The sequence below is a fragment of the Acipenser ruthenus genome, chromosome 32, assembly GCF_902713425.1.
Source record: "Acipenser ruthenus chromosome 32, fAciRut3.2 maternal haplotype, whole genome shotgun sequence".
NCBI lineage: Eukaryota > Metazoa > Chordata > Actinopteri > Acipenseriformes > Acipenseridae > Acipenser > Acipenser ruthenus.
The window spans coordinates 11,065,202-11,134,565 of NC_081220.1; the positions used below are offsets into that span (position 1 = coordinate 11,065,202).

At 40.9% G+C, this 69,364-nt stretch overlaps 1 long non-coding RNA gene and 19 other non-coding genes across 20 annotated transcripts; 14 read left to right on the plus strand and 6 right to left on the minus strand.

Annotated features, from left to right (window-relative positions):
* Positions 1-8,531: 8,531 nt before the first annotated feature.
* On the minus strand, positions 8,532-13,800 carry LOC131703279 (uncharacterized). Its single transcript, XR_009309755.1, has 5 exons — positions 13,078-13,800; positions 10,870-11,378; positions 9,823-9,891; positions 9,574-9,603; positions 8,532-8,803 (listed from the first exon to the last, which is right to left on the minus strand). It is a non-coding gene; the product is annotated as an uncharacterized LOC131703279 (long non-coding RNA).
* Positions 13,801-15,769: 1,969 nt separating this feature from the next.
* trnan-guu (transfer RNA asparagine (anticodon GUU)) lies at positions 15,770-15,843 on the minus strand. The gene has a single exon. It is a non-coding gene; the product is annotated as a tRNA-Asn (tRNA).
* Positions 15,844-16,257: 414 nt separating this feature from the next.
* Positions 16,258-16,330, plus strand: trnak-cuu (transfer RNA lysine (anticodon CUU)). The gene has a single exon. It is a non-coding gene; the product is annotated as a tRNA-Lys (tRNA).
* Positions 16,331-16,673: 343 nt separating this feature from the next.
* On the plus strand, positions 16,674-16,784 carry trnas-cga (transfer RNA serine (anticodon CGA)). The gene is made up of 2 exons: positions 16,674-16,711; positions 16,746-16,784. It is a non-coding gene; the product is annotated as a tRNA-Ser (tRNA).
* Positions 16,785-20,454: 3,670 nt separating this feature from the next.
* trnaf-gaa (transfer RNA phenylalanine (anticodon GAA)) lies at positions 20,455-20,527 on the plus strand. Its single transcript has one exon. It is a non-coding gene; the product is annotated as a tRNA-Phe (tRNA).
* Positions 20,528-20,662: 135 nt separating this feature from the next.
* Positions 20,663-20,736, minus strand: trnan-guu (transfer RNA asparagine (anticodon GUU)). The gene has a single exon. It is a non-coding gene; the product is annotated as a tRNA-Asn (tRNA).
* A 414-nt stretch (positions 20,737-21,150) lies between these two features.
* On the plus strand, positions 21,151-21,223 carry trnak-cuu (transfer RNA lysine (anticodon CUU)). Its single transcript has one exon. It is a non-coding gene; the product is annotated as a tRNA-Lys (tRNA).
* A 343-nt stretch (positions 21,224-21,566) lies between these two features.
* On the plus strand, positions 21,567-21,677 carry trnas-cga (transfer RNA serine (anticodon CGA)). The gene is made up of 2 exons: positions 21,567-21,604; positions 21,639-21,677. It is a non-coding gene; the product is annotated as a tRNA-Ser (tRNA).
* A 2,686-nt stretch (positions 21,678-24,363) lies between these two features.
* trnaw-cca (transfer RNA tryptophan (anticodon CCA)) lies at positions 24,364-24,435 on the plus strand. Its single transcript has one exon. It is a non-coding gene; the product is annotated as a tRNA-Trp (tRNA).
* A 911-nt stretch (positions 24,436-25,346) lies between these two features.
* trnaf-gaa (transfer RNA phenylalanine (anticodon GAA)) lies at positions 25,347-25,419 on the plus strand. Its single transcript has one exon. It is a non-coding gene; the product is annotated as a tRNA-Phe (tRNA).
* A 134-nt stretch (positions 25,420-25,553) lies between these two features.
* On the minus strand, positions 25,554-25,627 carry trnan-guu (transfer RNA asparagine (anticodon GUU)). The gene has a single exon. It is a non-coding gene; the product is annotated as a tRNA-Asn (tRNA).
* A 414-nt stretch (positions 25,628-26,041) lies between these two features.
* trnak-cuu (transfer RNA lysine (anticodon CUU)) lies at positions 26,042-26,114 on the plus strand. The gene has a single exon. It is a non-coding gene; the product is annotated as a tRNA-Lys (tRNA).
* A 3,131-nt stretch (positions 26,115-29,245) lies between these two features.
* trnaw-cca (transfer RNA tryptophan (anticodon CCA)) lies at positions 29,246-29,317 on the plus strand. The gene has a single exon. It is a non-coding gene; the product is annotated as a tRNA-Trp (tRNA).
* Positions 29,318-30,239: 922 nt separating this feature from the next.
* trnaf-gaa (transfer RNA phenylalanine (anticodon GAA)) lies at positions 30,240-30,312 on the plus strand. Its single transcript has one exon. It is a non-coding gene; the product is annotated as a tRNA-Phe (tRNA).
* A 135-nt stretch (positions 30,313-30,447) lies between these two features.
* Positions 30,448-30,521, minus strand: trnan-guu (transfer RNA asparagine (anticodon GUU)). Its single transcript has one exon. It is a non-coding gene; the product is annotated as a tRNA-Asn (tRNA).
* A 414-nt stretch (positions 30,522-30,935) lies between these two features.
* On the plus strand, positions 30,936-31,008 carry trnak-cuu (transfer RNA lysine (anticodon CUU)). Its single transcript has one exon. It is a non-coding gene; the product is annotated as a tRNA-Lys (tRNA).
* A 2,615-nt stretch (positions 31,009-33,623) lies between these two features.
* On the plus strand, positions 33,624-33,695 carry trnaw-cca (transfer RNA tryptophan (anticodon CCA)). Its single transcript has one exon. It is a non-coding gene; the product is annotated as a tRNA-Trp (tRNA).
* A 2,182-nt stretch (positions 33,696-35,877) lies between these two features.
* trnae-uuc (transfer RNA glutamic acid (anticodon UUC)) lies at positions 35,878-35,949 on the minus strand. Its single transcript has one exon. It is a non-coding gene; the product is annotated as a tRNA-Glu (tRNA).
* A 3,179-nt stretch (positions 35,950-39,128) lies between these two features.
* On the plus strand, positions 39,129-39,200 carry trnae-uuc (transfer RNA glutamic acid (anticodon UUC)). The gene has a single exon. It is a non-coding gene; the product is annotated as a tRNA-Glu (tRNA).
* A 401-nt stretch (positions 39,201-39,601) lies between these two features.
* On the plus strand, positions 39,602-39,673 carry trnaw-cca (transfer RNA tryptophan (anticodon CCA)). The gene has a single exon. It is a non-coding gene; the product is annotated as a tRNA-Trp (tRNA).
* The last annotated feature ends 29,691 nt before the right edge of the window (positions 39,674-69,364 follow it).

A 69,364-nucleotide genomic window follows, 5' to 3' on the forward strand; every position in this document is an offset into this window, starting at 1 on the left:
CCCAGTCTCCTGTCCTATGGCAGTAATATTGCAGTTTCTGCAGAAACTGCTGGATGAAGGGAAATCTCCTTCTACACTTAAAGTGTATTTAGCCGCCATTTCGGCTTGTCATGTACGCATTGACGGTTTATCACCTGGTTGCCATTTTTTGGCATCTCAGTTTCTGAAAGGCGCAAGACGCTTGCGGCCTCCAAGAACGACCAGTTTACTGTCGTGGAGCCTTGATGTGGTGCTAGAAGCCCTTACCAAGGCACCGTTTGAGCCTCTCCACAGCGTGGATATGAAGCTCATATCTATTAAGACTGCATTTTTGCTGGCTGTGGTATCAGCAAAACGCGTGAGCGAGTTACATGCACTTTCAGTGCATCCTTCTTGTACTCGTTTTGCAGGAGACGGTTCTAAGGTCTCCATGCGCCCTAATCCGGCCTTTTTACCAAAGGTCATATCCCCGTTCCACATGAACCAGTCAGTCGAGTTGATGGCGTTCCATCCTCCTCCTTTTTCTTCCCCAGAGGAAGAGCGGTTACACATGCTCTGCCCCGTGAGGGCATTGAGGTGTTATATTGACCGTACAAAGACTGTGAGGCAGACAGAACAGTTGTTCATATGCCATGGTTCTAGATCTTTGGGTCAGCCGCTGTCTAAACAGCGCCTTTCCCACTGGATAGTGGATGCTATTAAATTAGCGTATGAATCTGCAGGCCTTCCACCACCAGGGCAGTTGAAGGCGCATTCTACCAGGGGTATGGCGACATCCTGGGCCCTCTTTCGAGGGGTGCCGGTGTCTGATATTTGCGCGGCAGACAGTTGGGCTACGCCGCATACTTTCATGAGGTTTTACAGGTTAAATGTACTGGATTCCTCTGCTCCACTGTTTGGAGCATCTGTTTTACACTGTACGACGCCTCAGGATGCGGACGTATAGAGTGATTGATAGCATGGTGTTGAATGTTCCACCTTTAAGACAGGTGTCATTACGAGCATAGACGCTGAGGCGCAGCTCCGCATATGCCTAGATGTACTGCCTACGCAGTTGCGTTATGACGTAAGTCTGTCCTACTTCCGAGAATCCTCCCTCGCGACAGCTAGGGTACACTGTATCCCATGTTGATGGTTATTTTCGACTTGAAAGGGAACGATAGGTTGCGGATGCAACCCCGGTTCCCTGAAAGAGAAAATAACCATCAAGCTGCGAGGTCGCTCCGGTAGCCTTCACGGCCTGAAGAGCAAAAGAGGAAGTGCATCCCCGCGCGCGCAGTTAAGTAAGCTCCCAGGGGGGCGGGCTTACACTGCAGCTGGCGTGGGGGCCTATCGGCAGCTTTGCTATAAAAGCTCAGCCTACCGGTGCTGCCTGACGGCAATATCTCATGTTGATGGTTATTTTCTCTTTCAGGGAACCGGGGTTGCATCCGCAACCTATCGTTTTCTTCAAAATTAAAATGACAGCAACGGTGTGTTAATTTAACGAAGCGCCTAACACCGCTTGGAACATTCGCATTTTTAAATTCTAACGGTCTCTGCTCAGCGGAGTGGAATGTTCGCGAGCCGGTTGCCTAGCAGCGTCTCCCCCTCCTTCTCTGCCCCGCCCTCTCGCCCTCTCTCGTTGCTCCAGCTATGAGTTCAAATTTAGCTTCGTTATATTAGCTCAATTCTTTACTAACTTTTACAAATTAGGTTATTAGTGGCTTCGTGTTTTTAAAATGGTTCAGGTGCAGTCCGGGCAGACTGACTGGAGCATCATTACAGTATACCGCACTGCGCTCAGCTTTGTGTGCCGGCTGATACACAAAATAATGAACGAATGTTAAATAAATCACATGTATTGCTTTTTAATGCTAAATATGTATCTGGTATTTTAAGTATTATCAACAATTAATAATTCAGCTATATTCATATTCAGAATGTAATACAGTATTAAGACAGGGCCCAGTATTATAAATAAATAAACACGCTTTAAGAGAAACAGCAGTGATGTTTATTGACCATTCCCATACATTCTCTATATGTTTCTACATTGTGGTTGCACAGGGACAAGGGACTCAGTGATGTTAAAAAAAAAAAAACTAGACCCCACAATTAACCAATATAGAAAGGAAGGCGGGAGAAATGTATTGCCTGTGTGCAGTACCTTACACTTTTGTAACACAATGTCATTTGCCATGTGTCTGCCCAGTTCTGAATGCTGTCTAGATCATTTTGAATGACCTTTGCTGCTGCAACAGTGTTTGCCACTCCTCCTATCTGGAACTGCAAACACAAGTCAAAAAGGAAGTTAGAAAGGCCAAGAGAGATAGATATAAATGAACATTGCTAAGGGGGCTAAAACCAATTCCAAAATGTTTTAACAGCAAGAGAACATTCAAAGAGGAGGTTAAATGTCTAATCATAGACTATGAAAAAAAAAATAGCAAATATATTAAATGATTACTTTTCACAAGTTTTTACAAAGTAGGATACGGACAACATGCCTCACATGTCATCCTGTTCCTATCCAGTTTTAAATAACTTTAGCATAACAGAGGCAGAAGTGTTAAAGGGACTAGGAGCTCTTAAAATAAACAAATCCCCTGGGCCGGATGAGATCCTCCCAATAGTACTCATAGAAATGAAAGATGTTATTTACAGACCGCTAACCAAGATCATGCAACAGTCCCTTGACACAGGGGTTGTACCGACAGACTGGAAAATATCAAACGTAATACCAATCCACAAAAAGGGAGACAAAACCAAACCAGGTAACTACAGACCAATAAGTCTGACTTCAATTATATGTAAACCTATGGAAACTATAATAAGATCCAAAATGGAAAATTACCTATATGGTAACAATATCCTGGGAGACAGTCAGCATGGTTTTAGGAAAGGGAGATCGTGTCTAACTAACCTGCTTGATTTTTTTTGAGAATGCAACATCTACAATGGATAATTGCAAAGCATATTTTATGGTTTATTTAGATTTCCAGAAAGCTTTTGACAAAGTCCCGCATAAAAGATTATTTCTCAAACTGAACACAGTAGGGATTCAAGGAAATGCATGCACATGGATTAGAGAGTATTTAACATGTAGAAAACAGAAAGTACTGATTAGAAGAGAAACCTCAAAATGGAGTGAGGTAACCAGTGGTGTACCACAGGGATCATTATTGAGTTCTCTGCTACTCCTAATCTACATTAATGATTTAGATTCTGGTATAGTAAGCAAACTTGTTAAATTTACAAACACAAAAAATAAGAGGAGTGGCAAACACTGTTGCAGCAGCAAAGGTCATTCAAAATGATCTAGACAGCATTCAGAACTGGGCAGACACATGGCAAATTACATTTAATAGAGAAAAGTGCACGCAGGTAATAAAAATGTGCATTATAAATATCATAATATGACACTTATTGAAACAAGTGCAGCGCTTAGAACACATATACAAATAGAACTAATTCACTCTTCTATTAAACTGTGAACTTAGTGTTTGATTGAATCCCTCTCTGTGTTTGTATAGCCTGGAAACAGGCATCAGTGCCCTGCCAAGCTGCACACACTGCCATCATTCACACTGAATACAAGAGGGAGCCAGAGCACCACTGCTGTCCATAATGTAATAACACAGTAATAAGGCAATGGAAATAGGCAGCAGTTACCTCCCCAGTCAGCCCAGTTCTCCCATTGTTAACAGAAAGCTCCTCACATCCAGTCATCTAAACACTACAGTGTGGTCTGTGACTGTATATGGGAGATACTGAAATTGAAGAAGGAATCTATGAAAAAGACCAAGGAGTTTATGTTGACTCAGAAATGTCTACATCTAGACAATGTGGGGAGCTATAAAAAGGCCAACAAGATGCTCAAATATATAGTGGAAAGTGTTGAATTTAAATCAAATAACGTTAAAACTTTACAATGCATTAGTAAGACCTCATCTAGAATTTTGTGTTCAATTCTGGTCACCTCGCTACAAAAAGGATATTGCTGCTTGTCACAAAGACGGCCGGAGTGGGTAGCGTCAGACCAGAGCCAGGAAATAAACAACAGAGACGTGATCGCGCTCAGCATTTAATAAGTAACAGACAGAAAATAAAAAGGTTGTAACACAAAACACGGCACTGGTAGCCAAAACAAAGAGACAAACAAAAACGAACACTAAACAAACACGTACTGTGCTGGTCCTGCAGCACCACGTAGCAATTGCTTACTTTCACGTTCTCGTTCTCGTTCTCCTCACTCTCTCTCTCTGTTCTTTCGCCCTGAACACACAACCACGAATGAATGAAACGTGCATCTATTTATACTGTTGTGCTGGGATTCAATTAATAATTAATTATTCACTTGAATCCCAGAATGTGAATTAATTATGTGCAACCTCGTGCGCGCATATTACTTACTTTAAATGCACGTACAGTGATGTGCAATCCCGTGCCTAAATACAATTATACAATTTAAATACCACGTGAAACACAGACCCGTTTATATCCTGTGTACCAATCTCTATACACCAACATTAACACACGCAACATACAACACAGAAATTCACACAGGGGCGGAGCACATTGCCACACTGCTATAGAAAGAATATGTCATATGCAGACAGGCTTAAAGAATTGAATCTATTCAGTCTTGAACAAAGAAGACTACGCGGTGGTCTGATTCAAGCATTCAAAATCCTAGAAGGTATTGACAATGTTGGCCCAAGGGACTTTTTCAACATCAAAAAAGAAACAAGGACCAGGGGTCACACGTGGATATTAGATAAAGGGGCATTCAGAACAGAAAATAGGAGGCACTTTTTTACATAGTGAATTGTGAGGGTCTGGAACCAACTCCCTAGTAATTTTGTTGAAGCTGACACCCTGGGATCCTTCAAGAAGCTGCTTGATGAGATTCTGGGATCAATAAGCTACTAACAACCAAACGAGCAAGATGGGCTGAATGGCCTCCTCTTGTTTGTAAACTTTCTTATGTTCGAGAAGGGGGAGTATTTAAATGCTGTCCAAATGTTCACTGACATTAATCGATAAACTTGACCTTGTTATAATACAAGTTATTACAGACAGCACAGTGAGTCTTTAGAGCAAGGTCAATTCTAGCACATCATGATAATACAATACACACATTTGTGATTTGTTTCCCCAAAGTTGGAGAGTAATTCATTAGTAGAAGTGAAAGATGAGAGATGGTCCAGGTTCAATAACCAGTTTAATGTAGGGAGCACACAGTAAAGTAAAAGCAGGGTTTGCCATAACGCCTCCAGCATCCCATCATGCCTCTTGGTTTACCCACAATATGCAAGTAACAATTACCTGGGAAAGAGCAGCGTGCTTCTGAACGGCTAAACCGATGACATTATAGAAACAATCAGGCACTTTCTCCTTTACTAAATATGCAATGCAGAAGAAAGAGGAAATACATGAATCCTCCCTTGCACTGAAAAGAGTTCTTTGTTGTCAATAAATGAGTGCTTTTTGAATGATTTCAGTGGTGGCAGTTTGACAAGAATACATGTCATGTGAAATAAACCAGTCCAAAACGAGACATTGATGCTAATAGTTTTATTGCTTAAAAAGCTTTACAGAAAGAGACAGGCTTTTACCCAGTTTCATGTAACAGCAGATAGTGTTGTTTTGGCAGGACAGCATTTATACTGGTCAACAGTTGGAGCATTTGTTGTCATGAATGCAAATAAAGAGATTTTTAAATAATTGAGAGATGAAGAAAATCTCTATATAAACACAATGTTTTTGTCAGTCTGTGAACAAGGCCTGTCACGGGTCACTTGTGACATCACAGGGTGGCTGTGAGGAGCTGGGAGAAGAAAGGAGTCTACTGGTCAAACCTGACTCGGTGCAGTGATTATGAGCTGAGGCAAATCAATCAAGCAGGCTCTCCAAGTAACGCTTTGTATATGTGCCCATGTGGAGTTGTATTTCTATTCAAACATGTGTGAGCATGTGATCTCACTGAGAATCTGAGACTACATGTTAAATAAGGACACCTTTCCATACAATGTAAAGACCTGCTTCATGAGAGGCAGGGAATCACCCAATAGAAAAACAATGTTGTCTCTATTATATATCCTTGAAGAGATTGACCAAATGCACAACAGGGAGCAGCTGTTTTAAACAAGCTGTGAATGGCCTGATAGAAATAAGAATGGGTCTGTAGCTGTGTGTGGGGAGAGGTACCAGAACAAAAAGGTTACAGCGATGCTATAAAAGAAGGTTACTGGTGTGTTTAAGCTTTGCTTGCAGGTCTGCTGTCAGGTAAACTCCAGCACTGTGATCACTGGGCGCTGCTGCAGCTCAGTAGTGCTGGCATCGCCTGCAGCGGTAGGTAAGCCAGTCTAAAACCAATTGAAGACATTATCAGCAACCTGGGCAGAAAAGCTATTGTTCTGATCCATACCCTACAGAGCATTGCACAGCTAGGTAATGAGATTGTGGGGTGGTAATGGTCAGCATTGTCTAATAATATAGACAATCAGTGTCACACTGAGCTGCAGAATTGAACTCCCTCCCATGTGTAGATAGCATCCTCCACACTCTTTGTATTGCACTCCTTTGAATTACAAATTTGAAAAAAAAAGCTTTGTGTAATTCAGCACGCAATTTCACAATCCCAAAGGGTATGGAATCAACTGCTAAACTGTGGAGCCACCACAACCTCTCAATACAATCCTATCAATAAAAAACACGGAAACCCTCTATACTAGTTCAAATGCCAAACATGCTTCTGAGGTTTTATTCAGAGAAATCCTAGATCAAAGCTCCTCTGTTTTGTCCCCTGCTTTTATATTTTGTTTCACTGAAATGACAAAAGTTCCACATGAGATTGAGGTCAGTGGACCCTTCTTCTCAACTCAAAGCCAACCCTGACATAATGACCTCCCACAGAGAACTACTGTACACACACCATAAAACAGCAGCAATCCCATTCATCAGATCTCCTGGGATTATTTGTGGAGTTGGTTACTCCGGCATGAGATCACACACATGTAATAAGTTTAAGTATACATTTTAGGATTGCAGGAGACAGGTTAGACTTTCCTCTTTCCAATAAGTTACGAATGACCTCAATCGATCAATAGTTGGAGACAATGCAGTAGAAAGATGAATCATAAACTCATCTTGATATTTCCAGTTGAAGGATTATGATGGATGGCATCTGTTATAAAACTTATTCCAACAATTCTGTGTCTCTCTTGGAGTTCCATCCATATTTGACCTGGTCGACCTCATGTTCTAAACTGATATGGAATGACACTTGGTGTTCTATTTCAAATTGTTCTAATATATCCCTCAACCAATATATACAGAAATAATAAGGCATACTCACAGCGAGCGCAGCGGTACCCATGATGGTAGTAGAAATAGTAGTGATAGTGATGAGCTACACAAAAAAAGAAAAGATAATTAGGAACAGTCTATTTTTAACACAGAGCTTCTTAAACCCACTGCCTTCCACACTGTAGCCCAGAACTCAACCCCCTGAGCTACTCAGGGACAGTGGCCCAGTGGTTAAAGAAAAGGGCTTGATACCAGGAGGTTCACATCCCGGCTCAGCCACTCACTCACTGTGTGTGACCCTGAGCAAGTCAAAACGTAAAACTGGAGTCCTATTGTAAGTGACTGCAGCAGCAGTTGTTGATGCATAGTACACCCCCTAGTCTCGAAGGCACTTTGGAGAAAAGCAACTGCTAAAAGACTAATGAATAAAAAAGTAATACTCAGATCCACAAGCATGCACATTGCCTTCCACTCTGCAAGGCACCACTTTCTCTAAACACTGAGCTATCAAACCCATTAACTCCTATACTACAGCCCAGCACTAACCACTATACTGCTCAAACCCACTACCTTCCACACTGCAGCTCTGCACTCTAGTCACTGTGTCACTGAAGCCTCTCAGCAAAGCTACACTGATAAACAATTCATGCCCTGATTGAAAATAATAAATAAAACCCACTGATTGCTGCATAAAATAAAGTAGAATCCATTTACTTACCATAGTAGCATCTGTACCTTACTGTGAAAGATACAAGTGATATATTGAGTTCAGTCCATTTGAAGTCACTGCAGTGGCTGCTTTATACAAGAATGGGGCCTCAGTAGCGTATTAGAGAGCTATATATTTCAAAGGAGTGTCTCTCTATTTGTACATTTCTATTATTGGCAAAATCCAAAGACAGGGCTCCTTCTTTATATCCCCTCCCAGAGTATACAGAACACCTCACTATGTGAGTATGTATTAAATAAAGATGGCATTTCATATTAAGAGCAGCTAATTCATACTATTATACAATAATACCCCATTCCATATTCTCAACATCAGCTGTAGGAGGCCCCATTGTTAACATGTATTCATTTCTTGTGACGCGCACAGTACATGTGTATTGTATTGTAGTGTACAGTCACATTTTTATTAAAATATCAGATTCACACTTACCACGAGCACAGATGCTATAATCTGGAAATGAAATAAACATACACCATTAAATACAATTTAAAAATATATATACAATTCATTTCTACATATTAATGTACCATAATAAAATAAAATACTTACAACAGTAAGCTGTTCCAAAGAAAAAGAAAAACAGAAACAGTGGTTATTGGATTTAATAGTTCACTTTATATTCATGTTTGAGTTCCATTTACTGGAATGTCTTCAATCAATTGACCTTCAGTCTACAATCCATGCAGTTCACCCAAACCAGGAGCCAGCTCCAGAGAGACACACACTTACTTCTGTAGTATCTTTTGGACAGGGCATCCTTCTTCACTACCATGGACTGTGTCAGGACCACTTCAGAATCCACTTCAGGAGACAGAAAGCATGTGAAGATCATTAAACAAACAGTAGGTTGCATCCCTTCTATTTAAACACAGACCATGTTGAGGAACTCTCCAAATTTGGATTAGGATTTCAATGTACATTAAAGAAGATTGCTGAACAGTAAGGAGCTTCAGATTTTATTTTGTTAGAGTGTGTGTTACAATGTTTTCACCTGAGTTCAGGAGCTGCTCTTCAGTTCTAGTTGCCTGTCTTAGATATATGTACATAATGTAGGCTGGATCAGTCAAAGTGTCTTTATAGAAGAGCCAGTGACTGGATCACGCTTCCTTCTGCTTTCAATTCACTGCTATGCACTAGATGGTGATGGCACTTACTAACAGAAAGATATTTCAGTCTGCATTACATATGAAAAGAATCACACAGAACAATCGCACAAAACAACTGTGGTCAACTATGAAAGGCGCTATATAAAATAAACATTGATTGATAAAAAGGTAAGGGAACAGGACAACCTTTTAGTCAAGTTATTATATCTCAGTTGGGCGATCCTTCTTACTGACATTTAAGGTGATCAATTAATACAATACGTCTTATTAAAGGTGCTGCATCAACACATTTAAATGCGCATGTTAAATGCAAACAGGTGAAATATTTTCAAAGTGTATATCCCTCAAGCTTTGTGTTTTCCTCTTCTGCTTCAGTGTAACAGACAGACGGGCAGACAGACAGACAGACAGACAGACAGGCAGAAACACACTCAACAGAAGAAGCTATAGGCCATCTGTACTCACTGTCAGCTCTTTTCTCCATCATATTGTCTCCTATCAGGTAAAACAGAAATAGGTTTATACAGTTAGAAGTACATTAGGAAACAGATCTGGGCACTTTGTGTTAGTGCCAGTAGAGAAACAGCAGCTAAATGTGCTCAGATTCACTGGGGTTTGGCCTTAAGTCTATCATCTGTAATTCACAATGTGTTCCTCTTGAAGGTTTAACGTTGTACCCACACACTACCCAGACGTGCTTTTCAAAGGACTCACCCAACTCCCGCTCTCCTTTGAGTCCATCACTGTCCAGCTCAGCATCACTGTCGCCTGAATCATCTGCCTCTGGAACAGGGAGAAGAGAGCTTCATGAAGCAATGAAGGATTCCCTCGACTGCAGTGCACAGCTTCATAGGACACTCAACACAGGGAGGCAGAGAGTTCCCCATTACATTGCAATGCAGAGCTGTGAGGTTTAACCAGGAGATTTCTGGATATACAGTAGCCCTTGATGTTATGCATGATTAGCGATGATTAGTCAGGTTGAGTTTCTAAACAAATTGTGTGGTCTGTGCAGGACTGTGCTTTTTTGTCATTGCTTAACTTAAATCCTGCAAATAAGAAACTTTCTTTCTTTCTTTCTTTCTTTCTTTCTTTCTTTCTTTCTTTCTTTCTGTCTTTCTTTCTTTCTTTCTTTCTTTCTTTCTATCTTTCTTTCTTTGTTTGTTTCTTTCTCTTTCTTTCTTTCTTTCTCTCTTTCTTTCTCTCTTTCTTTTTTCTCTCTTTCTCTCTTTCTTTCTTTGTTTGTTTCTTTCTCTCTTTTTCTTTCACTCTCTTTCTTTCTTTCTCTTTTGTTCTTTCTTTCTTTCTTTCTTTCTTTCTTTCTTTCTTTCTTTCTTTCTTTCTCTCTCTCTTTCTTTCTTTCTTTGTTTGTTTCTTTCTCTCTTTCTCTCTCTTTTGCTCTTTCTTTCTCTCTCTTTCTTTCTTTCTTTTTTCTCTCTTTCTTTCTTTCTCTCTTTCTTTCTCTCTTTCTTTCTTTGTTTGTTTCTTTCTTTCTCTCTCTTTTGCTCTTTCTTTCTTTCTCTCTTTCTTTCTTTCTTTCTTTCTCTCTCTTTCTTTCTCTCTCTCTTTTGCTCTTTCTTTCTTTCTTTCTCTCTTTCTTTCTCTTTTTTTCTCTTTCTTTCTCTTTCTTTCTTTCTTTCTCTCTTTCTTTTTCTCTTTTGCTCTTTCTTTCTTTCTTTCTTTTTTTCTCTCTCTTTCTTTCTTTCTCTCTCTTTTGCTCTTTCTTTCTTTCTTTCTTTCTTTCATTCTTTCATTCCTTACCCAGTGGAATGGCCTCCAGGAGCGTGATTGGACACCGCTGATCTCACAGCATTCTCAAGAGACGTGGCAGCGGCAGCACATCTAGCAGGTGCCTCAGAAGCAAGCACAGTGATGTCCTTGTTGACATAGTGGTTGGGCAGCTCCCCTTGGTTAAAATATGAATCTCAAGCACACTGCTGGTGTTCAGTACCAGGTTCTGCAGGATGAACAGGCAGCTCAATGCTGCTTGTTTTGTAGGATTACCTCTAAATCCCAGTTCACATTCAGATGGAGAGTCACCACACAGGTTGGATCCCAGCTTGATTTTCATGAGGAAGTTCCTCTGCGATGGGGACACATTCCTGCTCTATGAATTCCTCTTTAATAGGAACACATTCCTGTTGAGGGACCTCTTCATCTTTAACACATGCCAGCTCTGTAACCTGCATTAGACTTGCACACCACTCCTGCTTCTATCTTTGGCCCTTCCTGTGCTTCCGATTCAGGGATAGCGTGGCTCTCTTTGGGATCTGTGGGAAACAAAACTGTATACAATTAGATCTCTTACTTACCAGCTAGGTTTGTTAGTTGCTTTGATCAGGGATTTAAAGTTACTGTTCCTCAGTTATTTCATATAGGGGTGAGCCGGTATAATAGTTTGGTGGTTTAGGTACATGATGGCATTGATACCATTCCTGTTATTCTACATTGCAATTATCGGTTAACGCTGTGTTTGTGTTCCTATGAACAAAGTGAAGGAAAAGGCATTTTCATATGAACATCTTTTTATTCTACGTCCTGTACAAGACTCAGTGCTGCTGGTCTTTCTCACCTCCTGTAGCCTCACACTGGAGCATTGCATCCACTTCTACCTCCCTGTCAATCACCATCATGACTGTCGTTCTGCCTTTGCATTGTTCTAATGCAAACATCCATTTCTCTACTGCAAACATGCTTAGAAACCAAGCCTGGAGACATGCAGTCTTAGCAAAGTGTCTGAGGAATGTCTTTTTGTTACCTGATCCTGTATTGTGAGAACGGTTTTGAAGGAAACGGTCAACGCAGAATACAAGTTTCAATGTGTCAAATACAATGAGCAGACAAGCGACTGCAGCAGGATAACCTGCTTATTCTCAAAGCAGATTCATTTAAACACGTGATTTACACAACTCAAACTTTTTCAAGTGCCGCAATATGTTTTTTTGTACAAACTCCACCTGTGTAATAATCATTAGGCAGAACATTGGAAGCTTACTTGAGCAACATCACATGACCTGTAGATATAAATCCAATAACATCCCTTGTAGTATTAAAATACATTTGTAATGGTGTGGCTCTCCCTATTGTATGTATCCTGTGCAAACTCATCTCTGCTCTTAAATAATAACCTGGATTAGTAAATGTTTATAAGCAATATGAGCGATCGTTTCCTAATTCTGCTTACCATCAGCTGAACAAAGTACTTTATTTAGAGACTCAATCTAGAGACTCAATAAAATGATACAATTCAGTTGACACCTTACTGTGTTGTATTTACTTCCTCCAACTTCAACCCTTAATTGAACTTGTGGAACCACTCGGGTCCAAAATCTTACAGCGGATTGGTGCAGGCAGGGTGCTGCTGCCGCCCCTTTATTCACACAGTGAGGTCTGGAAAGATCGTGTAAATGTGTGTGTGTGGAACAAGAAGGAAACAGGACTAAAGCACAAGAACGAGCAGCGAATGAGCCGCGACTGTACCAAAGACAACTCAACAGCACTGGAGCGGAATACAATGAAACCATTTATCTAAAAATAGATTCGCAGTCAAACAGTTCAATCAAACACTGAAACCCCATGTGCTGCTGCCTGTATGTTGATATTAAATCACAAATCATTATTCTAACCCTCTGCAATATGGTCTGTGACTGTCTCAGTGGGACTCTATACAAGACATCACTTTACCAGAAGGATACCATTGAAGGCTCTTAAATTAGACTGGCTAAGATTTACCAATCTAGTACTTTATTAATTTCTAGACTACCTATTTAAATATATAAAATAATACAATGTCTTGATTAGACTCCTTATAACCAATATTAGGACAGAACTGTGTTATTAACAACGCTTATAATAATCAAACACTTTAAAACGTGTCCGAAGAGAAATTCTAACCAAGATCTTTCCAACAGAAGGTAGTTTAAGGTGCTGGATTGACCAAGCAATACCACACAATAAAATCAATCTTACCTTGAAATATTAAAGGCTGTTTAATGTCTGCATCTGCAGCGTTTATACACGCTCGCACAGCTTTCAGCTCGTTCTCTGATATTTCCAATCTCAGCTTCAGACTTTCATTCTCTTTCTCCTTTTTGTTCCATTTCCACTCTGAATTCAGTGAATTTGCTGCCGACAGCTTTAGTAATCGCACACAAGACGGTGTGTAGAGCCGCTTTCACTGCGTGCTCGATGGTAGAGGCGAGCTCGTCTTGAGCGACACGGACACACTGACGCGTCCATCTTCACTGGTTTGAGTTTCACACTGGTCTAGCGGAATCCTCTTTTCAATCAGAAACACCGCCTGCGGTTTGTATTTAGTAATATTTATTTTTTACTGTAGCCTTCCCATTCAAATATATTCATCACTTCTTCTGGTGTGATAAAGAAAGAACACAAACAACATGCTTTGCAAGGAGTAACTTTACTTTGGTCTTTCAGAATCGCGCAGAGCTCTGCTGGAGCTTCAACGCGTTTGTTTCTCAGTAAATCATCTCATTGAAAAGCTCGACTTGTCTGTAGCTGCGACTGACGCGCTCCGCTCTGTGTGTGAAATTCAACACAGAAAAGGGATGCTTTCCTTTTCACGGAACTCCGTGCAGGTAATAAACAAACACAAAAATCACTAATTATTAGAAAACATTTCATCCCAGCCTAAATACTTTAAACAGCAGGAGACAGCGTGTAGTAAAATCATCACTGACTGCAGACACCTCTCCACACATGAACAAAACAAACCTCTCTATTTCCTGTACTGAAATGAAAGCGTCACTAGCAGAAGGCGGGTCTGGTTGGAACCATCGCGTATTATTGGCTGTAGAAACACTCTATCCCCAGCATGTGAGCCTGATTGGCTGTAGAAACACTCTATCCCCAGCATGTGAGTCTGATTGGCTGTAGAAACACTCTATCCCCAGCACGTGAGCCTGATTGGCTGGCCTCCCTGTCGGAGGCGGTTATGAAACTGGATGTCAGAGTTCGCCATGTTGGCTCTTCAGCGCTGTGTTCAATGCGATGCATTCAGGCGCGTTAAGTAAGTGAGCCGCTCAGAAAGCACACGGAGCTGAATTTAAATGACTTAACGCTCTGCTACAGGAGAGCGCTGAGCGACTTTTAAAAATGGAGAATAATAATGATTTGCTTGTTTGTGTTTCTGAGGTGATGGTTGATGAAATGGCCCCGTGTGAAGTTACTGTCCCCTGCTGGACCTCGCTGAGTTCGGCGCTCTGTTTGGACTGAACCTCATATCTGTCTGTGTTTAATACCGACAATACCGACGTTAATAATGAACATTATAAATAATATTAATACCACAAACCTAATAATAATACATTAACAACTATAAAACAGCTGTACATTTAAAAAGAAAAATGAAATTAAATAATACAAATTCGAAAACAACCATTTGTGGAGTAGTGGTTAGGGCTCTGGACTCTTGACCGGAGGGTCGTTGGTTCAAATCCCGGTGGGGACACTGCTGCTGTACCCTTGAGCAAGGTACTTTACCTAGATTGCTCCAGTAAAAACCCAACTCTATAAATGGGTAATTGTATGTAAAAATAATGTGATATCTTGTAACAATTGTAAGTCCCCCTGGATAAGGGCGTCAGCAAAGAAATAAATAATAATAATTTTTACATTATTGTCTACATGCATCATCTCAGATAATTACAGTGTCATTTATCAGACCCTTCGGCGTTGTCTTTTGAAGAATTAAACCTGCCAGATCGAACGCAGGCTAACATTCAATTAACCAATCTATCTATTAATCATATATATTTTCTATAGCGCCCGATATGCGCTTCACAAAATCTACTTAAAAACAACAAAATATCTAATTGTAAGGCTGGTCGAACAAAATAAGTCTTCAGTGTAATTTTAAACAAAGAGCGCTTTCCACGATTTAAGATGCTTTAGAGAGACAGAATATTGGAATTGGCAGCCGAAACTGGGGGATAAAACTGCCTGTGATCAAAGTGGGCAGAAAAGTTGCATACTTTGCATACCGTATTTGGGAGAAAAGAAAACGGATCATCTCTGATTTGCAACGTTTCCATGGTTCGGCCCGGCCACTGCCGTGTGTCTGGTTAAAACGATGTTCAGTTTTTTTTTTTTGTCTGCTGCTTGGTAATTCAGTCATGAGACAACTGTAGCAGAGTGGCGCAGCTGAAGCGTGCTGGGCCCATAACCCAGAGGTCGATGGATCGAAACCATCCTCTGCTAGCTTGTTTTTCTTCTGTTAGCAAAGTAGTTTTTTTTAAATATTAACTGAAGCAATTAATTAATATTACATATCGTAATCAAGGATGATATAATGCACAAAGATACTTGTCTCATAAGAGCTGAAATAAATTATAGCGCTTTGATATTATGTTACTAACGGATTGTTTAGAAATGTACGTAATTATATTACAACTATTCTAAAAAAGAATGTTATCTCGAAAAAGGAGGCTTGACAATCCGAAATTGCTCAGCTGGGAGAGCGTTAGACTGAAGATCTAAAGGTCCCTGGTTCGATCCCGGGTTTCGGCAAACAACAAGACGATATTGGTTTTGTATTATTTTGAACTAAAAACACAGAGCACATTTATTCTTCAGTAATTGGATGAAATAACAGCGTATCAGAGTGCCATTTTCTAATGTGATTAAGAAATGCATAAAGCACCGTCCCTGGGTGGGCTTGAACCACCAACCTTTCGGTTAACAGCCGAACGCGCTAACCGATTGCGCCACAGAGACCAACCTGTTAAGCAGCCAAAGCATACGGGAGTGATGAGCAAGGCGAGATGCTGCAGAACGTGATCGAGGGAGCAGAACTCATCAGAACCTGAGATCACATCTAAGAAGAAAGCAACACGGGGCAGGAAAGTCTATGTAATCAATTATGGCAGCACAGCATATGTCGTTTTGTTAGATAACACCCTGGGAGACAACAGAGCAGTGTGTGTAAATAGCTACAATGGAAACCATATACTTACGACTTAATTTTGATACAGAACTGTGGTCATGTGTAATCTGTTTTCATTATGATAAGAAAACTACAGTTCAGTGGATTATATTTGGAATCTTTGGTTCTGTCATTCACTATCTTCTCAAATAAGATGACAAATTAATAGCTCAGTTGGTTACAGTGAAAGAAACCTCGAAAAGTCAGCCCGGCTAGCTCAGTCGGTAGAGCATGAGACTCTTAATCTCAGGGTCGTGGGTTCGAGCCCCACGTTTGGCGTCCTTTTTAAATACAAATTGAAGATGTTTCTTCGAGACAACGGAGCAAAGTCTGATTCTGTTCACATTGTATACAGTATTGCAACAAAATTACTTATTGGTCATTGTCAAATAGCAATTGCTATTGTAAAAAGCATGCATCGTTTATAGCTATAACGATATTGAAATAAATAATCTTACTTTTTTGGGTTGACTTCAATCCGTTTCTTTTTTTAGAATTGTCTTAACATCATTCATGGAGCATCAGTTGGTATGTGCGTAATAAACCCAATCGGGCCTTGATACGACCCCCTAGTGTGTGCTGAAATAAATAATGCGGTTTTCTACATTAACAAACGCAGCTTGTCACAATGGCCGAGTGGTCTAAGGCGTCAGACTCGAGGACTCTGTCGTTCTAAAGAATTGTGTGTTCTGTTCTCTGAATGGAGGCGTGGGTTCAAATCCCACTTCTGATAGTTGACTTTTACTTATTTTTAAAAATAATAAATTTCAGCACTCAATACCATTTTAATTTCCATTTTAAATCGGACTAAAATAGTGTTCCTAACAAAGATTGCATTTTTGTTGTAAACAGACTACTTGTTAACGTCACTGAAAAATATTTTGTGTCCAAACATGTTATTTAACTTGATTGTTTTAAAATTCCAAATAACATATTACTTTGAAAAACATCTCCGTCTACCACTGGATCGTGGTCTCAGGCTGGGATGTGGACCATTGAGAACAGTATAAACCATCTATTACTAAACGCAGCTTACAGGAGAAATGCCCTCGTTTAACATGCTAGGATGATCGACTTCGGCATTCTCCAACTGCTGATTACATTTTCTAACACGTTATAAGGAAAAACAATATTTTGGTGTCCAAACATGTGTTATTTAAATTGATTGTTTTAATATTCCAAATAACATATTACTTTGAAAAACATATATATTTTTTAATACAGTCCTATTTGAGTATTTAAAATATGGTTATATTCAAATGCCAGCAACACTGTGTTAATTTAACGAAGCGCCGAACGCCGCTCGGAACGTTTGCATTTTTAAATCCTAACGGTCTCTCCTCAGCTGAGCGGAATGTTCACGAGCCGGTTGCCTAGCAGCGTCTCCCCCTCCTTCTCTGCCCCGCCCTCTCGTCCTCTCTCGTTGTACCAGCTAGGAGTTCAAATTTAGCTTCGTTATATTAGCGCAACTCTTTACTAACTTTTACAAATTAGCTTATTAGGGGCTTCGTGTTTTTAAGATGGTTCAGGTGCAGTCCGGACAGACTGACTGGAGCATCATTACAGTATACCGCACTGCGCTCAGCTTTGTGTGGCCGCTGATACACAAAATAATGAACGACTGTTTAAATAAATCACATGTATTGCTTTTTAATGCTAAATATGTATCTGGTATTCTAAGTATTACCAACAATTAATAATTCAGCTATATTCGTATTCAGAATGTAATACAGTATTAAAACTATCAAACTGACTGGAAACATGGAACACATTTATTGCGATCGATTCGATACCAATAGGATTACATAAGAGCTGTTGTGTATAGACAATGTCACAAACGCCGAAATGAACACGGACGGTCTTTATTAAGGGCTGACTCGTTTAGATGTTCGAGAGATCTAGGTGTACTGGACAAATCTACTGGATTTTTTCCAAATCGTAAGTGTACCGCCTGTGATAATACATTTAAAACTAAGAAAATGCACAAGCCATACAACGAAAAAAAAGAGTACAGTATCTTACAAGTGATTGTGCTTCAGCTCATGTCATTAATGTGATTTCTTGTCCTAGCCATTTGCAATATGATGGTAAAACTACTAGACAGTTACAATTGCGCATTAATGAGCGAGCATAAAAGTTCAATTAGGAGAAAATATATTCATCCACCACTAGCTAGACATTTTGTAGATGCCAAACATTCCGTTTCAGATCTTAAATTCTGTGGCATACAAACATTTTCAAGATCGCAGTGGTGGTAATGTCACAGGTGACGAATGTGTTGATTATTATTTTATTCAGTGTTATCACTTATGATTTTTGAATTGGATTGGTTTTCCTTTTTTGCACAGTTTGTTTATTTGAATTATTGTTTTATTTTTGAGCATTAGATGCATTTTAATGTATATTTGTTCACTTAACCATACGTCATCCACTCTCTGGTCCAGACCTCCTCTTAGGGCTCCTGTCCAGACGCCTGTTTGGGCAGCCCTCTCCATAGGGTGCTGCGCTTCAGCTGAAGTCCTCAGGAGAGATCCTGATATCCTGACATAAACCACGAACGCAAAGGTTCTTGTCAGTACCTCTTTTCAAATGTATTCAATCGCCAAATTCCGCAGTCCTCCCAGAGTGAGTCTACGAGAAAAAATAACAAAACGAAACTGACACTGTCCGTGCACAAAAAAACCCCCAACCACTCGCTGTCTAATCTCGTCTTCTTTATTTTCGTTTACTTCCCTCAGCTTCTCTCTCTTTCCTATTCCGGTATCTCCTAGTTCCATGCTCCCAGTCTCTTAGTTCCTCACCCTTTTTATACCTCAAAGCCCTTCTAATTCCAGGTGTGTACAGGTACCAGCAATTGTTTGGGGCGGGACCTGAGGTCCGTGTGCTCAGTGCTTGTGATAAACAAAACAAAAAAATACTTTAATTACGAACTCCGTTTCACCCGTGCACCAAACAAAACAGACAAATAATAATCAACACAGCAAAAACACAGTGCAAAGCAAACAGAAAATTATGAAAATTATGAAAAGAAAAAAAAACGATCTAAATAAAATGTTCACACACGATCTAAATAAAATATTCACACAATACTAATTAATACGTGCAGAAAATAAATAAATAAACACAGGCATATGATTCCCAGCCAATACAACTGTGTTTATGCCCACGTTTCAAATAATGACATTTCTAAAAGCAAATCGTATTGTTTTATGTTTTCTTTACTTTTAAAGCTGAGAATCAAACACACTTCCGACAACTTCATAGCCCTGCTGGCTACGAACAAGTATTGAGTCGGCTGTTTCCCATGACCCTGGTGATACCCCGTGTTTTCCTAGTATCAGCGTCGGCATTACCATGTGTTTGGCATGCTTGCTGTACACTCTAGCATTGCATAACGAGCTGCCATTACAGCTGGACTCCGTGGCGCAACGGCAGCGCGTCTGACTCCAGATCAGAAGGTTGCGTGTTCAAATCACGTCGAGGTCAAAGCCGCCTTTGTTTTTATTCCGCACTATTTCATTTTTTAACGTGTTTGAATTTGACTGTTTCCGGACATTTATTTATACAATTTAGCCTATACAACATATTGATTGTATAGCGATCAAACAGATATTTATTGTATTGCGATTCATTTGTATGTTTCATTTGATACAGCACAATAAACTAAAGTGAATCCGAAATTACTGTTGACCAGTCTTCATTGACACAGTTGGGTAATAAAGTCATATTAACACTTCCTTGCATGAGATAGTGAAAATGTGTGTAACCTTTCAGTAAGTATTTTAAATTCATTTGGGAAGGTTTAAGATTGTGAAGAAGTTTAAATATGCTGCGTATTTGCGCATTGGGAACTTTGCATAATGACGTTTTTATTAATGCCACTTTCTTACGGACAGAAGTCAGGGTGATGATACAAGGCCAGAGCCAATAAACCTGCTATTTGCTTGTCCTTTCACTACCATATTCTATTGTGCTTGTTCAGAATACGCGTGAATCCTGAAAACATCTCGTTAATATTTAAACAAAGCCAGCAGTCACTTTATTGATCACCCTGTGGATTAACCGCTATTGGAATACAGATGATTGTGTTAAAGATGTTAATAGACTTTCTATGTACACGTTTTAGAGCTAAGCGTTTCTTGAGGCAGTTCAAGCGCGGCACTTTCAGGCAACCAGTTCCAGTGTTTGCCTTTTGGACTTACTCTGGAAGGAATACAAAAAAAAAAAAAAAAAAAAAAAAACATTTGTTGAGAACCGCATTTGGGAGAAAACTTAACAGTTTCGAAAAGCATTTGTAAAGGCTTCGGATTCTATTATGGTGTTGCCGAGCTGTTGAACGTTTTTCATTACAGGTTTACTGGATTGCCAAAAAGAATGCTATCTCGAAACATCAGTCTTGTCACGCCGAAATAGCTCAGTTGGGAGAGCGTTAGACTGAAGATCTTAAGGTCCCTGGTTCGATCCCGGGTTTCGGCAAACAACAAGACGATATTGGTTTTGTATTATTTTGAACTAAAAAAACAGAGCACATTTATTCTTCAGCGTAATTGGATGAAATAACAGCGTATCAGAGTGCCATTTTCTAATGTGATTAAGAAATGCAAAAAACATCGTCCCTGGGTGGGCTTGAACCACCAACCTTTCGGTTAACAGCCGAACGCGCTAACCGATTGCGCCACAGAGACCAACCTGTTAAGCAGCCAAAGCATACAGGAGTGATGAGCAAGGCGAGATGCTGCAGAACGTGATCGAGGGAGCAGAACTCATCAGAACTTGAGATCACATCTAAGAAGAAAGCAACACGGGGCAGGAAAGTCTATGTAATCAATTATGGCAGCACAGCATATGTCGTTTTGTTAGATAACACCCTGGGAGACAACAGAGCGGTGTGTGTAAATAGCTACAATGGAAACCATATACTTACGACTTAATTTTGATACAGAACTGTGGTCATGTGTAATCTGTTTTCATTATGATAAGAAAACTACAGTTCAGTGGATTATATTTGGAATCTTTGGTTCTGTCATTCACTATCTTCTCAAATAAGATGACAAATTAATAGCTCAGTTGGTTACAGTGAAAGAAACCTCGAAAAGTCAGCCCGGCTAGCTCAGTCGGTAGAGCATGAGACTCTTAATCTCAGGGTCGTGGGTTCGAGCCCTACGTTGGGCGTCCTTTTTAAATACAAATTGAAGATGTTTCTTCGAGACAACGGAGCAAAGTCTGATTCTGTTCACATTGTATACAGTATTGCAACAAAATTACTTATTGGTCATTGTCAAATAGCAATTGCTATTGTAAAAAGCATGCATCGTTTATAGCTATAACGATATTTAAATAAATAATCTTACTTTTTTGGGTTGACTTCAATCCGTTTCTTTTTTTAGAATTGTCTTAACATCATTCATGGAGCATCAGTTGGTATGTGCGTAATAAACCCAATCGGGCCTTGATACGACCCCCTAGTGTGTGCTGAAATAAATAATGCGGTTTTCTACATTAACAAACGCAGCTTGTCACAATGGCCGAGTGGTCTAAGGCGTCAGACTCGAGGACTCTGTCGTTCTAAAGAATTGTGTGTTCTGTTCTCTGAATGGAGGCGTGGGTTCAAATCCCACTTCTGATAGTTGACTTTTACTTATTTTTAAAAATAATAAATTTCAGCACTCAATACCATTTTAATTTCCATTTTAAATCGGACTAAAATAGTGTTCCTAACACAGATTGCATTTTTGTTGTAAACAGACTACTTGTTAACGTCACTGAAAAATATTTTGTGTCCAAACATGTTATTTAACTTGATTGTTTTAAAATTCCAAATAACATATTACTTTGAAAAACATCTCCGTCTACCACTGGATCGTGGTCTCAGGCTGGGATGTGGACCATTGAGAACAGTATAAACCATCTATTACTAAACGCAGCTTACAGGAGAAATGCCCTCGTTTAACATGCTAGGATGATCGACTTCGGCATTCTCCAACTGCTGATTACATTTTCTAACACGTTATAAGGAAAAACAATATTTTGGTGTCCAAACATGTGTTATTTAAATTGATTGTTTTAATATTCCAAATAACATATTACTTTGAAAAACATATATATTTTTTAATACAGTCCTATTTGAGTATTTAAAATATGGTTATATTCACATGCCAGCAACACTGTGTTAATTTAACGAAGCGCTGAACGCCGCTCGGAACGTTCGCATTTTTAAATCCTAACGGTCGCTCCTCAGCTGAGCGGAATGTTCACGAGCCGGTTGCCTAGCAGCGTCTCCCCCTCCTTCTCTGCCCCGCCCTCTCGTCCTCTCTCGTTGTACCAGCTAGGAGTTCAAATTTAGCTTCGTTATATTAGCGCAACTCTTTACTAACTTTTACAAATTAGCTTATTAGGGGCTTCGTGTTTTTAAGATGGTTCAGGTGCAGTCCGGACAGACTGACTGGAGCATCATTACAGTATAGCGCACTGCGCTCAGCTTTGTGTGGCCGCTGATACACAAAATAATGAACGACTGTTTAAATAAATCACATGTATTGCTTTTTAATGCTAAATATGTATCTGGTATTCTAAGTATTATCAACAATTAATAATTCAGCTCTATTCATATTCAGAATGTAATACAGTATTAAAACTATCAAACTGACTGGAAGCATGGAACACATTAATTGCGATCGATTCGATACCAATAGGATTACATAAGAGCTGTTGTGTATAGACAATGTCATAAACGCCGAAATGAACACGGACGGTCTTTATTAAGGGCTGACTCGTTCAGATGTTCGAGAGATCTAGGTGTACTGGACAAATCTACTGGATTTTTTCCAAATCGTAAGTGTACCGCCTGTGATAATACATTTAAAACTAAGAAAATGTACAAGCCATACAACGAAAAAAAAGAGTACAGTATCTTACAAGTGATTGTGCTTCAGCTCATGTCATTAATGTGATTTCTTGTCCTAGCCATTTGCAATATGATGGTAAAACTACTAGACAGTTACAATCGCGCATTAATGAGCGAGAATAAAAGTTCAATTAGGAGAAAATATATTCATCCACGACTAGCTAGACATTTTGTAGATGCCAGACATTCCGTTTCAGATCTTAAATTCTGTGGCATACAAACATTTTCAAGATCGCAGTGGTGGTAATGTCACGGGTGACGAATGTGTTGATTATTATTTTATTCAGTGTTATCACTTATGATTTTTGAATTTTAATTGGATTGGTTTTCCTTTTTTGCACAGTTTGATTATTTGAATTATTGTTTTATTTTTGAGCATTAGATGCATTTTAATGTGTATTTGTTCACTTAACCATACGTCATCCACTCTCTGGTCCAGACCTCCTGTTAGGGCTCCTGTCCAGATGCCTGTTTGGGCAGCCCTCTCCATAGGGTGCTGCGCTTCAGCTGAAGTCCTCAGGAGAGATCCTGATATCCTGACATAAACCACGAACGCAAAGGTTCTTGTCAGTACCACTTTTCAAATGTCTTCAATCACCAAATTCCGCAGTCCTCCCAGAGTGAGTCTACGAGAAAAAATAACAAAACGAAACTGACACTGTCCGTGCACAAAATAACCCCAACCACTCGCTGTCTAATCTCGTCCTCTTTATTTTCGTTTACTTCACTCAGTTTCTCTCTCTTTCCTATTCCGGTATCTCCTAGTTCCATGCTCCCAGTCTCTTAGTTCCTCACCCTTTTTATACCTCAAAGCCCTTCTAATTCCAGGTGTGTACAGGTACCTGCAATTGTTTGGGGCGGGACCTGAGGTCCGTGTGCACAGTGCTTCTGATAAACAAAACAAAAAAATACTTTAATTACGAACTCCGTTTCACCCGTGCACCAAACAAAACAGACAAATAATAATCAACACAGCAAAAACACAGTGCAAAGCAAACAGAAAATTATGAAAATTATGAAAAGAAAAAAAAACGATCTAAATAAAATGTTCACACACGATCTAAATAAAATATTCACACAATACTAATTAATACGTGCAGAAAATAAATAAATAAACACAGGCATATGATTTCCAGCCAATACAACTGTGTTTATGCCCACGTTTCAAATAATGAAATTTCTAAAAGCAAATCGTATTGTTTTATGTTTTCTTTACTTTTAAAGCTGAGAATCAAACACACTTCCGACAACTTCATAGCCCTGCTGGCTACGAACAAGTATTGAGTCGGCTGTTTCCCATGACCCTGGTGATACACCGTGTTTTCCTAGTATCAGCGTCGGCATTACCATGTGTTTGGCATGCTTGCTGTACACTCTAGCATTGCATAACAAGCTGCCATTACAGCTGGACTTCGTGGCGCAACGGTAGCGCGTCTGACTCCAGATCAGAAGGTTGCGTGTTCAAATCACGTCGCGGTCAAAACCGCCTTTGTTTTTATTCCGCACTATTTCATTTTTTAACGTGTTTGAATTTGACTGTTTCCGGACATTTATTTATACAATTTAGCCTATACAACATATTGATTGTATAGCGATCAAACAGATATTTATTGTATTGCGATTCATTTGTATGTTTCATTTGATACAGCACAATAAACTAAAGTGAATCCGAAATTACTGTTGACCAGTCTTCATTGACACAGTTGGGTAATAAAGTCATATTAACACTTCCTTGCATGAGATAGTGAAAATGTGTGTAACCTTTCAGTAAGTATTTTAAATTCATTTGGGAAGGTTTAAGATTGTGAAGAAGTTTAAATATGCTGCGTATTTGCGCATTGGGAACTTTGCATAATGACGTTTTTATTAATGCCACTTTCTTATGGACAGTAGGCAGGGTGATGATACAAGACCAGAGCCAAAAAACCTGCTATTTGCTTGTCCTTTCACTACAATATTCTATTGTGCTTGTTCAGAATACGCGTGAATCCTGAAAACATCTCGTTAATATTTAAACAAAGCCAGCAGTCACTTTATTGGTCACCCTGTGGATTAACCGCTATTGGAATACAGATGATTGTGTTAAAGATGTTAATAGACTTTCTATGTACACGTTTTAGAGCTAAGCGTTTCTTGAGGCAGTTCAAGCGCGGCACTTTCAGGCAACCAGTTCCAGTGTTTGCCTTTTGGACTTACTCTGGAAGGAATACAAAAAAAAAAAAAAAAAACCATTTGTTGAGAACCGCATTTGGGAGAAATCTTAACAGTTTCGAAAAGCATTTGTAAAGGCTTCGGATTCTATTATGGTGTTGCCGAGCTGTTGAACGTTTTTCATTACAGGTTTACTGGATTGCCAAAAAGAATGATATCTCGAAACATCAGTCTTGACAAGCCGAAATTGCTCAGCTGGGAGAGCGTTAGACTGAAGATCTAAAGGTCCCTGGTTCGATCCCGGGTTTCGGCAAACAACAAGACGATATTGGTTTGTATTATTTTGAACTAAAAAAACAGAGCACATTCATTCTTCAGCGTAATTGGATGAAATAACAGCGTATCAGAGTGCCATTTTCTAATGTGATTAAGAAATGCAAAAAACATCGTCCCTGGGTGGGCTTGAACCACCAACCTTTCGGTTAACAGCCGAACGCGCTAACCGATTGCGCCACAGAGACCAACCTGTTAAGCAGCCAAAGCATACGGGAGTGATGAGCAAGGCGAGATGCTGCAGAACGTGATCGAGGGAGCAGAACTCATCAGAACCTGAGATCACATCTAAGAAGAAAGCAACACGGGGCAGGAAAGTCTATGTAATCGATTATGGAAGCACAGCATATGTCGTTTTGTTAGATAACACCCTGGGAGACAACAGAGCAGTGTGTGTAAATAGCTACAATGGAAACCATATACTTACGACTTAATTTTGATACAGAACTGTGGTCATGTGTAATCTGTTTTCATTATGATAAGAAAACTACAGTTCAGTGGATTATATTTGGAATCTTTGGTTCTGTCATTCACTATTTTCTCAAATAAGATGACAAATTAATAGCTCAGTTGGTTACAGTGAAAGATCCCTCGCAAAATCAGCCCGGCTAGCTCAGTCGGTAGAGCATGAGACTCTTAATCTCAGGGTCGTGGGTTCGAGCCCCACGTTGGGCGTCCTTTTTAAATACAAATTGAAGATGTTTCTTCGAGACAACGGACCAAAGTCTGATTCTGTTCACATTGTATACAGTATTGCAACAAAATTACTTATTGGTCATTGTCAAATAGCAATTGCTATTGTAAAAAGCATGCATCGTTTATAGCTATAACGATATTGAAATAAATCATGTTACTTTTTTGGGTTGACTTCAATCCGTTTCTTTTTTTTAGAATTGTCTTAACATCATTCATGGAGCATCAGTTGGTATGTGCGTAATAAACCCAATCGGGCCTTGATACGACCCCCTAGTGTGTGCTGAAATAAATAATGCGGTTTTCTACATTAACAAACGCAGCTTGTCACAATGGCCGAGTGGTCTAAGGCGCCAGACGCAAGGACTCTGTCGTTCTAAAGAATTGTGTGTTCTGGTCTCTGAATGGAGGCGTGGGTTCAAATCCCACTCTGATAGTTGACTTTTTCTTATTTTTAAAAATAATAAATTTCAGCACTCAATACCATTTTAATTTCCATTTTAAATCGGACTAAAATAGTGTTCCTAACACAGATTGCATTTTTGTTGTAAACAGACTACTTGTTAACGTCACTGAAAAATATTTTGTGTCCAAACATGTTATTTAACTTGATTGTTTTAAAATTCCAAATAACATATTACTTTGAAAAACATCTCCGTCGACCACTGGATCGTGGTCTCAGGCTGGGATGTGGACCATTGAGAACAGTATAAATCATCTATTACTAGACGCAGCTTACAGGAGAAATGCCCTCGTTTAACATGCTAGGATGATCGACTTCGGCATTCTCCAACTGCTGTTTACATTTTCTAACACGTTATGAGGAAGAACAATATTTTGGTGTCCAAACATGTGTTATTTAATTTGATTGTTTTAATATTCCAAATAACATATTACTTTGAAAAACATATATTTTTTAATACAGTCCTATTTGAGTATTTAAAATATGGTTATATTCAAATGCCAGAAACGGTGTGTTAATTTAACGAAGCGCCTAACGCCGCTCGGAAAGTTCGCATTTTTAAATCCTAACGGTCTCTCCTCAGCTGAGCGGAATGTTCACGAGACGGTTGCCTAGCAGCGTCTCCCCCTCCTTCTCTGCCCCGCCCTCTCGTCCTCTCTCGTTGTACCAGCTAGGAGTTCAAATTTAGCTTCGTTATATTAGCGCAACTCTTTACTAACTTTTACAAATTAGCTTATTAGGGGCTTCGTGTTTTTAAGATGGTTCAGGTGCAGTCCGGACAGACTGACTGGAGCATCATTACAGTATACCGCACTGCGCTCAGCTTTGTGTGGCCGCTGATACACAAAATAATGAACGACTGTTTAAATAAATCACATGTATTGCTTTTTAATGCTAAATATGTATCTGGTATTCTAAGTATTATCAACAATTAATAATTCAGCACTATTCATATTCAGAATGTAATACAGTATTAAAACTATCAAACTGACTGGAAACATGGAACACATTAATTGCGATCGATTCGATACCAATAGGATTACATAAGAGCTGTTGTGTATAGACAATGTCATAAACGCCGAAATGAACACGGACAGTCTTTATTAAGGGCTGACTCGTTTAGAAGTTCGAGAGATCTAGGTGTACTGGACAAATCTACTGGATTTTTTCCAAATCGTAAGTGTACCGCCTGTGATAATACATTTAAAACTAAGAAAATGCACAAGCCATACAACAAAAAAAAAGAGTACAGTATCTTACAAGTGATTGTGCTTCAGCTCATGTCATTAATGTGATTTCTTGTCCTAGCCATTTGCAATATGATGGTAAAACTACTAGACAGTTACAATTGCGCATTAATGAGCGAGCATAAAAGTTCAATTAGGAGAAAATATATTCATCCACCACTAGCTAGACATTTTGTAGATGCCAAACATTCCGTTTCAGATCTTAAATTATGTGGCATACAAACATTTTCAAGATCGCAGTGGTGGTAATGTCACGGGTGACGAATGTGTTGATTATTATTTTATTCAGTGTTATCACTTATGATTTTTGAATTTGAATTGGATTGGTTTTCCTTTTTTGCACTGTTTGTTTATTTGAATTATTGTTTTATTTTTGAGCATTAGATGCATTTTAATGTGTATTTGTTCACTTAACCATACGTTATCCACTCTCTGGTCCAGACCTCCTCTTAGGGCTCCTGTCCAGACGCCTGTTTGGGCAGCCCTCTCCATAGGGTGCTGCGCTTCAGCTGAAGTCCTCAGGAGAGATCCTGATATCCTGACATAAACCACGAACGCAAAGGTTCTTGTCAGTACCTCTTTTCAAATGTCTTCAATCGCCAAATTCCGCAGTCCTCCCAGAGTGAGTCTACGAGAAAAAATAACAAAACAAAACTGACACTGTCCGTGCACAAAAAAAAAACCCAACCACTCGCTGTCTAATCTCGTCCTCTTTATTTTCGTTTACTTCCCTCGGCTTCTCCCTCTTTCCTATTCCGGTATCTCCTAGTTCCATGCTCCCAGTCTCTTAGTTCCTCACCCTTTTTATACCTCAAAGCCCTTCTAATTCCAGGTGTGTACAGGTACCTGCAATTGTTTGGGGCGGGACCTGAGGTCCGTGTGCTCAGTGCTTGTGATAAACAAAACAAAAAAATACTTTAATTACGAACTCCGTTTCACCCGTGCACCAAACAAAACAGACAAATAATAATCAACACAGCAAAAACACAGTGCAAAGCAAACAGAAAATTATGAAAAGAAAAAAAAACGATCTAAATAAAATGTTCACACACAATCTAAATAAAATATTCACACAATACTAATTAATACGTGCAGAAAATAAATAAATAAACACAGGCATATGATTCCCAGCCAATACAACTGTGTTTATGCCCACGTTTCAAATAATGACATTTCTAAAAGCAAATCGTATTGTTTTATGTTTTCTTTACTTTTAAAGCTGAGAATCAAACACACTTCCGACAACTTCATAGCCCTGCTGGCTACGAACAAGTATTGAGTCGGCTGTTTCCCATGACACTGGTGATACCCCGTGTTTTCCTAGTATCAGCGTCGGCATTACCATGTGTTTGGCATGCTTGCTGTACACTCTAGCATTGCATAACAAGCTGCCATTACAGCTGGACTTTGTGGCGCAACGGCAGCGCGTCTGACTCCAGATCAGAAGGTTGCGTGTTCAAATCACGTCGAGGTCAAAGCCGCCTTTGTTTTTATTCCGCACTATTTCATTTTTTAACGTGTTTGAATTTGACTGTTTCCGGACATTTATTAATACAATTTAGCCTACACAACATATTGATTGTATAGCGATCAAACAGATATTTATTGTATTGCGATTCATTTGTATGTTTCATTTGATACAGCACAATAAACTAAAGTGAATCCGAAATTACTGTTGACCAGTCTTCATTGACACAGTTGGGTAATAAAGTCATATTAACACTTCCTTGCATGAGATAGTGAAAATGTGTGTAACCTTTCAGTAAGTATTTTAAATTCATTTGGGAAGGTTTAAGATTGTGAAGAAGATTAAATATGCTGCGTATTTGCGCATTGGGAACTTTGCATAATGACGTTTTTATTAATGCCACTTTTTTACGGACAGTAGTCAGGGTGATGATACAAGACCAGAGCCAATAAACCTGCTATTTGCTTGTCCTTTCACTACCATATTCTATTGTGCTTGTTCAGAATACGCGTGAATCCTGAAAACATCTCGTTAATATTTAAACAAAGCCAGCAGTCACTTTATTGATCACCCTGTGGATTAACCGCTATTGGAATACAGATGATTGTGTTAAAGATGTTAATAGACTTTCTATGTACACGTTTTAGAGCGAAGCGTTTCTTGAGGCAGTTCAAGCGCGGCACTTTCAGGCAACCAGTTCCAGTGTTTGCCTTTTGGACTTACTCTGGAAGGAATACAAAAAAAAAAAAAAAAAAAAAAAAAAAAAACATTTGTTGAGAACCGCATTTGGGAGAAAACTTAACAGTTTCGAAAAGCATTTGTAAAGGCTTCGGATTCTATTATGGTGTTGCCGAGCTGTTGAACGTTTTTCATTACAGGTTTACTGGATTGCCAAAAAGAATGCTATCTCGAAACATCAGTCTTGTCACGCCGAAATAGCTCAGTTGGGAGAGCGTTAGACTGAAGATCTAAAGGTCCCTGGTTCGATCCCGGGTTTCGGCAAACAACAAGACGATATTGGTTTTGTATTATTTTGAACAAAAAAAACAGAGCACATTTTTTCTTCAACGTAATTGGATGAAATAACAGCGTATCAGAGTGCCATTTTCTAATGTGATTAAGAAATGCAAAAAACATCGTCCCTGGGTGGGCTTGAACCACCAACCTTTCGGTTAACAGCCGAACGCGCTAACCGATTGCGCCACAGAGACCAACCTGTTAAGCAGCCACAGCATACAGGAGTGATGAGCAAGGCGAGATGCTGCAGAACGTGATCGAGGGAGCAGAACTCATCAGAACCTGAGATCACATCTAAGAAGAAAGCAACACGGGGCAGGAAAGTCTATGTAATCAATTATGGCAGCACAGCATATGTCGTTTTGTTAGATAACACCCTGGGAGACAACAGAGCAGTGTGTGTAAATAGCTACAATGGAAACCATATACTTACGACTTAATTTTGATACAGAACTGTGGTCATGTGTAATCTGTTTTCATTATGATAAGAAAACTACAGTTCAGTGGATTATATTTGGAATCTTTGGTTCTGTCATTCAGTTTTTTCTCAAATAAGGTGACAAATTAATAGCTCAGTTGGTTACAGTGAAAGAAACCTCGAAAAGTCAGCCCGGCTAGCTCAGTCGGTAGAGCATGAGACTCTTAATCTCAGGGTCGTGGGTTCGAGCCCCACATTGGGCGTCCTTTTTAAATACAAATTGAAGATGTTTCTTCGAGACAACGGAGCAAAGTCTGATTCTGTTCACATTGTATACAGTATTGCAACAAAATTACTTATTGGTCATTGTCAAATAGCAATTGCTATTGTAAAAAGGATGCATCGTTTATAGCTATAACAATATTGAAATAAATCATCTTACTTTTTTGGGTTGACTTCAATCCGTTTCTTTTTTTTAGAATTGTCTTAACATCATTCATGGAGCATCAGTTGGTATGTGCGTAATAAACCCAATGCGGGCCTTGATACGACCCCCTAGTGTGTGCTGAAATAAATAATGCGGTTTTCTACATGAACAAACGCAGCTTGTCAGAATGGCCGGTTGGTCTAAGACGCCAAACTCAAGGACATTGTCTTTCCAAAGAATTGTGTGTTCTGGTCCCTGAATGGAGGCGTGGGTTGAAATCCCACTTCTAACAGTTCACTTTTACTTATTTTTAAAAGGAATAAATGTGTTCATTTTACTATAAAAGATTGTTTTAAGGAAATCAACAGCTAATACCAAACTCTTGTCAGCACTCAATACCATTTTAATTTCCATTTTAAATCAGACTAAAATAGTGTTCCTAACACATATTGCAATTTTTGTTATAAACAGACTACTTGATGAAGTCACTGAAAAATATTTTGTGGCCAAACAGGTATTTAACTTGATTGTTTTAATATTCCAAATAACATATTACTGAAAAACATCTCCGTCGACCACTGGATCGTGGTCTCAGGCTGGGATGCGGACCATTGAGAACAGTATAAACCATCTATTAGCAGAAGTAGCTTACATGAGAAATGCCCTCGTTTAACATGCTAGGATGATCAACTTCGGCATTCTCCAACTGCTGTTTACATTTTCTAACACGTTATGAGGACTAATACAAAGTTTGACACTTTCCTTGTAAGTGGGGGTAAGCACAAGTTATTTTCAGATGTAATGTCTTTATTTAAGCTCAATCTAGTCCTGCGTAGTGCAAATCACATTACTGTTTAAAGTGTTCTTAAATTGTTTTAACATTAGCAGTGATCCATTTGAAATTTGCTTAATGATTTAAACAACTGAACTTATTGTCAGCTCGGTGCTGAGAAGAAAACACTCCCACTCCTCCTGGTGGATACCGAGACAAATCCCTTCAAAACAGTTTCACTCTAGAAATGATCCTTGCAAATATAGTCTTATCTTTTATTGGCAGACCGTCACCCCCAGCTGGCAAGCTCTACTTCATATGATACAATGACTGGGCAACAACGAGGTGTTACATTAACAATACAAACTAACTTGAGACAGCCAAGCCGTTAAAGCATACCTTAAGTTTGTCATGTGATACAAAAGCAAGTTTTGGCATTTTTGCATTGCCTGCCTCGTCAAAGAAGCTCGAGCCACAGCACACAGTGCTGCTGCATCGGGACACAGAGGTGGATTTTAAAGCGACTGAATCAACGAGCTGAGACTACTTTTTGAAGAAATTGAAAACATGCCTCTCGTCGAAATATTTGCTATTTAATTAAAAAAATGTTTTGAATTTGCAAATGGCAGACTACAAAAAAAAAAGACAATCTGAATTGCTCATATCAAGCTGCGATGTGGCCTATGAGAATCGCTGACACAATTCGAGGGAAATTAGCTCAAATGGTAGAGCGCTCGCTTAGCATGCGAGAAGTAGCGGGCTCGATGCTCGCATTCTCCAAATAGTTTTAACGTATCTGCGTATTTAGTCCCAACGCATTATGGATTCTTTGTAACAGAGACGCCCGCCCTACATGTGTATTTTAAAGCACATTCTCCTAATTTGTAATATTCCCAAGACTGAAAAACTGCAGTGCGCCGTTCATCGTATGTCTTCCGAGAAACACAAAGGGAGATTATTTATTTATTTATTTATTTATTTATTTATTAGCAATTAAAGAGTTTGTGTTAATTGAGAATAAAAATAAATGGCTTGAAGTTTGCTTTCATTTGTAATGTGTTTATAATGAAATATCGGTTCTTGTGTTTTTACCAATCATTGTACTGTATACTAGCTACTGTTGCATGTCCATGATTTTGCCCCTCGTCTTCCCATATGGTCTAGCGGTTAGGAATCCTGGTTTTCACCCACGCGGCCCGGGATCGACTCCCGGTATGGGAACGTTCTTGTTATTGTCATTTTGTTACAGAACTGTGGTCATGTGTAATGTGTCTTCAATATGATAATAAAGCTACAGTTACTCGAATATATATATATATATATATATATATATATATATATATATATATATATATATATATATATATATATATATATATATGTACAGAATGATGCAAATGTAACTGACTCTATTCACATTCCCATCGCGTGGAACCATCGCAGTTTGTTTTTAAATTATATTAATCCCTGGTCAAGACAAAGTCTCTCTGGGGTGGGACGATCATTAGAATGCGGATGTAAGGTCTCCGGTGCCATCATAGAAGCAATATAGTTTATTCACAAATAAATACCTACACATTTATTTATGTTTCTTTTTTTGGGTAAATTAACAAATTATTGCATTCTGTCACGTCACGCTGTGCACTCTAGGATTGCATAACAAGCATGCACTACGCCAGGACTTCGTGGCGCAACGGTAGCGCGTCTGACTCCAGATCAGAAGGTTGCGTGTTCAAATCACGTCGAGGTCAAAGCCGGCTTTATTTCTATTCCACTATATTTCATTTTTTAACGTGCCTGGATTTGAATGTCTTCGGACATTTATTTATACAATTTATTGATTATATAGCGACAAACACATTTCAATCAAGTTCCAGTCTCTCCGCCATTATCTTGCGCTGCTGTGTTTGTTCAGGTAAAAATGGCGTGACCAGAGCGGTATGGGCAATCCTGTTAGGTAGCTTGCATGTCAATCTCTCCTTCTTTTCTATTTATACACCCAGCACTGCTTCCGTCCTTCGTCTGTGTTTGTTTTTGGTCTGTGTTTGTTTTTTTGTTGTTCGCTCCTTTCACTACAGGTCATTTCTCTGCTCAGCGCTGGTAGACAGTATCAGCTATTTTCCTACCTGCTCAGGTGATTCTTTTCATCATTCAGCTTTTATATTTTTCAGCAGGAGCTCCATCGTTAGTCTTTTCTGCTCCCTCCAGTCTCCAGCGCAGCTACAGCGCCGTTCAAAGCGCAGCGTCATTCTCAGCTTGCTCTGCGTTTTCATCAGAAAGACTGTTCCGACGTCACCGCTGCACTTCAACTCTTTCACAAAGGCGCCTCACAGACCATGGTTACCATGGCAACGCCTCATCGAGTGACTACTGGGAGTGGTAAGTTGCCATGGCGACCAGGCAGCTTTAACAGGCAATGCGAGCCTGTGCCTCACTACTGCAATCTTCTGTCTCCTGCTGCTGCGCTTTTGCAACATGAGAGCTTCAACTCGCCGAATTATGACATCTAAATACTGCAGGCTCCTCATCTAGACCTACGTTAACTTACTTATATCACCACTAACTGTTCTAAAGCAAACGTTTTATCCATAGACAAGGATTTTAATCGCAATAACCAAATATATGCTACCCTGCTTCACTGAAGCCAATAGTTTCAATTCCAATCGCAACCTCTAGATGGCAGCATAACACCACAAACTACATTATTTAAACTGATTTGCTATCGCTGCGAATCTCGCACACTCCAAACTTTCTATCAATTCCTGCGTTCGTTGTCTTTCCGAGGGATTCTCAGTCCCGTCCTGCCTCAACCTCTTTTGCTTCATATATTAATTTGATTATTTCAAATCAAAACCCCTCCCTTCGAGGATCTGGTCATGAAGCCATGCTTATCAGCTTTCTGAGATGTTAAGAATCCACTGTCACATTAATTTTCCAGCTTCTTGCATCAGGCCATTCCTGCAACCTTCTTGCTCCCGGATTTGCACTTCCTCATTTGCCCCCCTCTTCATCAAGGCACTTCATACAACTTTCAAAGTCCATTTCATTCAATTTGAGCTTCCAGGCACATACGGAAACTATGTCCTACGATTTTCAACATTTCAGTCAAGAGTCCTCCAGCACCGCAATAGACAATACACTCTTAGACTGCTCTTGATCAAATCAATAGGTTTTGCAGCAGCCTCCGAGCAACGCATTCTCATCCTCTCAGGTTCTGCAGAGGCCTCAGATCTACGCATTCTTCATCTCTGCCCAAAGTCAGACCCATCTCCGACATCATCTTAAACGCCTTAACTCTCAAATACCAATTTCCACTACATTCAGCAGCTCTCTGCTCTATACAGCAGGCCACTGCACACTACTGACAGCATTCCATCGTTTCTCTGTTTCCGCCTGTCCTAAACGGAGGGGGTTCTCTGTTTTTGTCTCTCCTAAACGGACCCGAGACACATTTCCTAAGCTCTCCCCGCTGCCCAGCTGACAGCTTAGCTGCCTGAGGATGCCGCACTGAGTTGCGAAGGATCTGTCCTTTTGTCCTGTTGGTCCCCTTCCTGTCTCTTGTTCCACTAAATGCCCAGCAGCCAGAGGATGCTGCTTGACCCGTCGGGAGCGAGTGTCAGATTGTTGTATGTTATGTGTTTAAACTTTGCTCTTTCTCTCTCACTTTTACGTCACCCCTCTCAAGCCCTCGTAGGCAACCAGTGAAATGTGAGGTGATGTGAATAGAGACAAATACATTGCATCATTCTGTATATATATATATATATATATATATATATATATATATATATATATATGTATATATATATATATATATATATATATATATATATATATATATATATAATTTCAAGTAACTGTAGGTTTATCATCATAATGAAAACACATTACACATGACCACAGTTCTGTAACAAAATGACAATAACAAAGACGTTCCCATACCGGGAGTCGAACCCGGGCCACCTGGGTGAAAACCAGGAATCCTAACCGCTAGCCCATATGGGAAGCTGATTAACAAACTCCTGGACATGCAACAGTAGCTAGTATACAGTACAATGATGGTAAAAAAACACTAATTCATTACAAACACGTTACAAATTAAAGCAAACTTCAAGCCATTCATATTTATTCTCAATTAACACAAACTCTTCAATTGCTAAAAAATATAAAAAATCTCCCTTTGTGCTTCTCGGAAGGCATACGATGGAGGGCGCACTGCAGCTTTTCAGTCTGCGGGAATATTACAAATTAGCAGACTGCTTTAAAATACACATGTAGGGCGGGCGACTCTGTTACAAAGAATTGTCACACTGTATGTATCTCCATAATGCGTTGGGACTAAATACGCAGATATATTAAAACTATTTGGAGAATGCGGGCATCGATCCCGCTACTTCTCGCATGCAAAGCGAGCGCTCTACCATTTGAGCTAATTCCCCACAAATTATGCCAGTGATTCTCATAGGCTACATCGCAGCTTGATATGAGCAATTCAGATTGTCAGATTTTTGGCAATGTAGTCTGCCATTTGCAAATTCAAAAAATAGCAAATATTTCGACTAGAGGTATGTTTTCAATTTCTTCAAAAAGTAGTCTTAGCTCGTTGATTCAGTCGCTTTAAAACCACTTCTGTCCCAATGCAGCAGCACTGTGTGCTGTGGCTCGAGCTTGTTTGACGAGGCAGAAATTAAAATGGTATTGAGTGCTGACAAGAGTTTGGTATCAGCTGTTGATTTCCTTGAAAATCTTTTATAATAAAATGAACACATTTATTCATTTTAAAAATAAGTAAAAGTCAACTGTCAGAAGTGAGATTTGAACCCACGCCTCCATTTGGAAACCAACACACACAATTCTTTACAAAGTCCTTGCTTGTGCTAGAGTGCTGCAGCAAGTTAGTTTTTGTAGATTGACAGGTTGGTCTCTGTGGTGCAATCGGTTAGCGCGTTCGGCTGTTAATCGAAAGTTTGGTGGTTCAAGCCCACCCAGGGACGATGCTTTTTGCATTTCCTTATCACATTAGAAAATGGCACTCTGATACGTTGTTATTTCTTCCAATCACACTGAAGAAAAAAATGTGCTCTGTTTTTTAGTTCAAAATAATACAAAACAAAAAAATTCTTGCTGTTTGCCGAAACCTGGGATCAAACCAGGGACCTTTAGATTTTCAGTCTAACGCTATTTCGGCTTGACAAGACTCCATTTTCGAGATAACATTCTTTTTTAGAACAGCTTTAATATAATTAAGTACATTTCTATACAATCCGCTAGTAACATATATAATCTCAAAGCGCTATAATTTATTTATGGAGATAGAAGATCCTTTTTGATTCACATTGTAATAGTTTTTGATCGAGATCACCACCACCGCGATCTTGAAATGATTTTTTGTATGACACAGAATTTCAGATCTGAACCGGAATGCCTGGCATCTACAGGCATCTACAAGAACTCTGTCTTTTCCAAAGAATTGTGTGTTCTGGTCTCCGAGTGGAGATGTGGGTTGGGTTCAAAGCCCACTTCTGACAGTTCAATTTTACATATTTTTAAAAGGAATAAATGTGTTCATTTTACTATAAAAGATTGTTTCAAGGAAATCAACAGCTGATACCACACTCTTCTCAGCACTCAATACCATTTTAATTTCCATTTTAAATCCGACTAAAATAGTGTTCCTAACACAGATTGCATTTTGTTGTAAACAGACTACTTGTTAACGTCACTGAAAAAATATTTTGTGTCCAAACATGTGTTATTTAACTTGATTGTTTTAATATTCCAAATAACATATTACTTTGAAAAACTTCTCCGTCTACCACTGGATCGTGGTCTCAGGCTGGGATGCGGACCATTGAGAACAGTATAAACGATCTATTACTAGACGTAGCTTACAGGAGAAATACCCTCGTTTAACATGCTAGGATGATCGACTTCGGCATTCTCCAACTGCTGTTTACATTTTCTAACACGTTATGAGGACGAATACAAAGTTTGACACTTTCCTTGTAAGTGGGGGTAAGCACAAGTTATTTTCAGATGTAATGTCTTTATTTAAGCTCAGTCTAGTCCTGCATAGTGCAAATCACATTACTGTTTAAAGTGTTCTTAAATTGTTTTAACATTAGCAGTGATCCATTTGAAATTTGCTTCATGATTTAAACAACTGAACTTATTGTCAGCTCGGTGCTGAGAAGAAAACACTCCCACTCCTCCTGGTATATACCGAGACCAATCCCTTCAAAACATTTTCACTCTAGAAATGATCCTTGCAAATATAGTCTTATCTTTTATTGGCAGACGGTTGCCCCCAACTGGCAAGCTCTTCTTCATATGATACAATGACTGGGCAACAACGAGGTGTTACATTAACAATACAAACTAACTTGAGACAGCCAAGCCTTTAAAGCAGACCTTAAGTTTGTCATGTGATACAAAAGCAAGTTTTGGCATTTTTGCATTGCCTGCCTCGTCAAACAAGCTCGAGCCACAGCACACAGCGCTGCTGCATCGGGACACAGAGGGGGATTTTAAAGCGACTGAATCAACGAGCTGAGACTACTTTTTGAAGAAATTGAAAACATGCCTCTCGTCAAAATACTTGCTATTTAATTAAAAAAAATGTTTTGAATTTGCAAATGGCAGACTACATTGCCTTGCCCCCCCCACAAAAAAGACAATCTGAATTGCTCATATCAAGCTGCGATGTAGCCTATGAGAATCGCTGGCATAATTCAAGGGGAATTAGCTCAAATGGTAGAGCGCTCGCTTAGCATGCGAGAAGTAGCGGGATCGATGCCCGCATTCTCCAAATAATTTTAACGTATCTGCGTATTTAGTCCCAACGCATTATGGAGATAAATACAAAGTGTGAGACGCCCGCCCTACATGTGTATTTTAAAGCACAGTCTCCAAATTTGTAATATTCCCGAGACTGAAAAACTGCAGTGCCTCGTCCATCGTATGTCTTCCGAGAAGCACAAAGGGAGATTATTTATTTATTTATTTATTTATTTATTTATTAGCAATTAAAGAGTTTGTGTTAATTGAGAATAAAAACAAATGGCTTTAAGTTTGCTTTCATTTGTAACGTGTTTATAATGAAATATCGGTTCTTGTGTTTTTACCAATCATTATACTGTATACTACTAGCTACTGTTGCACGTCCATGTTTTTGTTCCTTAGCTTCCCATATGGTCTAGCGGTTAGGATTCCTGGTTTTCACCCAGGCGGCTCGGGTTCGATTCCCGGTATGGGAACGTTCTTGTTATTGTCATTTTGTTACAGAACTGTGGTCATGTGTAATGTGTCTTCAATATGATAATAAAGCTACAGTTACTCGAAATATATATATATTATATATATACAGAATGATGCAAATGTATTTGACTCTATTCACATTCCCATCGCGTGGAACCATCGCAGTTTGTTTTTAAATTATATTAATCCCTGGTCAAGACAAAGTCTCTCTGGGGTGGGACGATCATTAGAATGCGGATGTAAGGTCTCCGGTCCCATCATAGAAGCAAGATAGTTTATTCACAAATAAATACCTACACATTTATTTTTGTTTCTTTTTTTGGTAAATTGACACATTATTGCATTCTGTCACGTCACGCTGTGCACTCTAGGATTGCATAACAAGCATGCACTATGCCAGGACTTTGTGGCGCAATGGTAGCGCGTCTGACTCCAGATCAGAAGGTTGCGTGTTCAAATCACGTCGAGGTCAAAGACGTCTTTATTTCTATTCCACTATATTTCATTTTTTAACGTGCCTGGATTTGAATGTCTCCGGACATTTATTTATACAATTTATACAATTTATTGATTATATAGCGACAAACAAATTTCAATCAAGTTCCAGTCTCTCTGCCATTATCTTGCGCTGCTGTGTTTGGTCAGGTAAAAAGGGCATGACCAGAGCGGTATGGGCAATCCCGTTAGGTAGCTTGCATGTCAATCTCTCCTTCTTTTCTATTTATACACCCAGCACTGCTTCCGCCCTTCGTCTGTGTTTGTTTTTGGTCTGTGTTTGTTTTTTGTTATTCGCTCCTTTCACTGCAGGTCATTTCTCTGCTCAGCGCTGGTAGACAGTATCAGCTATTTTCCTACCTGCTCAGGTGATTCTTTTCATCATTCAGCTTTTGTATTTTTCTGCAGGACCTCCATCGTTAGTCTTCTCTGCTCCCTCCAGTCTCCAGCGCAGCTACAGCGCCGTTCAAAGCGCAGCGTCATTCTCAGCTTGCTCTGCGTTTTCATCAGAAAGACTGTTCCGATGTCACCGCTGCACTGCAACTCTTTCACACCGGCGCCTCACAGACCATGGTTACCACGGCAACGCCTCATCGAGTGACTCCTGGGAGTGGTAAGTTGCCATGGCGACCAGGCAGCTTTAACAGGCAATGTGAGCCTGTGCCTCACTACTGCAATCTTCTGCCTCCTGCTGCTGCGCTTTTGCAACATGAGAGCTTCAACTTGCCGAATTGTGACATCTAAATACAGCAGGCTCCTCTTCTAGACCTACGTTAACTTATTTATATCATCACTAACTGTTCTAAAGCAAATGTTTTATACATAGAGAATGATTTTAATTGCAATAACCAAATATATGCTACCCTGCTTCACTGAAGACAATAGTTTCAATTCCAATCACAACCTCTAGATGGCAGCATAACACCACAAACTCTACATAATTTAAGGCGATTTCTATCGCTGCGAATCTCGCACACTCCAAACTTTCTATCAATTCCTGCAGTTCGTTGTCTTTCCGAGGGGTTCTCAGTCCCCTCCTGCCTCATTGTATTTTTTATCTTGCTCTTAATTGTATTATTAATTGTACTGTGATTCTTGAAATGTATTTGTTTACGACTGTAAATCGCCCTGGATAAGGGCGTCTGCTAAGAAATAAATAATAATAATAATAATAATAATAATAATAATATTTGTTGGAAAACGGTCTGGAACTGAAGTAAAGTATTTTTTAAATACAGTGCTATTTGAGTATTTAAAATATGGTTTTGTTCAAAATTAAAATGCCAGCAACGGTGTGTTAATTTAACGAAGCGCCTAACGCCGCTCGGAACTTTCGCATTTTTAAATTCTAACGGTCTCTGCTCAGCGGAGTGGAATGTTCACGAGCCGGTTGCCTAGCAGCGTCTCCCCCTCCTTCTCTGCCCCGCCCTCTCGCCCTCTCTCGTTGCTCCAGCTAAGAGTTCAAATTTAGCTTCGTTATATTAGCGCAATTCTTTACTAACTTTTACAAATTAGCTTATTAGGGGCTTCGTGTTTTTAAGATGGTTCAGGTGCAGTCCAGGCAGACTGACTGGAGCATCATTACAGTATACCGCACTGCGCTCAGCTTTGTGTGGCGGCTGATACACAAAATAATGAACGACTATTAAATAAATCACATGTATTGCTTTTTAATGCTAAATATATATCTGGTATTCTAAGTATTATCTACAATTAATAATTCAGCTATATTCATATTCAGAATGTAATACAGTATTAAGACAGGGTCCAGTATTATAAATAAATAAACACGCTTTAAGAGAAACAGCAGTGATGTTTATTATCCCATACATTCTCTGTATGTTTCTACATTGTGGTTGCACAGGGACAAGGGACTCAGTGATGTTAAAAAAAGACTAGAGCCCACATTTAACCAATATAGAAAGGAAGGGGGGAGAAATGCATTGCCTGTGTGCAGTACCTTACACTTCTCTATTAAATGTAATTTGCCATGTGTCTGCCCAGTTCTGAATGCTGTCTAGAATCACCTCCTGACAACTTCTGTAGACATAGCGATCACGTGGCAATTTGAGAACTCTAGAACTCTAATTGTTATCACCCTCCAGGAGCCCCCGGATTGGTGACCGTGTTCACTATACAGTTTATTATTTGGGATGCAACCCATTATTATTGTTACCTCCGTGGTTTACACATTGCTGTGTATTGCCAGATTTTTATTGTTTGGTCGTCAGACCGGGATTACAAATAAAAGAGCCCTTTTCCAAACAGATTCCAGATTCTGGTTGTGATTATTCCTGCACTGCATCGCCTCTGCACCTGTTCTCACTCAGCAGCCACTTTGACACAGTCCCACCACTCATTTATTTGGACTAGCTGTAAGAGTTCAAAGCTTTAGTTATTTTTAAACAAAACCAGACTATAAGGTGTTTTTGTAAGACAACTACAACATGATTACAACAGGTTCCACTGAGATATGAACCAGGATCACTGGATTCAGAGTCCAGAGTGCTAACCACCAATGCAGGTCCCATGTTGCAGGGACTCTCATCAATTTAGCTTTTATTTGAAACGGTTTCAATGTATTATATCTGGAGTTATCCTATGTAACAGGTGCTGAAACCACATCCGTTCATCTTCCAGGGACAGGTTTCCTGTGAGCCATTGTTTAAACTGGAAGCAAATGTGCATAATCCCGCTCTTAAGAACAGGTTAGAGGCTTCTATACCTGTCCTGTTCGGTGAAAAACAGGGAATGTTCCACACTCTGGAGTCTACTGGAAAAGGAGTGCATGTATTAAAACAATCTGGAAGCAAATGGTTTAACTTGCTGGGGTGACTAAACTTTTATTAGGTCATTGAGTCACACAATGTGGCTCAAAGGACAATATAAATCAATTAGAGTCTCTCAGACAATTAAAACGCTGAATTCATGAAGATGCCAATACATCTTTTAGGAGAATTTTTCTGATCTTTACTCTTTGAAAATATTCACGGTAAGTTGAGTCAGCTGAGCCTGTCTCTTATGGCATGAGAATATCTCTCCATAACCTTAAAATGAGAAAACACAAAACAGCACAAACTGCACTACACTCTGTGACCACAAGAGGGAGACAGAGAGTAATAAAATGATGTTCTTTAATCCAGAGCAGTGGTTCTTAACCTGGGGTCCTCAGAGACAGTCCAGGGGGTCCACAAGAAAAAAAACTGGAAACTTTTCACCCAACATTAGCAATGTGCAAAATCAAAATGTTTGCTTCTTGAATGGATTTGATTTCACAAAGTTTATGATGGATCTGTTAACCTGCAGCTCTGATTTTAATATTTTACAATTAATAATTATTTATACTGTGTAACAAACCTACTTAATCACAGCTGTAGCTAAGATTGATTGCTTGAAAGAATGGAGAAGAGTGAGAAATAGCTGTGTTTGAACAAACTCAACACAAAGAAAACTATAAGCTATTTGTTTTTGTTGGCCAGATAAAACTTTTTACTGTTTTTTTTTTTGTTTTGCTTGCAAGAGGAAACTTTTTTTTTCCTGTTTTCCACTTTTTCTTCTGATTTAGAAAGAAACTGCATCAGCTGCAAATGAGTTTAAACTTAAGAGCACTGCTTGACAAGAAGTGGCTGCTGTGCCAAGGAAGACAATTTGCATAGAAAAGACACTTTGCATTGGCAGCACATGCTTCAGTGCTCTGGGAGTGTTTATAGCCCTGTGAGTTTAACACTTCATGATTGAGAGCTGCCCTTCATGGCAACAGAATCCACAACAACAATGACTTTTATCAGCATCTTCATCTGGGCACTTGTCATCTGCACTCAGGGTAAGAATCATTTAGAAAAACACTTTAAAAAATGTGTGACAGCTCTTAATATATAATTATTACAAGTAAAACAGGATATACTGAAAAAAAATATGACAATGCCTTGAAATTGAATATGTTGTCATAATTTAGTTGGTTAATGTATTCTAATCTTCTATATTTTTATTTATTATTTTCAGAATCCAGTGGACAGTATACTGTGACTCAGACTCCTGCAATGAAATCTGTTCTCCCAGGAGACACAGTCGCTCTGAGCTGTAAAGTCAGCAGCGCAGTGTAAAGCGATAGCTATGGGAACTACCTAGCCTGGTACCAACAGAAACCTGGAGAAGCTCCCAAACTCCTGATCTATAGGGCAAGTACCCTTCAGTCTGGGATCCCAACTCGTTTCAGTGGCAGTGGATCTGGGACTGACTTCACTCTGACCATCAGTGGAGTCCAGGCTGAAGATGCAGGAGATTACTACTGTCAGAGTTTCCACTATCCCAGCAGTAGCTGGGTGTTCACACAGTGCTACACACCCATACAAAAACCTCCCTCAGCATGACTGCACAGCGACTGCACTGCTGCAGCTGGGACCTACTGCAGGTGCTGAGGGTGAAGGCAATGAAACGGAACCCGGCCTGTGGAGGAGCTCATCTGCACACAAACACACTGAGCTCAATAACAAGGGTTCAAAATAAAAGACAAGATCAATCTGATAAATATCTTGATTATTCATGTATTCTAATACATTGCAGAGGCTGAACGGCTGTCATTGGATTTATATTTACTAATTTAGTTTTACTAAATGAAAATGAAAATATAATTATTGATTACTCTGCAGTAAGGAAAAGAAAAGATACTGAAACTAAAATACAAAGTGAAAATAAAGAAAATCACACAATGTATTTCCATTAAAGGAAATAAATAAATAAATAATGCAGAGAATTTGACTCGATGTGATTCTGCGTTCATCCCACTACAGGTAAACGTTTCAAGATTAAATCTCGTATTACATGCACCAGTACTAATGTGCTTTACTTGTTGTCATGCCCGTGTGGGAAAGGATATGTGGGGAAAACTTCAACAATTAAAAATTCATCTGAGTGAGCACAAGAGTGCAATTAGACAAAAAGATGAAGCTTCACCTGCAGCAAAACATTTCATGGAGAGAAGCCATAACGTACCTGCTTTCAGATGGATTGGCATTGAAAAAGTGATTCTGAATCGTAGAGGTGGAGACCTACATACAAAATGACTTCAATGGGAGTCTTTTTGGACACACCCCCTGAATACACTGTCACCAATTGGGATGAGCGAGGAACAGGATTTGGCAGCTTTTTATAATTTAGAATTTGGCATCCTTTATAATTTGGTTGTTTTTTTCATTAATATATGTAATATTTTGTTCAGTTATTTATAATCTATTTCATTAATAGTGATGCATTTAGAATGAGTTATTGATAACCAATGAAAGGTGATTGATGCTTTGTTTAATACAGTATTGATGGCAGTGTTGTTGTATATGTTATGATCCTCTAGACAGCATATTAAACAAGAAGAACAGTAAAGCCTGAATCACAAAATTGCAGAGATGTGTATTATATACACTTTCAGCCTGAGTTTCAAAATCAGCAAACTAATAATTAAATCACAAAGTGATTTCAATGTTTCCAAATCTCTTTATTTCGATGTGTTGAACGTTCACTAAGTGTTTACACGACTCGTTTAATAGAAACCCATTGAAAGCCATAAACTCAGTGACCCTCATCAGCTTTTGGAAATCACTGCGGGAACTAGTTCTTATTTTGCCTCTTTTAAAATCAGGCTGTTTGTGTCTGTGTGGAGTCTGGCATTATATTTTTGACTGTGCAAAGCCACAGGACTTCTGTGAGCGGGGCCTCCGTTTAGAGGAGCAGCGCACGCCGCCTTCACTGGAACTTTGATTTGGAGTTTCTGGATGTTTTGCTTTGCTTTTTGTACACTGGGCTGTATGTCCTCCATGAGTTCCCATAGTTGGTAGCGTCACGTGAGTGTGTGTGTGAATAAATCCTGAGTGCCTGTGTCTCTGTGCCTCTCACCTGCCTGCCTGCCTGTCTCAACCACTGTGAAACACACACTTCTCACACACTGGATTGAGAGAACTGACTTTTTATCTTGCTTGAAATAAAACGAAAGTAAAGTACTTCTGATTCAATTCAATTGTATATATTAACATGGTATGCACCTCAAATAGATTGAAGATTGAGTTTGTGAGGCTTCTTTATCTAACTCAGGTTATAACTGAAAATAATAAAAATGAAGTTATCTCAATTTAAGACACATTTTTTAAATGAGGAATTCATACATTTCTGAGTGAGTTCTTATTTTTTAATAAGAAGCAGCACATCAGCGTTATTGAAGGCAGTTTATTCTTCATTGTCTTGCCTCCTGTGTCATCCTTGTTACCCACCTGGTCTCCTTCATTCCTTATGTGTGCAGCAGCTCCCTGGCACACATGTCTCAACACTTATGGGCCATTTCATTCTGAACAGGCAGATTTCTAATGCCCCTCCTAGAGAGCAGGAAAGCACTGAGAGGCTAAACATAAAACTACAGGAAGGATAATCTAACTGTACTGTGAGTCACCCAACCCTATCAAGTCCCACCTTTGTTCACAGCTCAGATCTCATAGAACTGTCTGTGACACTTATTGAAACACAAGTGCAGCGTTTAGAACACATATACAAATAGAACTAATCCACTCTTCTATTAAACTGTGAACTTAGTGTTTTATTGAATACCTCTCTGTGTTTGTATAGCCTGGAAACAGGCATCAGTGCCCTGCCAAGCTGCACACACTGCCATCATTCACACTGACCACAAGAGGGAGCCAGAGCACCACTGCTGTCCATAATGTAATAACACAGTAATAAGGCAATTGAAATAGACAGCAGTTACCTCCCCAGTCAGCCCAGTTCTCACATTATTAACACAAGGCTCTTCACACCCAGTATTCTAAACACTACAGTTTGAATAGACCCATAAATGAATATATAGCGACATAAATGAATACTCTCACAGACAAATATTTATTTGTTCAATTATTTATTTATTTATTATAATTTTGACGTAGAATATCCTCCATACAAAGGGAGCAGCCATACAATATTAAGTTCTCATTATACCACATACACCGCTGTTATACCACAGGTCGAGACAAAATGCACCACTGCATTTAAAAACAAAGTACAATTAAATCACATATACTATATATAAAAAAGGAACAACACACAACAGGAAATGTACCAGGCTGTGCAGACTGTGTCTTTAACGCCCCCTGCTGGCCTTGTTAATGATGACTGCTGATGATGAGGGTGACGCTGTCATTGTTTTACCTCACGCAGTACACGAGGACCATGGCAGCTGAGGGGGAAACACACTTTCCAGCTTGATTGAACTGCTTTCGACTCCAAGAGAAAGTCTAACATCAAGGAGCTCTAGAATCTCACATGGAGTGTCTTCCTTATGTGGAGACAGCGGTCACGTGGTGTAAGCACAGCTGGGCGACTTTCAAACGAGAAATACAATTGCAGCAAGTCGGCCAGACCGGACCTGAACCGTATATGCAATAATTCACTTATTAATTCATTTATTTCAAAATGTATGTATGTATGTATGTATGTATGTATGTATGTATGTATGTAAGTATGTATGTATTACCAGGTGCTGTGAGCTTTTCTTTCTGCAGCTCGGCAGGGGGCGCTATTTCCCCACATATTTCTAAAAATATCCTTGTATCTCCAACTAGATTTTTTTAAATTCTCGCACATAGCAACTATGGAGGATAATCCATGCCAAAATTAAAAACAAATAAATAAACAAATAAATAAATAGCTACACAGGCATTTATTTGTTTATTTCAATATTTATTTAATTAATTTATGTATCAATAAATAAATATCGAAATAAATAGATACCTAAATAATTATCAAAACAAACAAATAAATAAAGGAATAAATAAATATTGAAATAAGCACATATTATTATTATTATTATTTATTTCTTAGCAGACGCCCTTATCCCGGGCGACTTACAATCGTAAGCAAATACATTTCAAGTGTTACAATACAAGTAATACAATAAGAGCAAGAAATACAATAACTTTTGTTCAAGCAAAGTACAAGTGTGACAAACCACAATTCAATAATACAGCAGATAATAGTGATAGTTACATCAGGATATGATTAAGTAGTGATAGTTACATCAGGATATGATTAAATACAAAGTACTACAGGTTAAACACTTGGCAGATTACAGTATTCTGAAGTACAGGATTAAATGCAGTAAAATAAGCGGCAGATGAGAGCAAAATAAAGCACATTTACATGAAGGGTGACAGTGTCCCAGGATACAAACAGAGGAGTTCTACAGGTGCTCTTTGAAGAGGTGAGTCTTGAGGAGGCGCCGGAATGTGGTCAGGGACTGGGCAGTCCTGACATCTGTAGGAAGGTCATTCCACCACTGCGGAGCAAGGGTGGAGAAGGAGCGGGCTCTGGAGGCAGGGGAGCATAGCGGAGGTAGAGCTAGTCTTCTAGTGCAGGCAGAGCGGAGAGGTCGAGTGGGGGTGTAGGGAGAGATGAGGGTCTGGAGGTAGCTGGGTGCAGTCTGGTCAAGGCATCTGTAGGCTAGTACAAGAGTCTTGAACTGGATGCGAGTGGTGATCGGGAGCCAGTGGAGCGAGCGGAGTAGTGGAGTAGCGTGGGCGAAGCGAGGCAGAGAGAACACCAGGCGGGCAGCAGAGTTCTGGATGAGCTGGAGCGGACGGGTGGCGGACGCAGGGAGGCCAGCCAGGAGGGAGTTGCAGTAGTCTAGGCGGGAGAGTACCAGGGCCTGGACCTGGAGCTGGGTAGCATAGTTGGTGAGGAAGGGTCGGATTCTTCGGATGTTGCTCAGTAGGAATCGGCAAGTGCGTGCCAGAGTGGAGATGTGCTGGGAATAAGAGAGGCAGGGGTCCAGGGTGACTCCAAGGTTCTTAACTGAGGAAGAGGGAGAGAGTGTGGTAGATTCCAGAGGAACAGAGATAGAGAGATCAGAGGAGCGGAGGAGGAGGGAAAGAAAAGGAGGTCAGATTTAGAGAGGTTGAGTTTGAGGTGATGCAAGTGCATCCAGGAGGAAATAGCAGACAGACAGATAGAGGTACGGGAGGAGATGGTGGAGTCAGAGGTGGGGAAAGAGAGGAAAATCTGAGCATCATCAGCATAGAAATGGTATGAGAAACCATAGGATGCGATGAGGGGGCCCAGGGAGCGGGTGTAGAGAGAGAACAGGAGAGGACCCAAGACTGACCCTTGGGGGACTCCAGTTAAGAGAGGGTGAGGTGTGGAGGTTGCTCCACGCCAGGTTACCTAGTAAGTGCGGTTGGAGAGGTAGGAGGAGAACCAGGCCAGAGCAGTGCCAGAGATCCCCAGGTCAGCAAGAGATGATAGTAGAATAGAGTGATCAACAGTGTCAAAGGCAGCAGAGAGGTCGAGGAGAATTAGGACAGAGGAGAGAGAGGCAGCTCGGGCACACTTTAGTGAGTTGGTGACAGACAGGAGGGCGGTTTCAGTGGAGTGAGCAGAGCGGAAGCCAGATTGGAGAGGGTCAAGCAGAGAGTGGTTGGACAGGAAAGCAGAGAGCTGGCGGTGTACAGTCCGCTTGAGGGTTTTGGAGAGGAAAGGTAGAAGGGAGACAGGACGGTAGCTCTGGAGGGAGGTGGGGTCAAGGGTAGGTTTTTTGAGGAGGGGAGTGATAGAGGCTTTTTTGAAGGCAGAGGGAAAGATACCAGAAAGTAGAGAGGTGTTGAGGAGGGAGGAGATGAAGGGGAGTAGAGCAGGAGCAGCAGCTTGAAAGAGGTGAGTGGGGAGGGGGTCCAAGGCACACGTGGTGGGTTTGTGACCATGGAGCAGGGAGGAGAAGTCAGAGTCTGAGAGGGGCAAGAAGGTGGAGAAGGAGGGTGAGTTAGTAGAGGTTGCAGTGGGTGTAGGGGTTGGAGCAGGAGGGGGTGCGGGGGAGGGAGAGGTGTTAAATAGTTTGCGGATATCTGAGATTTTAGAAGATAAGAAGGAGGCAAAGTCATCAGGGGAGATAGAGGAGGGAGGAGGAGGGGGGAGGGTTTAGGAGGGAGGAGAAGGTAGAGAATAGTTTACGTGGGTTGTTAGTGGAGGCTTGGATTACAGATTGGAAATAAGCACATTTAGCAGAGGAGAGAGTAGAGGAGAAGGAGGAGAGGAGAGTGCGGTAAAGGTCTAGGGCAGCAGGGAGTTTGGTTCTCTTCCATTTCTTTTCAGCAGATCGCAGTGTGATTCTTGCCGAGCGGAGCGCAGAGGAGAGCCAGGGATGGGGAGGGGAGGGGCGAGCAGGACGGGAGGTGAGGGGACAGAGGGAGTCGAGGGAGGAGGTGAGTGAGGAGAAGAGGGTGGAGGTAGCAGAGTCTACGGAGAGTTGTGAAAAGGAGTCGATAGGAGGGAGGTGAGAGAGAGCAGTGGAGGCAAGGACAGAGGGGGAGAGAGCGGAGGTTACGGCGAGAGGTGACAGTGGGGGTAGGAGGAGCAGGGAGAGGGGGAAGAGACAGAGAAAAAGAGATGAAATAGTGATCAGAGAGGTCCAGGGGGTGACAGAGAGGGTGGAGGGGCAGCAGGCCCTGGAGAAGGTGAGGTCCAGTTGACAGCCAGCTTTGTGGGTAGGAGGGGACGGAGAGAGACAGAAGTCGAAGGAGTGCAGGAGAGGGAGGAATCCAGCAGAGTGGCTGGGGTTGGAGAGATGGATGTTGAAGTCACCCAACAGGACAGTCGGGGTAGACAGAGAGGGGAGGGAGGAGAGTAGATAGTCGAGTTCATCCAGAAAGTGAGTGAGAGGCCCAGGGGGGCGGTACAGAACAATGAGCAGGAGTTGACAGGGAAAGGTTAGTTGGACTGCATGAAATTCAAAGGTATTGACAGAGAGTGAGATGAGATCGGAGGGGACAGAAAAGAGTAAGGAGGGAGAGAGGAGAAGACCCGTCCCACCTCCCCGTCCAGTGAGACGCGGGGTATGGGACAGGACGTAGAGAGAGGACAGGGCAGCAGGATTAACAGTGTTATCAGGGGACAGCCAGGTTTCAGTGAGAGCAAGGCAATTGAGCGAGAGGTGGGAGGCAAAGGCAGATATGAAATCAGCTTTGTTAGCAGAAGAGTGACAGTTCCACAGTGCACCAGAGAGTGTGCGGGAGGGGGGGAGAGGCAGAGAAATGAGGTTAGAGGGGTTGGAGGAGCAGCAGTGGAGGGAGGGCAGAGGACGAGGACGGGAGGACAGAACAGGGATGTGAGAGACAGTCATAGCAGGGCAAGCAGGACAAAAGACACAGTAGGAGCAGTAGGGTGGAGGGTACAGACCTGACTAGTAGATAGCTTGTTCTAAAGCCCCGTTAGGTTTGGATCTATTGGAATAGCATCTCAGTGCAGGCCTCCCCTTGCTGGACTCCCACAGCTAGACTCCCGGCTCTTTTGTTGAGGCTCTTCGGTTTGCTGGCGCTTCTTGCTGGCGCAGAAATAGGCTGCTTAATATATAAAAAAACAACTGCGTGGAAACCAATCAGATAGCAAATCAACTTCTATTCAATTAAACCACTCACCTGGTACTAATCACACACCAACTCAGCTAATTCAAACACCACCTTACAAAGTTACCAAATGTAGTTAATTAAAAATTACTTGAAGCAGGAACTTGCCTATCTGCCTCAGTCCCTGGTTCCTGTATATTATTTATTGTTGTTAATGTACTGTGTGTGGTGATGTATTGGTGTTTTGTTACTCGCGTGTGAAGTGAAGGTGCTTTGTTGATTATATGAGACTGCTACAGTACTTCAGATTTTCAATGTATTATGTCTGGAGCTGTCCTATGTAACAGGTGCTGAAACCACATCCGTTCATCTTCCAGGGACAGGTTTCCTGTGAGCCATTGTTTAAACTACAAGCACACGTGCATAATCAGGTTCTTAAGAACAGGTTAGGGGCTTCTATACCTGTCCTGTTCTGTGAAAAACAGAGTGTTCCTGTGGCAAAGTGTCCCGCCCCTGTGTGCATTTGTGTGTTCTATGTTGTATGTGTTGCGTGTTGCGTGTGTAAATGTTGGTGTATAGTCATTGGTACACGGGATATAAACGGGTCTGTGTTTCACGTGTATTTAAAAAGTGTATATTTGTATTTAGGCACGGGATTGCACATCACGCACGTGCATTTAAAATATAATATGTGAACACGGGGTTTCACGTAATTAATTCACGTGCTGGGATTCAAGTGAATAATTAATTAGTAATTGAATCCCAGCACAAACAGTATAAATAGATGCACGGTTAGTCACTCGTGGTTGGGTGTTCGAGAGTGGAGAACGGGTGAGAGAGAAGGAGAACATAAAGTAGTAAAGTAAAAATAATATCTAGACGTGTTTGTACTCACCGTGTTTGTTTGTCTCTCCGTGCACCGTTTGTTAAGTGTTTAGTACGTTTTGTTTGTCTTTTTATTTTGGCGTGTAGTGCCGTGTCCCGTGTTTTTGTGCTGTTTGAAACCTTTTATTTTGTTAATAAACGCTGAGTGCAGCCATTGCACTCAGCTCATCACCATCACCGTCTGTCTGTGTTTGAATTCCTTCCTGCTTCCGGTCTGACGCCACCCACTCTGGCCGTCTTTGTGACAGTTCCACACACTGGAGTCTACTGGAAAAGGAGTGCATGTATTAAAACAATCTGGAAGCAACTGGTTTAACTTGCTGGGGTGACTAAACTTTTATTAGGTCAATGAATCACACAAATTGGCTCAAAGGACAATATAAATCAATTGGAGTCTCTCAGCCAATTAAAACGTTGAATTCATGAAGATGCCAATACATCTTTTAGGGGAATTTTCCTGATCCTTACACTTTGAAAAAATTCACGGTAAGTTGAGCTTGTCTCTTATGGCATGAGAATATCTCTCCACAACCTTAAAATGAGAAAACACCAAACAGAACATACTGCACTACACTCTATGACCCCAAGAGGGAGAGAGACAGAGTAATAAAATGATGCTCTTTAATCCAGAGCAGTGGTCACGTGGTGTAAGCACAGCTGGGCGACTTTCAAACGAGAAATACAATTGCAGCAAGTCGGCCAGACCGGACCTGAACCGTATATGCAATAATTCACTTATTAATTCATTTATTTCAAAATGTATGTATGTATGTATGTATGTATGTATGTATGTATGTATGTAAGTATGTATGTATTACCAGGTGCTGTGAGCTTTTCTTTCTGCAGCTCGGCAGGGGGCGCTATTTCCCCACATATTTCTAAAAATATCCTTGTATCTCCAACTAGATTTTTTTAAATTCTCGCACATAGCAACTATGGAGGATAATCCATGCCAAAATTAAAAACAAATAAATAAACAAATAAATAAATAGCTACACAGGCATTTATTTGTTTATTTCAATATTTATTTAATTAATTTATGTATCAATAAATAAATATCGAAATAAATAGATACCTAAATAATTATCAAAACAAACAAATAAATAAAGGAATAAATAAATATTGAAATAAGCACATATTATTATTATTATTATTTATTTCTTAGCAGACGCCCTTATCCCGGGCGATTTACAATCGTAAGCAAATACATTTCAAGTGTTACAATACAAGTAATACAATAAGAGCAAGAAATACAATAACTTTTGTTCAAGCAAAGTACAAGTGTGACAAACCACAATTCAATAATACAGCAGATAATAGTGATAGTTACATCAGGATATGATTAAGTAGTGATAGTTACATCAGGATATGATTAAATACAAAGTACTACAGGTTAAACACTTGGCAGATTACAGTATTCTGAAGTACAGGATTAAATGCAGTAAAATAAGCGGCAGATGAGAGCAAAATAAAGCACATTTACATGAAGGGTGACAGTGTCCCAGGATACAAACAGAGGAGTTCTACAGGTGCTCTTTGAAGATTTGAGTCTTGAGGAGGCGCCGGAATGTGGTCAGGGACTGGGCAGTCCTGACATCTGTAGGAAGGTCATTCCACCACTGCGGAGCAAGGGTGGAGAAGGAGCGGGCTCTGGAGGCAGGGGAGCATAGCGGAGGTAGAGCTAGTCTTCTAGTGCAGGCAGAGCGGAGAGGTCGAGTGGGGGTGTAGGGAGAGATGAGGGTCTGGAGGTAGCTGGGTGCAGTCTGGTCAAGGCATCTGTAGGCTAGTACAAGAGTCTTGAACTGGATGCGAGTGGTGATCGGGAGCCAGTGGAGCGAGCGGAGTAGTGGAGTAGCGTGGGCGAAGCGAGGCAGAGAGAACACCAGGCGGGCAGCAGAGTTCTGGATGAGCTGGAGCGGACGGGTGGCGGACGCAGGGAGGCCAGCCAGGAGGGAGTTGCAGTAGTCTAGGCGGGAGAGTACCAGGGCCTGGACCTGGAGCTGGGTAGCATAGTTGGTGAGGAAGGGTCGGATTCTTCGGATGTTGCTCAGTAGGAATCGGCAAGTGCGTGCCAGAGTGGAGATGTGCTGGGAATAAGAGAGGCAGGGGTCCAGGGTGACTCCAAGGTTCTTAACTGAGGAAGAGGGAGAGAGTGTGGTAGATTCCAGAGGAACAGAGATAGAGAGATCAGAGGAGCGGAGGAGGAGGGAAAGAAAAGGAGGTCAGATTTAGAGAGGTTGAGTTTGAGGTGATGCAAGTGCATCCAGGAGGAAATAGCAGACAGACAGATAGAGGTACGGGAGGAGATGGTGGAGTCAGAGGTGGGGAAAGAGAGGAAAATCTGAGCATCATCAGCATAGAAATGGTATGAGAAACCATAGGATGCGATGAGGGGGCCCAGGGAGCGGGTGTAGAGAGAGAACAGGAGAGGACCCAAGACTGACCCTTGGGGGACTCCAGTTAAGAGAGGGTGAGGTGTGGAGGTTGCTCCACGCCAGGTTACCTAGTAAGTGCGGTTGGAGAGGTAGGAGGAGAACCAGGCCAGAGCAGTGCCAGAGATCCCCAGGTCAGCAAGAGATGATAGTAGAATAGAGTGATCAACAGTGTCAAAGGCAGCAGAGAGGTCGAGGAGAATTAGGACAGAGGAGAGAGAGGCAGCTCGGGCACACTTTAGTGAGTTGGTGACAGACAGGAGGGCGGTTTCAGTGGAGTGAGCAGAGCGGAAGCCAGATTGGAGAGGGTCAAGCAGAGAGTGGTTGGACAGGAAAGCAGAGAGCTGGCGGTGTACAGTCCGCTTGAGGGTTTTGGAGAGGAAGGGTAGAAGGGAGACAGGACGGTAGCTCTGGAGGGAGGTGGGGTCAAGGGTAGGTTTTTTGAGGAGGGGAGTGATAGAGGCTTTTTTGAAGGCAGAGGGAAAGATACCAGAAAGTAGAGAGGTGTTGAGGAGGGAGGAGATGAAGGGGAGTAGAGCAGGAGCAGCAGCTTGAAAGAGGTGAGTGGGGAGGGGGTCCAAGGCACACGTGGTGGGTTTGTGACCATGGAGCAGGGAGGAGAAGTCAGAGTCTGAGAGGGGCAAGAAGGTGGAGAAGGAGGGTGAGTTAGTAGAGGTTGCAGTGGGTGTAGGGGTTGGAGCAGGAGGGGGTGCGGGGGAGGGAGAGGTGTTAAATAGTTTGCGGATATCTGAGATTTTAGAAGATAAGAAGGAGGCAAAGTCATCAGGGGAGATAGAGGAGGGAGGAGGAGGGGGGAGGGTTTAGGAGGGAGGAGAAGGTAGAGAATAGTTTACGTGGGTTGTTAGTGGAGGCTTGGATTACAGATTGGAAATAAGCACATTTAGCAGAGGAGAGAGTAGAGGAGAAGGAGGAGAGGAGAGTGCGGTAAAGGTCTAGGGCAGCAGGGAGTTTGGTTCTCTTCCATTTCTTTTCAGCAGATCGCAGTGTGATTCTTGCCGAGCGGAGCGCAGAGGAGAGCCAGGGATGGGGAGGGGAGGGGCGAGCAGGACGGGAGGTGAGGGGACAGAGGGAGTCGAGGGAGGAGGTGAGTGAGGAGAAGAGGGTGGAGGTAGCAGAGTCTACGGAGAGTTGTGAAAAGGAGTCGATAGGAGGGAGGTGAGAGAGAGCAGTGGAGGCAAGGACAGAGGGGGAGAGAGCGGAGGTTACGGCGAGAGGTGACAGTGGGGGTAGGAGGAGCAGGGAGAGGGGGAAGAGACAGAGAAAAAGAGATGAAATAGTGATCAGAGAGGTCCAGGGGGTGACAGAGAGGGTGGAGGGGCAGCAGGCCCTGGAGAAGGTGAGGTCCAGTTGACAGCCAGCTTTGTGGGTAGGAGGGGACGGAGAGAGACAGAAGTCGAAGGAGTGCAGGAGAGGGAGGAATCCAGCAGAGTGGCTGGGGTTGGAGAGATGGATGTTGAAGTCACCCAACAGGACAGTCGGGGTAGACAGAGAGGGGAGGGAGGAGAGTAGATAGTCGAGTTCATCCAGAAAGTGAGTGAGAGGCCCAGGGGGGCGGTACAGAACAATGAGCAGGAGTTGACAGGGAAAGGTTAGTTGGACTGCATGAAATTCAAAGGTATTGACAGAGAGTGAGATGAGATCGGAGGGGACAGAAAAGAGTAAGGAGGGAGAGAGGAGAAGACCCGTCCCACCTCCCCGTCCAGTGAGACGCGGGGTATGGGACAGGACGTAGAGAGAGGACAGGGCAGCAGGATTAACAGTGTTATCAGGGGACAGCCAGGTTTCAGTGAGAGCAAGGCAATTGAGCGAGAGGTGGGAGGCAAAGGCAGATATGAAATCAGCTTTGTTAGCAGAAGAGTGACAGTTCCACAGTGCACCAGAGAGTGTGCGGGAGGGGGGGAGAGGCAGAGAAATGAGGTTAGAGGGGTTGGAGGAGCAGCAGTGGAGGGAGGGCAGAGGACGAGGACGGGAGGACAGAACAGGGATGTGAGAGACAGTCATAGCAGGGCAAGCAGGACAAAAGACACAGTAGGAGCAGTAGGGTGGAGGGTACAGACCTGACTAGTAGATAGCTTGTTCTAAAGCCCCGTTAGGTTTGGATCTATTGGAATAGCATCTCAGTGCAGGCCTCCCCTTGCTGGACTCCCACAGCTAGACTCCCGGCTCTTTTGTTGAGGCTCTTCGGTTTGCTGGCGCTTCTTGCTGGCGCAGAAATAGGCTGCTTAATATATAAAAAAACAACTGCGTGGAAACCAATCAGATAGCAAATCAACTTCTATTCAATTAAACCACTCACCTGGTACTAATCACACACCAACTCAGCTAATTCAAACACCACCTTACAAAGTTACCAAATGTAGTTAATTAAAAATTACTTGAAGCAGGAACTTGCCTATCTGCCTCAGTCCCTGGTTCCTGTATATTATTTATTGTTGTTAATGTACTGTGTGTGGTGATGTATTGGTGTTTTGTTACTCGCGTGTGAAGTGAAGGTGCTTTGTTGATTATATGAGACTGCTACAGTACTTCAGATTTTCAATGTATTATGTCTGGAGCTGTCCTATGTAACAGGTGCTGAAACCACATCCGTTCATCTTCCAGGGACAGGTTTCCTGTGAGCCATTGTTTAAACTACAAGCACACGTGCATAATCAGGTTCTTAAGAACAGGTTAGGGGCTTCTATACCTGTCCTGTTCTGTGAAAAACAGAGTGTTCCTGTGGCAAAGTGTCCCGCCCCTGTGTGCATTTGTGTGTTCTATGTTGTATGTGTTGCGTGTTGCGTGTGTAAATGTTGGTGTATAGTCATTGGTACACGGGATATAAACGGGTCTGTGTTTCACGTGTATTTAAAAAGTGTATATTTGTATTTAGGCACGGGATTGCACATCACGCACGTGCATTTAAAATATAATATGTGAACACGGGGTTTCACGTAATTAATTCACGTGCTGGGATTCAAGTGAATAATTAATTAGTAATTGAATCCCAGCACAAACAGTATAAATAGATGCACGGTTAGTCACTCGTGGTTGGGTGTTCGAGAGTGGAGAACGGGTGAGAGAGAAGGAGAACATAAAGTAGTAAAGTAAAAATAATATCTAGACGTGTTTGTACTCACCGTGTTTGTTTGTCTCTCCGTGCACCGTTTGTTAAGTGTTTAGTACGTTTTGTTTGTCTTTTTATTTTGGCGTGTAGTGCCGTGTCCCGTGTTTTTGTGCTGTTTGAAACCTTTTATTTTGTTAATAAACGCTGAGTGCAGCCATTGCACTCAGCTCATCACCATCACCGTCTGTCTGTGTTTGAATTCCTTCCTGCTTCCGGTCTGACGCCACCCACTCTGGCCGTCTTTGTGACAGTTCCACACACTGGAGTCTACTGGAAAAGGAGTGCATGTATTAAAACAATCTGGAAGCAACTGGTTTAACTTGCTGGGGTGACTAAACTTTTATTAGGTCAATGAATCACACAAATTGGCTCAAAGGACAATATAAATCAATTGGAGTCTCTCAGCCAATTAAAACGTTGAATTCATGAAGATGCCAATACATCTTTTAGGGGAATTTTCCTGATCCTTACACTTTGAAAATATTCACGGTAAGTTGAGCTTGTCTCTTATGGCATGAGAATATCTCTCCACAACCTTAAAATGAGAAAACACCAAACAGAACATACTGCACTACACTCTATGACCCCAAGAGGGAGAGAGACAGAGTAATAAAATGATGCTCTTTAATCCAGAGCAGTGGTTCTTAACCTGGGGTCCTCAGGACAGTCCAGGGGGTCCACAGGGTAAAAACTGGAAACTTTTCACTCAACATTAGCAATGTGCAAAATCAAAATGTTTGCTTCTTGAATGGATTTGATTTCACAAAGTTTATGATGGATCTGTTAACCTGCAGCTCTGATTTTATAATTATTTATACTGTGTAACAAAGCTACATAATCATAGTTGTGGCTAAGATGAATTGTTTGAGAGAAGGGAGAAGAGAGAGAAATAGCTGTGTTTGTAAAAACTCAACACAAAGAAAACTAAGTTATTTTTTCTTTTTGATTGCCAGAGAAAACTTGTTGTTTTCTGAAAGGCAAAAAAACTGCATCATCTGAAAATGAGTTTAAACTTAAGAGCACTGCTTGGCTAGAAGTGGCTGATGTGCCAAGGAAGACAATTTGCATAAAAAAGACACTTTGCATTGGCAGCACATGCTTCAGTGTTCTGGGAGTGTTTATAGCCCTGTGAGTTTAACACTTCATGATTGAGAGCTGCCCTTCATGGCAACAGGATCCACAACAACAATGACTTTTATCAGCATCTTCATCTGGGCACTTGTCATCTGCACTCAGGGTAAGAATCATTTAGAAAATACATGTTTAAAAAAATATCTGTTTCTGGGACAATTCTTAATAAATAATTTTTAATAGTAAAATGGGGAAATGAACAAAATAACAATGGCTTGATATGTAATGTGTTTTTGTTGTTTAAATCAATAATGTTCTATAATTGTCTATGTTATTATTTATTATTTTCAGAATCCAGTGGACAGTATACTGTGACTCAGACTCCAGCAGTGAAATCTGTTCTCCCAGGAGACACAGTCGCTCTGAGCTGTAAAGTCAGCAGCGCAGTGGGCACTTGCAGCAGTAAACCCTGTCTAACCTGGTACCAACAGAAACCTGGAGAAGCTCCTAAACTCCTGATCTATTGGGCAAGTACCCTTCAGTCTGGGATCCCAACTCGTTTCAGTGGCAGTGGATCTGGTACTGACTTCATTCTGACCATCAGTGGAGTCCAGGCTGAAGATGCAGGAGATTATTACTGTCAAAGTGTACACAATGGTCCTGTGTTCACACAGTGCTACACACTCGTACAAAAACCTCCCCCAGCTGGACTGCACAGCGACTGCACTGCTGCAGCTGGGACCTACTGCAGGTGCTGAGGGTGAAGGCAATGAAATGGGACACGGCCTGTGGAGGAGCTCAACTGCACACAAACACACTGAGCTGAATAACAACACACAGTTACATGGAGGTATGGATTCAGTATTAGTCTATTTAAACAAACTGATTTTGTTGTGACTACAGGGTCACCTAATAATGTAGTGATGATACCATCTATTCTAAATTCTGAAACATCATTCAGTTATTCCAAGAATTGTAAAAATGTAACTCATGTTTTGATATATCTGATTCTCATATGAAGATGTCCATGAATCCTGGGCAGGGTTGCACCAGATGTGTGTAAGTTCTTACTTAGCTTAGCTATAGCATAAGTCTTACTAACTTTAATTTGACACATTACTACATTGACACTAGTTGCACCAGGTAAGGCCTGTGAAAGACAGTGAAGTAGATGTTCCATTTAGAAGAGTATGAAGCTGTCAAAATGAGAACAATGAAAAGAAAAATGACAGGTCCATTACTTGTACAGCAGCAGCAATGCATGGGAAGGTATAACACTAGGGTTAGGGGTAGGGCACTACATACACTTTAATTCCCAATAGGATTGAAACAATGACACAAACACAAACATTATTGTCAGTTTAGACAGACAAACAGATTAGACAGCAGTGATATACTGAGAGCTTTGACTTGGGTAAAAATAGAAGAAAACAGTAAAAGTGGCCCAACCCTATGAAGCCCCACTGGTGCTCACGGCTCAGATCTCATCTAACTGCCTGGGACAGGATTTGTATAAAGGAAGGTGCTTTGCATACCGGTGCCTGCCTCACTGCTCTACACAACAGCTACAATAACTGCACTGCTCCATTGCTCAGGGTTTTTAAAGCTGACAGTTCAGCCCTTTCACAGTCACTGAGACACACAGAGAACATGGCTTCCTTGGGGCTCCTCCTCTGCACACTGGCACTCTGTGCTCATGGTAAGAAATCCTCATTATTATTAATTATTATTAATATCAGCGCTTCCTCAGCACACAGTGGAATGCAGTTAATGGACGAGGCTGTTGACTCGGTGGGTTGATGTTCTGTGTTTTTATTTTCAGAATCCAGCGGTCAGATTGTCCTGACTCACCACAGTGGAGTCTGTCTCTATAGGAGGGAGTGTCACTCTGAACTGCAGATCCAGTAGCTCTGGTTTTACCAGCAGTCTAGGCTGGTATCTGCAGAAACCCGGAGGAGCTCCTAAACTCCTCTTCTCTTCACTGAATAGCCGAGTCTCTGGAGCTCCAGCTCCATTCACTGACAGCAGGTCAAGAACAAACTTCATGCTGACCATGAGTGGAGTCCAGGCTGAAGATGCAGGAGATTACTACTGTCAGCAGCACTATAGCTTCCATTAATATGACCTCAGAGAGAAACACTGCAGATATTAACACTGACCACAAGAGGGAGCCAGAGCACCAATGCTGTCCATAATGTAATAACACAGTAACAGCCCATTCAGCCCAGTTCTCCCATTGTTAACACAAGGCTCCTCACACCCAGTCATCTAAACACTACAGTGTGGTCTGTGTCTGGAGGAAGGAGCTGCTCACAGTGATGCATGCTGGGAAACACTGACTCTAATATCTCAAGAGTGAATATTAAAGAATGTTAAAATGCCCCTTTAGCAGGCCAGCATTTTAAACACAATGATTCTCCCCTTACTCTCCTCTCTGAGAGTTGCTGTAAGCTGTCTGTCCCACACCCCAGTTATTTCTGCAGACTCACATCAGTGTGTGTCAGCATAGAGGTTACAGATTTGGGTGAAGTTATCTGTAGACATGGTGTCAATTTTCATTGCTATTCAGATCATACTCAATTATATTTATCCCTTAAACAAGGTGACACCTGAATTGTAAATATCTTTACTATCTGTCTTGCCGACATTGGGCAATGGATGTCAAGGAACTATCTGTTGTTGAACTCTGATAAAACAGAGGTAATGTTATTGGAATAAAAAAATCAATTCAACAATACAAATTATATTCGATTCAAGCTGTGTGTATAGATAACAACAATTTGAATAAATGTAGAAATTGCTAAGAGGATGTTCCAGGTAAGTTAATGAGCGAAAAGGATTCAGAGTTTTCATCGGCAGCCTCCTGCAGTGGTATGGGGGGCTCAGATCAGCAGGAAGAATTGACATTTAACCAGCCAAGCACTGTTTCCTCCAATGACATGAAATGCAACTAAATCCTGTATCTCAACTACAGTGTTGATTTTGATATCCCAGCTGCCCTAGCGGTCTGGTGGTTGCGCAGTAGAAAAATGAGAAATATGTTTGTTAGACCTGCTTGCAGGGAAAAAAAATGATCTTCTTCTCTCACAAATATTTTTGTGTTAGTCAGAACAATTTCCTGTGAGGGTTTTGGCAATTTATTTTGAGGAGGCTTAGCCCCCCAAAGCCTCTTATACATGCCACATATGTTTGTACCTCATATTAGAAAAATTAACTGAAGTGTCCTTTTTTTCATTTGAGAAATATTGCTAAGCTAAGGTGCTTTCATTCCATGGAAGATGCAGAGAGGGTGATGCATACTTTCATAACATCCAGACTAGATTATTGCAATGCTCTTTCCTCTGGTATTCCCAGATCTGTGTTATCCCGACTGCAGCTTGTGCAAAACGCTGCTGCCAGGGTTTGAACAGGAAGTAGAAGACATGACCACATTACACCGGTATTGGCAGCCCTGCACTGGCTTCCTGTAAGGGTCAGGGGGGATTTTAAGGTCATTCTTGTTACTTACAAAGCATTAAACGGTTTGGCTCCCTCCTATCTAAATGATATTTTGATCCCATATATACCTAGATGACCACTGCGATCCCAGGACTGTCCCTCAGATTTTTTAAAGAACGCAGGTGCGAGAGCATTTGGTTTTAGGGCCCCCGAACTATGGAATCGATGGCCTGTTTCTATAAGGGAGGCTCCAACTGTTGCAGTTTCTAAAACCCGATTAAAGACATACTTTTATAATTTATCATTCACATCTTAATATTAATTATTGTCTGTACTGTACTGCATTTTAATTGATCTCTATATTGAATATTTTTATTATCTGTTATTGCCTGTATGATTATTGCCTGTTTTTATTTATTTATTCATTTATTTATTTATTACCAAACAAAAATGACTGTTTTGTTACACTTTGTTACACACTATCTTGAGACGATGTATTGTGAAGTGCGCTATATCAAATAAAGATTGATTGATGGTTTGATACAGCATGTCATTCCAACAGCATGGGAAGGGATTCCTATTGCAATTCCACAGCAAGCAGCACCCACTGAACTACACTCTGTGACCACAAGAGGGAGAGAGAGTAATAAAATGATGCTCTTTCATCCAGAGCAGTGGGGGGTTCTGATTTTCAGGTGAAATATATATTTTTTTAATTCAGTTGAATGTTTTTTTTATTATTATTTAGTGAATAAATAAGGTGATATTAGGTAGATTTTGTAATAATTAAGAAAGAATAAATATTCAGGTAGAAATCAGGTAAAAATGTACTTAGCGTCACCAGTGCCAGCTCTTTCTGTATGCACTGCTTTTGAATCACAGACAACTGAGCATATACAGTCCTGCCTATTCAGGGAGGTTTCAGGTTTAACCCTAATGCAGAGATAAGCTTTCGATGGAGAAATCTGTTTAAATCGAGTAAAACCCTAAAATCAGAACCCCTATTCTTAACATCCTCAGAGACAGTCCAGGGGGATCACAGGAAAATACTGGAAACTTTTCACTCAACATTAGCAATGTGCAAAATCAAAATGTTTGCTTCTTGAATGGATTTGATTTCACAGAGTTTATGATGGATCTGTTAACCTGCAGCTCTGATTTTAATATTTTACAATTAATAATTATTTATACTGTGTAACAAAGCTACATAATCACAGCTGTGGCTAAGATGAATTGTTTGAGAGAAGGGAGAAGAGAGAGAAATAGCTGTGTTTGTACAAACTCAACATAAACAAAACTATAAGCAATTTTTTTTTCTTTTTGATTGCCAGAGAAAACTTGTTTTTTCTGAAAGGCAAAGAAACTGCATCAGTTGATAATGAGTTTAAACTTAAGAGCACTGCTTGGCTAGAAGTGGCTGCTGTGCCAAGGAAGACAATTTGCATAGAAAAGACACTTTGCATTGGCAGCGCATGCTTCAGTGCTCTGGGAGTGTTTATAGCCCTGTGAGTTTAACACTTCATGATTGAGAGCTGCCCTTCATGGCAACAGAATCCACAACAACAATGACTTTTATCAGCATCTTCATCTGGGCACTTGTCATCTGCACTCAGGGTAAGAATCATTTAGAAAAATGCATTTACAAAAAATATCTGTTTGTTGAATAATTTACAAAAGTGTCAAAAGTAAAACAGGCAAAAAAAGGAAAAGTCTTGCCGTTTAATGTGTTTTCATAATTAATTCAATCATTATTATAATTTCCTATATTATTATTTATTATTTCCAGAATCCAATGGACAGTATACTTTGACTCAGACTCCAGCAGTGAAATCTGTTCTCCCAGGAGACACAGTCGCTCTGAGCTGTAAAGTCAGCAGCGCAGTGCATGGTAATAGCTACCTACACTGGTACCAACAGAAACCTGGAGAAGCTCCCAAACTCCTGATCTACTTGGCAAGTACCCTTCAGTCTGGGATCCCAACTCGTTTCAGTGGCAGTGGATCTGGGACTGATTTCACTCTGACCATCAGTGGAGTCCAGGCTGACGATGCAGGAGATTACTACTGTCAGAGTTTACACATCCCCAGCAGTAGCTGGGTGTTCACACAGTGATACACACCCGTACAAAAACCTCCCTCAGCAGGACTGCAGGTGAACTTTGTACATTTTCTGATACTTAAATACAAGCTGAAAATAAAGTAAACCAAACATTTTACTTCTCTTTCAGGAAATGTATATATAAATAAATTGCATATTTAACTTCAAATTGTATTATTTCCTTTTTTTTCATTTTACTCTTTTAATGATTCCACTTCATCAGCAACACATTCTATATACAAACAGAATGATGTTTATTTTTTTAAAGCAATTGAACTGTATGCATATTGAGATTGATTTATCTATGATCCACTGGACAACATATTAAAAAATAAGTCCAGCAAACAGCAAAGCCCAGTATTGCAGTGATGTGTAGTTACACTTTCTGTCTCTGTGGAGTCCAGCTGTATATTTCTCATTGTGTCAATCTGATGTGATTAAATGTATTTTCAAAACTACTATGAAATAAATGAATAACAATGAACTTTAACATATCTTAAGATGAAAATCAAGACACAAATTACTGTTACTTACAATGAACAAACCATGTCTTCTTTTGAAATAGAATTTTACACGTTATTCTTAGTTACTGAAAAAGATATGAATACTCTATTGATATACCTCAGATTATAACTTATTACATTAAAAAAACAATGTATCTAAATTGAAATAAAAATAAATAAATGGAGTATTAATAAATTCCTGAGTGAATTCTTATTTTTTATTAAGGAGCAGCACATCAGTGTTATTGAAGGCAGTTTATTCTTCATTGTCTTGCCTCCTGTGTCATCCTTGTTACCCACCTGGTCTCCTTCATTCCTTATGTGTGCAGCAGCTCCCTGGCACACATGTCTCAACACTTATGGGCCAGTTCATTCTGAACAGGCAGATTTCTAATGCCCCTCCTAGAGAGCAGGAAAGCACTGAGAGGCTAAACATAAAACTACAGGAAGGATAATCTAACTGTACTGTGAGTCACCCAACCCTATCAAGTCCCACCTGTGTTCACAGCTCAGATCTCATAGAACTGTCTGTGACACTTATTGAAACAGAAGTGCAGTGCTTAGAACACATATACAAATAGAACTAATCCACTCTTCTATTAAACTGTGAACTTAGTGTTTGATTGAATCCCTCTCTGTGTTTGTATAGCCTGGAAACAGGAATCAGTGCCCTGCCAAGCTGCACACACTGCCATCATTCACACTGACCACAAGAGGGAGCCAGAGCACCACTGTTGTCCATAATGTAATAACACAGTATTAAGACAATTGAAATAGGCAGCAGTTACCTCCCCAGTCAGCCCAGTTCTCCCATTGTTAACACAAGGCTACTCACACCCAGTCATCTAAACACTACAATGTGAAAAGACCCCTAAATTAATATATAGCGAAATAAATAAATACATTCACAAACATTTATTTATTCATTCATTTATTTCTAGATTTATTTATTTAGATATTTATTGACAGAAGTAGTTTTGTGAAATGTAAAACAAAACAGAAAGGCATTGAAATCTAAAAAGAAAAGCAGAAAAATAGGTTTGCGGAAATTGTGAAATAAATACATTTTGAAATAAATTAATGCATAAATACATGTCTGTGTGTTTATTTCTTTCTTTCTTTATTTATTTTTCTTCATTTATTTATTTTAAATTTGACGTAGAATATCCTCCATACAAAGGGAGTAGCCATACAATATTAAGTTCTCAATATACCACATACACTGCTGTTATTCCACAGTTCGAGACAAAATGCACCACATTTAATCAAAGTACCCAGTAAAGGCGCTCCACGTGGAGTGCAGGATGCGCTCCATAGTCTGGACGTCGTGAGTTCAAGTCCAGGCTATTCAACAGCCGACCGAGGACGGGAGCTCCCAGGGGGCGGCGCTCAATTGGCCGAGCACCGACAGGGGGGACGGAGGGCGGGCTAGGTCGGCCAGGGTGTCCTCGGCTCACCGCACACTAGCGACCCCTGTGGTCTGGCCAGCGCCTGCGGGCTTGCCTGTAAGCTGCCCAAGAGCTGCGTTGTCCTCCGACACTGTAGCCCTTGGTTGGCTGTGTGGTGAGTCCGCAGTGTGAAAAAGAAGCAGTAGGCTGACAGCACACGCTTCGGAGGACAGCGTGTGTTCAACTTCACCCTCCCGAGTCAGCACAGGGGTGGTAGCGGTGAGCTGAGCCTAAAAATATTTGGCCATTTCCAAATTGGGGAGAAAATAATAAAAATCATTGGCAACGACTAAATTTATAAAATAATAATAATACAAAAATAATAAAATAAATAAAAACAAAGTACAATTAACTCACACACATACACATGTATATATAATATATAAAAAAGGAATAACACACAAAAGGAAATGCACCACGCTGTGTAGACTGTGCCTTTAACGCCCCCTGCTGGCCCTACTGTTAAAGTGCGATAGAGTGGCACCAGCTAGAATTAAAATTTTACAATCTCTCTCTCTCTCTCTCTCTCTCTCTCTCTCTCTCTCTCTCTCTCTCTCTCTCTCTCTCTCTCTCTCCTGTCAACAGAGTCTCTGCTTTTTTTGTCAGGTGGACTCAGCTGCTTCAATTTAGCATTTTAAAGGATTTTTAATGGTCATTTTAAATTTTACTTTTTTATTTATTATTTGGATGCTTCTTGAGTTCCCCTTGTATTGCTTCTCACCCTGCTAGCCCCCCCCCCCCCTTATTATTAATTTATTTAGCAGACGCCTTTATCCAAGGTGACTTACAGAGACTAGGGTGTGTGAACTATGCATCAGCTGCAGAGTCACTTACAACTACGTCTCACCCGAAAGACGGAGGACAAGGAGGTTAAGTGACTTGCTCAGGATCACACAATGAGTCAGTGGCTGAGGTGGGATTTGAACTGGGGACCTCTTGGTCACAAGCCCATTGAGAACCACTGGGTACATGTGATGGACGCACCACCACAACACCTCACACCAGCTGCCATGCACACTTCACCCTGAGCTGCCATGATCACAAGTTCATGAAGACCCTGATCAACACGAACCAAAGACCGCTAAACAACAAGCCTGGCCTCCCCCCACCCAAACCAAGCTGCATCAACAACAGTCAAAGACCGCTAAACAACAAGCCTGGTCTCCCCCCACCCAAACCAAGCTGCATCAACAACAGTCAAAGACCGCTAAATAACAAGCCTGACCTCCCCCCACCCAAACCAAGCTGCATCAACAACACTCAAAGACCGCTAAACAACAAGCGTGACCTCCCCCACCCAAACCAAGCTGCATCAACAACAGTCAAAGACCGCTAAATAACAAGCCTGACCTCCCCACACCCAAACCAAGCTGCATCAACAACACTCAAAGACTGCTAAACAACAAGCCTGACCTCCCCCACCCAAACCAAGCTGCATCAACAACAGACAAAGACCGCTAAACAACAAGCCTGGCCTCCCCCCACCCAAACCAAGCTGCATCAACAACAGTCAAAGACCGCTAAACAACAAGCCTGACCTCCCCACACCCAAACCAAGCTGCATCAACAACAGACAAAGACCGCTAAACAACAAGCCTGACCTCCCCCACCCAAACCAAGCTGCATCAACAACAGACAAAGACCTCTAAACAACAAGCCTGACCTCCCCCACCCAAACCAAGCTGCATCAACAACAGTCAAAGACCGCTAAACAACAAGCCTGACCTCCCCCACCCAAACCAAGCTGCATCAACAACAGACAAAGACCTCTAAACAACAAGCCTGATTTCCCCCACCCAAGCCAAGCTGCATCAACAACACTCAAAGCTGCACAACAGCAGCAAACACTAGCGGAGGCCCGGAGTAATCCGCCAATGCTACAACATCCATATACATTGCAACTCCTGAATGTGTCTGAGGCTTTTGCACAGCTCTGTGTGTGTGTGTGTGTGTGTGTGTGTGTGTGTGTGTGTGTGTGTGTGTGTGTGTGTGTGTTTGTGTGTGTGTGTGTGTGTGTGTGTCTATATATAAAGCTCCCCCTCCACCCCCGAAGATTTTGCAGAAATGGCAGCCAACATCAGAGGTGCAGTGGGTTGCGCATTGGACTTCTATTAACCTGCAGCTCTGATTTTAATATTTTACAATTAATAATTATTTATACTGTGTAACAAAGCTACATAATCACAGCTGTGGCTAAGATGAATTGTTTGAGATAAGGGAGAAGAGAGAGAAATAGTTGTGTTTGTACAAACTCAACACAAAGAAAACTAAGCTATTTTTTTCTTTTTGATTGCCAGAGAAAACTGGTTGTTTTCTGAAAGGCAAAGAAACTGCATCATCTGAAAATGAGTTTAAATTTAAGAGCACTGCTTGACTAGAAGTGGCTGCTGTGCCAAGGAAGATAATTTGCATAGAAAAGACACTTTGCATTGGCAGCACATGCTTCAGTGCTCTGGGAGTGTTTATAGCCCTGTGAGTTTAACACTTCATGATTGAGAGCTGCCCTTCATGGCAACAGAATCCACAACAACAATGACTTTTATCAGCATCTTCATCTGGGCACTTGTCATCTGCACTCAGGGTAAGAACCATTTAGAAAACACTTTAATTTGTGGGACAATTATATAAGTATTAAAAGTAAAACAGGCAAACTGAACAAAATCAAATGAAAAAGTCTTGAAATGTAATCTGTTTTCATCATTTATTTCAATCATTTACTGTAATTGTCAATATTATTATTTATTATTTTCAGAATCCATTGGACAGTATACTGTGACTCAGACTCCAGCAGTGAAATCTGTTCTCCCAGGAGACACAGTCGCTCTGAGCTGTAAAGTCAGCAGCGCAGTGTACAATAACAACTACCAAGCCTGGTACCAACAGAAACCTGGAGAAGCTCCCAAACTCCTGATCTATGCTGCAAGTACCCTTCAGTCTGTGATCCCAACTCGTTTCAGTGGCAGTGGATCTGGGACTGACTTCTCTCTGACCATCAGTGGAGTCCAGGCTGAAGATGCAGGAGATTACTACTGTCAGAGTTTACACCACACCAGCAGTATACATGTGTTCACACAGTGCTACACACCCGTACAAAAACCTCCCTCAGCTGGACTGCACATCGACTGCACTGCTGCAGGTGCTGAGGGTGAAGGCAATGAAATGGGACACAGCCTGTGGAGGAGCTCAACTGCACACAAACACACTGAGCTCAATAACAACACACAGTTACATGAAGGTATGGATTCAATATCCATAAACAAACTGATTTTGTTGTGACTACAGGGTCATCTAGTAATGTAGT